This window comes from Oryctolagus cuniculus, chromosome 16 (assembly GCF_964237555.1).
Source record: "Oryctolagus cuniculus chromosome 16, mOryCun1.1, whole genome shotgun sequence".
Taxonomy (NCBI): domain Eukaryota; kingdom Metazoa; phylum Chordata; class Mammalia; order Lagomorpha; family Leporidae; genus Oryctolagus; species Oryctolagus cuniculus.
The window spans coordinates 41,884,077-41,956,165 of record NC_091447.1 but is presented as its reverse complement, the minus strand read 5'-3'; the positions used below and the strand labels follow the sequence as shown (position 1 = coordinate 41,956,165).

General features: G+C 40.8%; 1 protein-coding gene and 1 long non-coding RNA gene across 3 annotated transcripts; one reads left to right on the top strand and one right to left on the bottom strand.

The window, feature by feature from the left end:
* Positions 1 to 28,937: 28,937 nt before the first annotated feature.
* On the bottom strand, positions 28,938 to 39,279 carry BET1 (Bet1 golgi vesicular membrane trafficking protein). Its single transcript, XM_002713801.5, has 4 exons — positions 39,052 to 39,279; positions 34,623 to 34,747; positions 32,254 to 32,310; positions 28,938 to 30,094 (listed from the first exon to the last, which is right to left on the bottom strand). Exons 1-4 carry the CDS (start codon positions 39,068 to 39,070, stop codon positions 29,939 to 29,941), a joined length of 357 nt encoding a protein of 118 aa, XP_002713847.2. The 5' UTR covers positions 39,071 to 39,279; the 3' UTR covers positions 28,938 to 29,938.
* A 15-nt stretch (positions 39,280 to 39,294) lies between these two features.
* Positions 39,295 to 51,616, top strand: LOC103349471 (uncharacterized). Of its 2 annotated transcripts, none has more exons than XR_011383209.1 (4): positions 39,295 to 39,427; positions 39,954 to 40,066; positions 48,005 to 48,141; positions 51,242 to 51,616. It is a non-coding gene; the product is annotated as an uncharacterized lncRNA (long non-coding RNA). The 2 variants fall into 2 exon arrangements; XR_517652.4 differs by having other exon boundaries at positions 39,376 to 39,520.
* The last annotated feature ends 20,473 nt before the right edge of the window (positions 51,617 to 72,089 follow it).

Here is a 72,089-nt window from a genome sequence, read left to right as displayed (position 1 = left end):
ATCCCTGTTTCTTTGTGGACTTCATTTATCCAGAACTGGACACTTCGACTTTGTAATGCGGGTGATGTTTATGCTTGTGCATGTAATGTACATCCTTTTGTTTATTTTCTTTGAGTAGTTTATTATATCCTGAGTTGTCTGCACTGAGGAGTAAGAGGAAAGGAAACAGCCTTGTCCATGCTCTTCCTGCAGGGTGAGAGAGAGGGGGAGAGGGAGAGAGAGACGTGCAGGCCCCTGGGGGAGGGTGTTTATTATGAGCTGCTCCCTATAGAAAGTCAGGGACAAAAGAGATCACTCTTTCCTCCACTACCTGGGACAACGCTCTTGCAAAGGCACAGGTGAAAATGCTTGGACTTAATAAAGGAAAAGTTAAGTGTCACACAGATAATACATTCCTGGCGCAGATGACTGTAGAAAGAGTGCACCTTTAAAAAAAGCATGATAGAGGGTATATACACAATGTATATTCCCTTACAATCAAAAATAATTGTAACTATAGCACTGAAAGCCTGTACACTATGCAGTGAATACAATATAGACCGGGACAATGTACACTGTACACTACACTCTAAGCAAATGGAAGTATTTTTATTTTTGTAGTATGATATCTAGATACAGAGTTTTCTAGAAACAAATAAAAATTTTATTCTGTTTCAGGCATTTTTAAATTCCTAACAGGCCATTGTTACTCTTAAGCTTTCAGTACATTTTTAACCCTCTATACAATTACAAATTTTAGTAAAAAAATACCATGAAATACACATTTGGAAATAATTTCAGCATTCATCTCAATATTACTGGTTGCCTGACACCTTGTATTTCCTTGAGACTTAGATTTTTGGTCCTTAATTCAAATGAGTTTCACCACTATTCTCAGCTTACTGATAGGATAATTATGTATTCTGCATCTTAGTGTGCTTTCTGGTGACAAATTATATTGTAGTTGTCCCTGCCAGAGCTGCTTTTCTTAAGCGCCCAGTAGCATTTTCATTGCACAAGTCATTTTCCTCCACAAGGGTTTGTAACTTTACCCTTCTAAAGTCTGCTTTTGTTATTCAGTTACTAATACAATACGAATATGGGAAAAGGGCAAAACCAGATATGCCTGATATTTAGACTTGGTCTCAATGATTGAAATGTTTCTAATGGAAAGGAAGAAACTCTCCTTCCCCTGGTCAATGAAAAAACACTGGTTTAGGGGGCCATACCTGGTTTTTATTTGAATAACATGACAAAGGACAGATTTATTCTGTGTCCAAATATTCTCTCCTTCTTGCACAGGTGCACATGTAATCAGCTCATTTTCACAATGGTCCAATGGAGTTACATAAGATAAAGAGAACTGATGAAAGATGGGCTATTCACTAAAACAATAATGTTACTATCAGCTTTGCACACTGCGTGCATAACATAACTCCTTTCTAAAACAAAACTGAGTGTACTCAATGAAACACAGAGGAGTAAATGGAATTCCTGAAAGATGTGAGATGAGAGTGGAATATGACAGATACATACATACAGAAATTACTGTGTGTTTCAGTTAGCACAATGTTGCAAAACGAGCTGTGGGTGGAGATTTTACATAAACGTGAATGCACTAATATATTTGAACATGCTGTAAACAAATGGGTTGCACAAAAATGTATTTCCTTCAAAATCTTATGCTAATTTACCCAATCACATAATTATTCTTTGGTGACATAAATATTGTGATACATCAGAATTAGTACAGAACCTGAACTTAGATTCAAACCCATATTTGGATCTTTATTTTCTACATAATGCTACAAAATTACTTCTCTTCTTACAGTTTTACTTTTCTCATAAATAAAATGAGTGCAATGGTAACTACCAGGCAGGGTTGTTAATGACAAATAAATGTTATATAAAGTACTTAACCAATTTCTATCACATAGCACAAGGGTCTTCAACTCACTCATACAAAATGTGAACTATGGAAAAACTATGCACGACTTCATTTCTTTTTTGCACCAGAATAAATCTATGTTAACTTATCATCAGATGTCTTTACAGAATCTGGTTTGAAGCTGTAGGATGACACTAATTTGAAAAGAGCCTGTATAACAGGAACAAGATGATGTTGGAGATGAAGCCAGGAGCAGTAGCCCATCCCCATCAACTGGCCAGGAAAGAATCAATCTTGTTTGTGTGCTAGTCGAAGAGAACTGACAACAGCAGAAACAATCGCCAACGTCATGGGCATCTCAATTGGCTTAGCTTACACAGGTATGATTCAAAAATTAAACTGATGCAAACGTCCTACTCTGTGGCTATCACAATTTTTGCACCTAGATGAGCTTCAGACAAGCACAGAGCTTTTAAAGGAAATTTTCATCAAGTGGAATCAAGATTCTGGAGCATGTCTTTGAAGAGTTGGAACAAGAAACAAAACATGGCCTTACCAGTATGATCCTAAAGCAAGCCGCAATCAAAGTGTTGGCTTCCAAGAGGTAGAAGTGGTCCAGTCAAAGCAAGAACAGGTTGATCAACAGTGAAGGTCATGGCGACAACTTTGCTTAAGGCATTTTGCTTGTTGACTTTCAAGAGGGCAAAGGAATGACACAGCTGCTTACTACGTAAGTGTTTTGCAAAGGTTAGCAGGATGATACCTAGGATGTTTCATTAGAGAAGCCCTCCCCACCATGGCAACGAGCCTCCTCATTCCTCTCATCAGCTCTGCAGGAGTTCCTGTGGGAAATCACCGGGCATTCACCTTGCAGTTCTCGTTCGGCTCTTTCTGGTTCTATTTGTTTCCTTATTTCAAAAAAAAGTTCGGCAAGTTACAAAGCAATATTTTTAAAGGCAATGATCTTCCTAGATTCAAACTCGGTGTCTAGTTACAGTTGCTTTTTTTTCCCCCTAAGAACACCTTAGGCCCATGATGTCCTAGTCAGCCCTTGGGACTGCCTCTGAAACAGACGTTCAGGCAGCTGTCAGACAGCTCCCAAAGGTGATTGTAGGCCAGCGGCCGATGCACCAAAGACAAGAAATCCACTGGGGTGGAGGTCAAAAGACCTGATTTTCCTGTCCGGCAATTTGTTTTAACAGGTTTCTGATGTTATAGACTGTCTATGAAAAATAGTTCAATGCTGCTTAAAAGTAACTAAGGCTGATATTTGATGTGTTACCTTATTTAAAAAATGTTGTCTTTGTTTGGAGACTTTTAACAGGTTATTTCAAAATGTAAATCAAGGAAATTGGCAGATGGAAAACATCACAGGTATAGAAATGTGTGCTTGGTAAGAAAGGTTAAGAAGGAAAGAGTTTTTGAATAAAGAAAGGACATAGTTTTTGAATAAAGAAAGGACATGGTTTATAACAATTACTTCATTTTCTTGGCTAACTTACTCTAGACTGGAATAGAAATGATAGAACATTTCAAGTAAGTTGAAGAAGGTATGTGGAAGTCACGGAAAGTCATGAAAGAAATTTTGGAATACAAAAGCTATTAATCTATTTCTCTATTTGACATAGAATTAGAATCTGATCCTCTGTTAAAGGAGCAAATCCCATTAGGATGGGGATGGGGCTGACACTGGTGGTTGGGCCATGTGGCCACCTTGCTTCCAGCCATGGCAGCGGGACTAGAGCCTAGGATGGTGTCCCGGTGTAGATCGCGCCATAGATGAGACTGTGCCGTTTTACTAACAGTAGTAAGACTTTGACTGAAGTATCAAGGAAGACGGGACTGGGAGAGAAGGAACGCTGGAAAGGCAGTCCATGTCTCTCTAGCAGATGCAACTGTTGGCATGGCTTCTCCTCCTCCTTACTGTGCTCATTTCTCCCACCTGTGTTCCTTCTTTCTTTATTTTTTTTTTTTAAAGATTTATTTATTTATTTGAAAGACAGAGATACAGAGAGGCAGAGGCAGAGGCAGAGGCGGGGGGGTGGATAAAGAGAGAGAGAGAGAGGCCGGCGCCGCGGCTCACTAGGCTAATCCTCCACCTTGCGGCGCCGGCACACTGGGTTCTAGTCCCGGTCGGGGCGCCAGATTCTGTCCCGGTTGCCCCTCTTCCAGGACAGCTCTCTGCTGTGGCCAGGGAAGTGCAGTGGAGAATGGCCCAAGTACTTGGGCCCTGCACCCCATGGGAGACCAGGAGAAGTACCTGGCTCCTGCCATCGAATCAGCGCGGTGCACCGGCCACGGCGGCCATTGGAGGGTGAACCAATGGCAAAGGAAGACCTTTCTTTCTGTCTCTCTCTCTCTCACTGTCCACTCTGCCTGTCAAAAAAAATTAAAAAAAAAAAATTAAAAAAAAAGAGAGAGAGAGAGAGAGAGAGAGGTCTTCCATCCATTAGTTCACTCCCCAGATGGCTGCAACAGCCAGAGTTGCGCTGATCCAAAGCCAGGAGCCAGGAGCTTCCTCTGGGTCCCACACGTGGGTGCAGGGTTCCAAGGACTTGGGCCATCTTCTGCTGCTTTCCCAGGCCACAGCAGAGAGCTGGATGGGAAGTGGAGCAGCTGGAACTCGAACCGGTGCCCACATGGGATGCCGGCACTGCAGGCTGGGCCTTTAACCTGCTGCACCACAGCACCGGCCCCCCTCCTTTATTTCTAAGCCCACTCTCTCTGATGGCCTTACTATTACCTCTCTTTCCATCATTTGTTTTCTTACATGTTCCATTCTGCACACTTTTCAAATTTTCCTAATTCTTCTACTCATCAGTTCCTGTCCATCTTCCTTTAGCCAAAGTAGTACAAAAAAACCTTTGGCCTGGCAAGGACAGAAAACCAGACGGAGGTGAACAACGACCAAGCCTGAGTCCTTTACAGAATAGACCAGGCCTAGAGGACTTAGGGACACTGTGGCAGCCATTTGGTAGCTCAGTTGTTTAATGCACGAAATTTCCCTACGTTGGCACAAAAGGAATAGCATTTCATATGTTAAGTTGTCATTCCCCCTAGAAGATGCTGCAAGAGCACTAACATGTAAAGAAAGCTCTGTGTATTGAAAATGTAATACATTTACACACCTATTTTCATGCTCTGAATGTGAAACATTCAGAATGTGGGGCCTCCGAGAGGATGCTATACTCTTCGCCTCACACCAAAAGGAAGAGGACTGTGGAGGGGACGTTTCTGTACTTGAAGGGAGGACCCAGAGTTTACCTTTAATGTGCTTCCTCCGGGTGGAACACTAATCCCTGTGTTTCACTGACACTGGAAACATTCATATGCAAAAGGATGAGTACTGGTGGTTGCAGGAGTTTGCAAGGAAAGCTCTTTTCTTACGGGCTTCAAATTTTGTCTTCTTGTATCTGTGGTTGAAAAGTCTGAGAATCATAGCTCGGAGGAATTTCGTTATTTCATCGCACTCTTCTAGCATGGTACTAGTAAAGCTTGTGGTAGGTCCCACTGGCAAGGAGAATGCGGCAGTTTGCCTGTGGTAACAGCCGGAGTGGAGGCAAATTCCAGATTCATGGGAGGGGTACTGGAGTCCGACACGGAGCAGACACCCAGGTCAGACTCTCTTCCTCCTTTCCCGCTCTGCTAAAAATCGTGATCCTGACATAAGTTACAGTCATCTGCGGGCAGCACTGCCCTTCCCTAGTGGGCTTAGCCACACCTCCCGTGTTCCCTTTCATTTCCTCTCCCACAGTGGGGCTGGGAGTTTTCCTCTCCTAATGCAGCTCTGATCCTCCAGGAAGAACACGGCTGTTTGCATCAGCACTTTTTTACTCTCCTCCTGGAATCATCCAAAAAGTAATAAGGGGAAATTAAAAATGGACTGAACAAAAAATTAAGCAAACTCCATTTTCAGAACAACTAAGCAACAAATGTGAAGGCAGCCTGTAGCCCTGCTTGCAGCAGATGGCTTAGGGGCTGGCTTGCCTAAGATAAGCAGGGGGAGTAAGACCACATGAAGTTTCACATGTGCGCGTCACAGCAACAGTTCTGATAGCAGCAACAGGAGGCACTGTTACAGTTAGAATGTAGGGCAGGTATTTGCTGTATCAGTGAGATGCTGCTTTGTACAACTGCTTCTACTTCCGATCCAGCTTCCTGCTAATGCACACTCTGTCAGGCAGCAGCTCCTGGCTCAACTACTCAGGTCCCTGACAGCCACATGGGAGCCATGGATTGATGGCTTTGGCCTGGCCCAGTCCTGGATGTAGTGTGTATTTGGAGAGTGAACCAGTGAATGGAGGATCTCTCTTTCTGTCCCTGTCCATGCTCTCTCCGTCTCTCTGCCCATAAAATAAAAACTTAAACATGAATAAATTTAAAAAGATAAAGTAACTAAGGTAGCTAGGGATGTTTTCAACAAATAGCCACAACAAGTGATCACCTTGTATTCTACTGATGCATCCTGATAGGGCCACAAACTTGGAACTTTGGTAGCACATAGGGATCAGGAGTTCAGGCACAACTTAACTAGGTCATCTCGTGTGGGTCTCGCATTGCTGCACTCAAGATGTAGTATGTGGCTCCAGGATCCACTTCCAAACTCCTGCGGTTGTCAGCAGAATTCAGTTCCTTGAATTTATACTTCCCACAGCAGGGGGCGTCTGGTCTTGCCAAGGGACTGTCATTGAAAAGAGATCACACACACACACACACACACACACAAAAGTCAAAAGGAATATGTGAAAATTCAACCCAATTAGAAAAATTCTTAGTCTTTGGACGTTCTTCTATAGTTACTCGTTGACTGAAACTACAGTGAAGCTATACAAACCTCCTCTAAGGAGCCTACAAGTCCAGTCTTGTAAAAAACTGAAACTAAACTGATAGTGTTTGAAAGCTAATAGGATCTGTCAAGTAGTGTTTAAGATGTAAAATGAGATAAATTTCTAAGAATTAAGTTTATTTCTTTACACATAGGGTTCAAAGCTCTCATAATTTAATAGTAAAATAAATACTTATTTAAAAAATAAACCTCATGATGCATTATCTGAAATTCAAAATATTGAACTAATAGATTCCCCACAGTTCACATCACAGGCCATCTAATGAGATTATAACATCTTGAGGAAGATTAAAAGGGGATGTATTGAATTCTTCAACTGTACCACTGAAACTAGCTTTCATTTCTACAGATAAAAAGAAAACAAGCATTTCTGCATGTTCACCTTGACTGTTTTGGGGGTGGGGGAGCCCTGCAATGGATTTGACCTAGTATTACAGAAACAATAGTGTCAAACTGATTTAAAGTGACCCTAGTCAAGACTTCATAAAGCTATGTTAAGGATGCTCACTCCCCAACAGGACCAAAGGGGCAGTCCCTTTGATAGGAGGGCTAGGAGGCAACCAGCAGATGAGTAATTTTTTCCCTTTCCTTTTTATTATTATTTATTTTGAAGGGAGAGAGAGAGAGAGAGAGAGAGAGAGAGAGAGAGATGTTCCATCTGCTGGTTCACTCCTCAGATGCCTACCTGCTCCATGCAGGGCTAAGGCAGACAGACTTAGGAGCCATTTGGGCCTCCCACTTGGGTGGCAGTGACCCAAGCATTTGAACCATCAGCTGCTGCCTCCCAGGGTGCCAACAGTGCTGGCCCCATTGTGGGGAGCAACTGGGAGCAACTCGGACTAGACTAAGTTACTGGAATTAAGACTTATTCTATGCATCTGCTCTCCCACAATATGGCGCTGGGAGAGGAGGAAACAGCTTCTACACAGCTGCCTCCAGTTCAACCAATAAACTGTAGGACCTGCTCCTGATTGGAGGAGAGCAGCGTACTCAGCGTGTGGGTAGCAGAGTTGTGATTGGTGGAAGAGGACTATAAAGGAGGAGAGAGACAACATGCACCGGGAACATCTATCTGAAGGAACACCTGTGCAGCCCCCGAGAGAGCCGGCCGGCGGTGTGCCGCTCCCCCGAGGAAGTGGGGAAAGTGGCGGGGGAACCACCCTTCCACGGAGGTGGAAGGGACGGTAGCCAACCCGGGAAGAACCAGCAGCAAACCCGGGAAGGGCCAAGCAGACAAAAGAACAGCGCAGGGTCCTGTGTCGTTCCTCCACGAAGACGGGGAGCGACATAATGGTGCCGTGACTCGGATATGATGCCTAGGCAGGGTTTAGTGTCATTCCTCCATGAAGAGGGGGAGCGACACCCATAGCTTTACTTGTTTTCTTTTTTTTTTTTTTTAATTTTTTGACAGGCAGAGTGGGCAGTGAGAGAGAGAGACAGAGAGAAAGGTCTTCCTTTGCCGTTGGTTCACCCTCCAATGGCCGCTGCGGCCGGCGCACCGCGCTGATCTGAAGCCAGGAGCCAGGTGCTTCTCCTGGTCTCCCATGGGGTGCAGGGCCCAAGCACTTGGGCCATCCTCCACTGCACTTCCCTGACCACAGCAGAGAGCTGGACTGGAAGAGGGGCAACTGGGACAGAATCTGGCGCCCCGACCGGGACTAGAACCTGGTGTGCCGGCGCCGCAAGGCAGAGGATTAGCCTAGTGAGCTATGGCACCGGCCTTACTTGTTTTCTACAGTTTTTAAATTCCTTACAGACTCTTGTCCAAGCCCTGGGGGTGGACGGGGTTGGAGAGGACGCTCCCATTGCATGACTTGCTAAGCCACCATCGAAAGGGTGCTTCTTTTATGATTAACAAAGTAAAGCTATTTTTAAAAAGGGAGCATGATCAAAGTAGCCAGTGAGGTAATGTTAACGGTCGTCAATGAGCTTGGGAAGTCATGTGAACCACCTGGAACAGCTAAAGCCACTGATCTGATGCTAATGTGTGTCCACATCAGAGACTTGTTTGGCCCCATATGATGGACAGAGAGAATCGGCTACTTCTCAACTCTTTTGCTTCTCAGCTCTCTCTTCTCTCCCGTGAAGTGACCACTAGGAGTTCTCATCTTTGCTTAAAATTCAGAACTGAACACTCAGAAAATAAAACAGTGTGAACCGAGGCCATATTTACAGAATTTGAATAATATTTCAGCAGGTTTTAAAAATGGTTGACAGGCATGGAACTGCTCTGTCATGGAGCCACAGGCTTCAGGGTAGCTTGGACCCTTCTTCACTTGCAGAGGCAAACCTTGATTCCCGTAAGCAGATTTGAGCCATACCATTTCCCTTTATAGTGATCATTTTGGACATCATTTTGGATAAAGCAATTCTGTCCAATATAGGGTGAAATTCTGCTGGAGACTCCTGGGGGAGTTCCTTTCCAAGGGGTGGAAGAACAGACTGTCGTTTAGTCCTTTAACATTTGAGAACGTCATTACTTGTTTATGTAGTCTTCTTGAGGTTGAAGTGGTCTGACAGGTCTGGGGATATCAAACCAGGAAGCAGGCAATTTGGCAATGCATAGAAAAATTTGACTCCTACATGACATGCTTGAGGCACTGGATCAAACATCCCTGGAATTTCTCTACCTCTAGACTTCAGGTTATATTGAGTTCATCTGGAATTGATTCTTCTGGTTCAGTAAAAAGTCGCCTCACATGTTTCTAACATTCCTAAATATGCTATTATTTAAGCAAGTTCCATTTGGAGTTGATAATGGAAGTGTAGTTGTTACAGCCTTACAAATAAAGCACCCAAGAATGAGGGAGATGCAAGCAATGAAAAGTAGTCTTCATTCACTGTCATTCCATTTCGACAGCAGATCTTCTAGGAAGAAGAATGGTTGTTCCCACAGGTGGTAAGGAACACTTCATGAGGTATGAACACATCCTAAAACCATGCAGCAACTTCTGGAACGCTGCAGATTTCCATCCTATCTGCATAACCTCTTACGACATCTCCTGTGTTACTAGTTTCCAATTACATGGCTTATTTATAAATTGGGAGCAGTTTTCTTCTAATTAATCCAAAGTGGGTTGGTGGCCATAGTTATTCCAAGGGTGGTAGTTCTCCTATCAGAAGTGTGTGCCGTATTGTCTGTAAGAACCTCGGTATGGAGAAACATTTATAATTTGTCCTCCAACTTTATTTTAGCTGTGAGATTCCTGCATGGTCTAATATTTCTGAGCTAAATTCTCATATAAACAGAACTAAGAATTAATGAGACTGGAAGGAGATAACTAAGATATGTAAATGACAATTTTTCTGCCTTTACAATAGTTAAGAAATTAAAACAAGATTTTATGTCTATTTTAAAAGGTTTATTTGAAGTTGGTGCTGTCAAGTTTATTAACAACTCAAATGTTCTTTTTATTTAAAATATTTGGCAATTTCTAGTAAATTATCTTGTACTGGAGGGCAAAATGACTGTTTGTTAACAGATATTTAAATGCTGCATTTTTTCAGTTCATTACATTTCATTCCACAGAACTGATCATATCAATCACCAGAAAGAATAGCATCCAATTCTATTTGTGACACAGTTATCACAGCATATTTTGAAAACCGAAAGTAATAATCAACATTTCCACTGACAGTTTCTTTGCCCACAAAGGATGCAACCAAATTTACCCTGGCAGACACTCACTTGACACATAGTGATCAGATTATATTATTTGAGTTATTTGTCTTGTGTGGGACATGTAAATGACATTCCGTTTCATCTTCCTAGTTTCCTAAGATAATAATGAACACATTCAATTCATAAACATTTCAGGTTAGTTATGAGCTCACTTCCTCCATGCTATTACCACCACCTCCGCTTCAAATTTAGCATAATAACTCTCAGTGATTCAGGAAATTTATAAATATTAGCAAACATAACCAACAAAATATAATTTCTTAATAAGCCTTCCATTATTCTTTTTTTTTTTTTTTTTTTTTTTTTTTGACAGGCAGAGAGTGGGCAGTGAGAAAGAGACAGAGAGAAAGGTCTTCCTTTTGCCGTTGGTTCACCCTCCAATGGCCGCCGCGGCCGGCACACCATTATTTTTAAAAACAGCTACAGGGCTGGCGCCGCGGCTCACTAGGCTAATCCTCTGCTTGTGGTGCTGGCACACCGGGTTCTAGTCCCGGTCGGGGCGCCGGATTCTGTCCCAGTTGCTCCTCTTCCAGGCCAGCTCTCTGCTGTGGCCAGGGAGTGCAGTGGAAGATGGGCCAAGTGCTTGGGCCCTGCACCTGCATGGGAGACCAGGAGAAGCACCTGGCTCCTGGCTTCAGATCAGCGCAGTGCGCCGGCCACTGCGGCCATTGAGAGGGTGAACCAACAGAAAAGGAAGACCTTTCTGTCTCTGTCTATCACTGCCCACTCTGCCTGTCCAAAAAAAAAAAAAAAGCTACAAATGTGTTGGCATAGTTTAACAAAGATACATCTAATTTTAAAAGCAAATTGTATCTGACTCACCAGGAAAGAATATCCTAGCACTAAAATATACAAATATTCCAAAAGCATTTATACAAAAATAGTAGTGCTTACCAAGGCAGGGCAGTGGAAGATTAATATTCACTAAGTCATTTGCCACTCTTGACAATGCGCAGAAAGTCATGGTGCATGCAGAATTCCTAAGAGACAACAATTTGGCATTGTGTGAATGGCAAAGTATCCAAAGCACCACTCAGTGGGTGTTTCCTATGCATTGTCATTTGTGTGCTTCCCCCTCTGCTCAGGGTTTGGCCCATTTTACAGATGTGGCCAGATCTCAGAAGCGTTCAGTAACTCAGTTAAACCTGCACAGATGGCAAGTTGAAGAACAGAAATTTTTTTCTAAGATTTATTTTATTTATATGAAAGAGAGTTACAGAGAGAGATAGAGACAGAGAGAGAGATCTATCCGCTGGTTCACTCCCCAGATGACCCCAACAGCCAGAGCTGCGCTGATCCAAGCCATGAGCCAGGAGCTTCTTCTGGGTCTCCCACGTGGGTTCAGGGGCCCGAGGATTTGGGCCATCCTCCACTGCTTTCCCAGGTCATAGCAGAGAGCTGGATCGGAAGAAGAGCAGCCGGGACTCGAACCAGCGCCCATATGGAATTCCGGCACTGCAGGCTAGGGCTTAACCCACCTCCTCACAGCACCAGCCCCAAAAAACAGAATTTGCATCCAGTTTTCTGGGTCTCTAAAAGCCCATGTGACACTGTATTGTCTTCATTTTGGAATTTGTAATTATAACTGGGAAGGGAGACACACATATGAAATGTTTAAAGGACAATACAACCAAAACATTGACTTTCTGTACAAGTGATCCAGAAAGTGTGCATCTGTGTAATTCAGAGAAGGTGGAGATAAGTAAACATAGAAAAATGTAATTAAAGAGGCTTCCCCTCTCCCATCTTTTGGCTATTACATTTGGTACAAGGTAGTCCTCATTTTTTCAGCCTAAATTTATAGAGTTGATCACCTTTTTTCTCTACCATCTTCCGCATCCACTCAACGTTGACCTCAGTGTTTTCTGAAGAATGAGAAAAAAACAGCTCTTTTTCTGTAATATTGTGCTTTATTTCACTGATGTGCTAACAAAACATGGAGAACTATGGGTCCACATGGTGCAGCACTAGGTGTGAAATGCTATACTCACACATCACTGGCTGTCCAATGGTGTCACCCTTAGCTGAGTGAATGGGAGATTGGGGAGGAGGGAGAAATAGAGGCTCATTTTGTTCTTAGGTTCAAGGGAATACTCTAATTCAATTTTAATGAATTTCAGCAGAGTTTGATCATTATCTGATTTTTGAGCCCATTTTTTAATTTGTTCAGAATTCAAACAGAAGAAATTCAAACAGAATTCAAACAGAAGAAAATATGGGATTATATGGTAAAGAGGGACTCCAAAATTGAATAACTTTGGGAAGAATCTTACTTTCCTAGAGAAAGTCTTTTTCCCCTTAAGAATGCCCCCTATTTTATAAATAGTTTAACTTTGAAGTTGTGTTCAAACTATTGATGCAAGAAGTACACACATAAGTTTGAGTAGTGTGCCCTGGTGGACAAGAGTGATCAGGAAGCTGACATACATTCTGGCCTTTCCTCATTTATGACTTAGTGTTTTCTGGAGAAACTGAAAGTCACAACCTGTAAGATGGCAACCTGAGGACATGCTGGTGTCACACAGTGTTAAGATTACATCTCGTTTGTCCTCCCAGGATTGAGCACCATGCCTTTGAATCTCCAGAATGTGAGCTGAATAAACCTATTTTCTTATAAATTACTGAGCCTTGGGTATTTAGTGGCATTAAGAGAAAATGGACTAATACATGTGGGTATTTTTCTATTCCCTGTGGTTTACAAACTTACTGAAATGTCTTACAGCATATCTTATTTGTATTCCATATTTATAGTTATACTAATTGTTTATACAGTTAGTTTTTATATTGCATCTCTCTAGTCTCAACAATTTATGGTCTTGGAAATGGTTTATGATGATTTCAAATACCTCCTGGGTTGACCACTGAGTTACAACATGGATCTAAAGGAAATTAAATATATTATCTGAAATTAACTTTGAAAAGTAGTTATTACCATAATTATTAGTTTGGTGAATTTTTACAAGCTTTGTTTCTTGACTTATGAGTTTGGTACCATGCATTACTCAGTGGCTTTCTGAAATATATGGAATCATAATCAATCTCTTATATAAAATTAATACTATACAAGAGCTTTGTATTAAACATATTTAAGCATAAATAAAATTTGGTACAATGTAGCTTTTGTAAAAGAGGCAAATAGATGGATTTCGCTGAGACCTTTGTTTAATAGAGGAGAGAAGAAGAAATAATTGAACACCAGCAGGTAACAGGGTTGTGTCTTTGGGAAATGCACTGATTCCTGCCGTCCTGGAACATGCAGTAGTACCTCCTCCTCTGGGTAGGGTGGCACTGTGTGGGGGGGTAATGAGTGCAGAGCCAAATCGAACCTCTTTTCATGACAGACTTCTTTCCAGCTCTATTAACTCTTGAGGACAAAAGCACTTTTTAAAAAACCTTTTACATAGCTAGACTTCAAAATAATTTCAGAATTTACATATTTTACCCAAATAGTTCTACCCATACTCTGAGCACATATAATGCAAATATATAGTCCTAATCCTTAAATTGTAATCTTATTCTAAATAATGAAAATGTGATAATGAGGCCCCAGAGATAGGGTACATATTTTATCCACTTTGAAATACTCACAATAGTAGTCAATGGTAAATAGCTAAAATACTCTCTGGACTAAAAAAATGAATGTTATAATGAACAAGTGGAAAATGTATTTATGAATCTAATTGGCAATGAATGCTAATATTAAATAGTGGCTTTTGACTGTATTACAAGATAAATACTATATTTTGTCATTTGACAAAAGAAAAAAACATAAAACAATCAACCAAGGCTTTTTTAATTTAATCATTTTTCCCTCCTTGGAGCCATAACATGGGATGCAAATTTGTCCCCTGAAAACAGAGCTTTTAGCATCCAACGTGGTGGAGCAGCTATTTTCAACAAAGAGATAGAATCTGCTTTAATTTATAAACTAGGCTAGTACTTGGAATAGTTCTTGTCTTTAGTACATGTTTGTTTCATGAGTTTGGATTTCATGTGTGTTAAGTCAGGAGAATATTAGCAGGTACTTGACATAAGGACCTGGTCAAAATGCAACATGGAATTGGGGAGATTCTCACAATACTGAATTTCTCAATACATGATGACTTTATACGGTTCCTCATTTATTTTTTATTGAATTATCTCTTTGAGAATGTGGATTATATTCTTTGATTCAAAAGATTCTTATGTGATCACTGAACCCAATGCTTCTATTTTGTTTGTAATATACCAGGTGTTTTATTTTTAAAAATGCAACGTGGATCTTAGTAGTGGTGCTTTGCAATTGCATCTTTTAGAGATGATTTTATTTGTATGGCCTCTGATTTCTCATTTGCCTCAGAGCAATTTTTTAGTCATGATAACAAGGCAAATAAAAAGATGTTTGTAATACTTTAGGGTCATTGAACTGAAAACTCTTGTAAGCAGGGTATTTATTTAGCTTAGCTGGATAATGTAGTAATTTGGCTACTATTCTCTCAGACCAACAACTCTGGATATTATTTTGACTAAAATGAAGATACTGTAAAGTTATTTGTTTCTTTGAAAAGTCAATGCAGATAATTTCTTAACCAAATTGAAGAAATGCAAATATCAGCCTATTTTTATTTGAATGTGTTAGAGTTAACGATGTTTTCCAGGGATTATTAATTTTTTTCTCCTCTTTTAAAACATCGTAGGCAATTAGGCTAAAATGATTACACCTATTACCACTAATAATAAATTTGCTCAAACACTCTTATTTGTTGCTGTTTTATTTGTTAGAATTTGCTACAAAGAAAAGCACTACAACTGTTACTACCTGGAAAGTGCTGCAAAGCAGAATGATTACAAGAACATGAGTGGGCGGGAGTGAGTCAGGTAGTGTGGGTTGGAAGTGTAGGGTACTTGGTGGGGGTGCACACTGCCCCATCTCAGTGAGTCGGCTTTCAGACAAGTGCCCTTCCTATGTCTCTGCACAGCTCTCTTGGCTCATGTTCATCTTCTGGGTCTCAGCTCCTCAGAGAGTCCTTCTCTGACTATGACACACACCGTGGTCTCCATAGTCACTGTCACTACTATTACCCTGCTTATTTATTCCTTATCAGAATACAGCATTCTTACTGAGTTTGTCCATGGATTTCGCTTCTCTCTTGCCTGTTTTGTATTCATTGTATCCCTGATACCCAACAAAGTACATGGCACATGGGAGGGAAGGGAGTTATCAAATACTTCACTGAATGAGTGAATGAATGAATGATTCCCTGGGCTGTCTCCCACAGCTCTGTCCCTTAGACCTGAGTCACCTGTGGTCCTCAATGCTTTGCATCTAGAAAAGGTGACTGATTGAAGGATGCCATACAGGCCTTCTGTCAGCTTCCCTGCTCTTTCCTAGTGTGAAGTTCAGTGATGTCAGTGCTAAAGAACCTCAGGAACTTCTTGTTTATGAGAACTGGACATACAAGTATTGACAGTGTTAAGCACAACTTAAACAAACGAGCAAAACTACCTACTCTCTGAGTTATACGTGCAAGATCCCCTATCATTTGTTCATGTCTCGTATGCTTTCCTGACCACACGTTGAGTCTAAGGGCAGAGTTGTGGAGAACCCACCCTTTAGCATTCATTCAGGTATTAAGGGATGCCCAATGGCTTGGTGAACGTCTGATCTGTCATTGTCTATTTCCCATCAGTGATAGAAAAAGCTATTCATTGCTACCTTGCTCTTCCCACATCCTTCCTTTGACCTTGGAAGGGGCTTCTCAATTAATTATTCCTTCGTGCCATCAAGGTAGCTCTTGTTTTTCAACAATTGGCGACTCACCTTCAAAGATTAAGCTCCTAAGAAGATATGAAGATATTAATCTTCAATTAATGAGCAAAATCCCTGAAATCTGTAATATTTTATCAGGACTAAATTTCATAATAGTTCAAATATGTTTAAAGGTAAATAACATGTTTTCTGTATAAATGATTAATTTTGACATGCATTCATGGTGCTACAATATTTCTAAGTCTAAATCCAGCTGAGCCATGATTTTGCATAAAATTTTCATGAGAAACACAATCCTAGGATTATAGGCTATTTGCTGGAAATGATTAGTGTTTTCTAAATCCATCAGTGGTAGGCTGGCGCCGCGGCTCACTAGACTAATCCTCCGCCTAGCGGCGCCGGCACACCGGGTTCTAGTCCCGGTTGGGGTGCCGGATTCTGTCCCGGTTGCCCCCTTCCAGGCCAGTTCTCTGCTGTGGCCAGGGAGTGCAGTGGAGGATGGCCCAGGTGCTTGGGCCCTGCACCCCATGGGAGACCAGGAAAAGCACCTGGCTCCTGGCTCCTGCCACCGGATCAGCGCGGTGCGCCGGCCGCAGTGCGCCGGCCGCGGCAACCATTGGAGGGTGAACCAATGGCAAAGGAAGACCTTTCTGTCAAAAAAATAAAATAAAATAAAATAAAATAAAATGAAAGTCTTCTATGGAAGGTAGATTATAAAGTGGAAAAGTGGCAGCAACTATAGCCATGTTTCTGACTTCCTGGATTTGGGTGTGGGAAAAGTGGCAGCGAGAGTGGAGGTAAGGTAGGGAATGAGATGCACGGTAAGACGATCTTAGTAGGAACTCAGCTTGATTTTAAAAATTAAATTTTCAAGATACATAGTAGAGACAGCCATTTAAAAAAAGATTTTACTTATTTATTTGAAAGGCAGAGTTACAGAGAAAGGAAGGAGACAGAGAGATTTTCCATCCACTGGTTTACTCCCCAAGTGGCTGCAAAGGCCTGGGCTGGGTCAGGCCAAAGCCAGGAGCCTGAAACTCCATCTAGCTACTAAAGATGAGGTCATAGTGGATTAGAGTGGGTCCTAACTCAACGACTGATGCCGTTACAAGGAGAAGGGAATTTGGTGGGTACAGAGATACAGGCAGAAGTAGAGAATTGAGTGATGTGCCCACAAGCAAAAGGCTGGCTAAGAGTGCCAACAACAACCAGAAACTCGGAGAAGACAAGGAAGGGTCCTCCCCATGAGACTTCAGAAAGAGCCTGGCCCTGCAAATGCCTTGATTTGGGTGTTCTAATCTCCAGAATTGTGAAATATAAAGTTTCATTGTTTTAAGGCAACTTCCACAGTAATTGGTTACAGCAGCCCTAGGACACTGATATATTAGCCACTGCAGTATCAGGGGCTAGTGAGGCTGCCTGGGACAGTGTACCAGGTGCACAACAGTGAGACTCTGGATGGTAAATATAGAGACCTGAAACTACATTCTTATTCGTGCCAATGGAAGCTCCATGGTGCAGTCAGCTCCATGGAAATTCTAGAGCATATTTACTCAAAATAGTTCATTTCCCCTTTGTTATGTCCCCTTTTGCAATGTGTAACCAATATATTGAAGAATTGACCCGAGTAATTGATGCAACCAGGTAGTAGGAATAAGTACCTCAAATGTGTCTGAAATCAACTTAAAGATTCCAAAGTGAGAAGCCACTGATGGATTTATTTATTTATTTATTTTTTATTTTTTTATTTTTTGACAGGCAGAGTGGACAGTGAGAGAGAGACAGAGAGAAAGGTCTTCCTTTGCTGTTGGTTCACCCTCCAATGGCAGCCGCGGCTGGCGCACTGCAGTGATCCAAAGGCAGGAGCCAGGTGCTTATCCTGGTCTCCCATGGGGTGCAAGGCCCAAGCAATTGGGCCATCCTCCACTGCACTCCCTGGCCACAGCAGAGAGCTGGCCTGGAAGTGGGGCAACCGGGACAGAATCCGACGCCCCAACCCGGACTAGAACCTGGTGTGCCGCTGCCGCAAGGCGGAGGATTAGCCTAGTGAGCCGCGGCGCCGGCTCGAAGACTTTCTATAGAGTCTCACACTGAGGCACAAAGGCAGGGTTGTGTGTGATTAAGCTTCTTGGTATTGGGAACAGACTGTCTAAATGCCATACTTTGTGTATGATTTTAGGTTGCTTAATGGCTCTGGGCCAGGATTTTATGTGTAAAGCAAAGCTATTAACAGTATTATCCTTGAGAATATTATAAGGGTTAAATGGGCTAGAATATAAAATGCAAAGCAGTCTTTGACCCCATAAAGAGCCACTATCATTATTAACTGTGTGATGCTGGTATGTAACCCAGCAAGTAATCCTCTTCAAACTAAATAATGGAGAACTTTGGATACAAAACATTTCATACCAGAGTTCTTCAAAAACCTCATGGAAAATGTGTTTTATGGAAAAACTGTGCATGGATTTCAATTTTTTTGCATAAAAATAAGCTTATATTTAAAAATTTGTATTTATTTCTTCATTTGAGGGGCAGAGAAAGAGAGAGAGAGAGAGAGAAAAAAAAAAAAAAAAACATTTCCATTCACTGGCTCACTCCCAAGATGTCCACAATAGCTGGTCTGTGCCAGTGCAAAGTTGAGAGCTGGGTCTCCTATGCGGTTGTGAGAGATCCAACTACTTGAGTCGTCACCTGCTGCCTCCAGGGTGTGCATTATTAGAAAGCTGGAATTGGGAGCATAGCCGGGACTCGAACCCAGGCACTCAGATGTGGGACACAGGCAACTTAACCTCTAAGCTAAATGCCCACCCAAATTTATCTTTTAATTCCATTTTCTGTGAACTTTTTGAAGTACCTTTGTGTACTTAATATAAATGTGATTTTGATAAAACGATGAGCTAGTTCTTACGACTGGTAGATTGAGCTCCTTGGAATAAGGACTGAATGAATACAAGCACTCTACAACTACATCTCAGGCTCATGATTGTTGTTAAGACAGGGTCATTCAACCAACTTCCTCCAAGTTGAGAAGCAATTAATAGAACAAGACAGGGGCACCCAACCAAGGCCCTAAAAAAGCTTCAGGTTGGTTGCTGTGAAGTTTGCAATGGATCACAATGATCCTCCCCTGATAATGGAATTCAAATATTTTTAACTTTTTTTTTTCTGCTCCCTCTCATACCACCATTCTTTTTGCCTTATCAATTCAGGTGCTATTTCTCCAGCTAAAGTCAATGAATGGTAAGAAGGCTGATATGAGAAATGATGGTATCCAAACCAGAAAAACAATCTAAATTTGTACTATACATGTGCATTCTCCTGATTTAATTAATCATGTTATCTTTTGAACTCACCTGTAAATATATATGGGCTAGATCCTTGAATTTATGAAATAATGTGTTTGAAATAAATAGTATCTAATTTGCAATTCAAAATTCTATAATTCTGTGAATATATCAGAAACGTTTAGCTCTGAAAATCCATGAGACTTAAAGAGCTAAATTTCTACATTACTAATATTTAGCACTTGCCTTTCTTGAATGAGAATGGATTATTGGTTCTGAAAACTGAAAAAAAATTTCCTCTGATTCCCCTTTGCAATGGATATCAAGACAATAGATGAAAACAAAACAGCTGATTATAAAATCAGTGGCAGCAAAACCTGGACCATTCAGGGATGCTGGGCTGCCCACATGTGCCTGACTGCCAACCCTGGTGATGTATTCCTCCCCTTCCCTTGAATAATCCTTTATGTGCCAGTGAAATTTCCTGGTAAATGAGGGGTTACCACTGAGACTCTCAGAGAAGATGGGGTATCATTGTATTATACAAGGTTGTTGGTTAACATGTAACATTTACTTGTATTTTTTTTATGGGGGATGCTGCATATATACACATGTTCACAGCATAAACCGATCGGACCCTCTTAGAGGCATTTGATTTAACCCACCTTCCCCCACCTTTATAACAGGAAAACCATTGAGGAGAATTTTAAATCAGCAACAATTAGCTAATTTTAAATCAGCAACCGATTAACCTCCTGGCTACAGTGCCAGGTCTCAAACACTCAAAGAAGCTCAGCTGGTAGGTGAATTTTGTGTATTTGTTAATCAAGCAGCACACTTTTATTAAGGGCCTCTTATTATCTGAGCACTAGAATCTTAGTGTGCCATGCTAAAAAAGACATTCGTTCTGTAACAGGGAAGATACAACCAACATTAATTTATTTGCCAAACACTTGTGTTAAGTGCTTGATAGAATTTGCAGGTTGGTTCAACTTAAGGTCCTTTATGTTGGTTCACACCAAGTATTTCTTTCCTGAATAATTAAATAAAAATATTTTACTTAGCAGTTAGAATTTTCTTCTGAATAAATAATTTTCATGTTCTTTTATTATTAGGAATTCATGTCTCCAATATACAGAAAAACTGTGTTGGAGGGAGTCTGATTATGTCTGACATAATCAGACTCCACAGAGTTATCTTTTTTGGAGATGTAAGTTTCCAAAAAGTTCCTCATTAGTGAGGCAGAACTGTTTTTTTTTTCCTTTTTAAAGATTTTCTTATTTATTTGAAAGGCAGACTTACAGAGAGGCAGAGGCGGGGGGGGGGGGGGGGAGAAAGTCTTCCACCTCCTGGTTCACTTCCCAAATGGCCACAATGGCCAGAGCTGTGCTGATCTGAAGCCAGGAGCCAGGAGCTTCTTCTGGGTCTCCCATGCAGTTGTAGGGAATCAAGGACTTGGGCCATCTTCTACTGCTTTCCCAGGCCATAGCAGAGAGTTGGATTGGAAGTGGAGCAGCTGGGAATAGAATCAGTGCCCATATGGGATGCTGGCACTGCAGGCAGTGGCTTTACCCGCTACGCCACAGCGCCGGCCCCGAGAGCCAGGTTTTAATTATCAGATGTTACAGTTCTAAGAGGGAGGCATGTTTATAACAGCTCAATGGAAAGTGCCAGAAATTTAACAGTGATGAATAAACATTCACACTTCTGAGAAAAATAACCCATTTGAGTTGGCCTGGCACTGATTAGTACCATGAGGAACTGTTTACTAAACAACTAAATTCCCTGAAAAATACCTCATTCCATTACTAGGAACAAAAGCAAAGCTATATGTTGAATAAAGCAACACAAATACATTTAAATAAAAAGACAACTACTTAACACATATTTTATAATGCTTAAATGCCTCAGGATGAATATATCTTCCAAAAATGTCAAATATAATTTATATTGAAGACTGTAAAAGTACCAAAGTGATTGGGGTCTTATTTTCTATTGGCCTCCCTTCTTCCTTTTCACTTTCTCACACACATTTCACTTCTAGTAAAACCTTGATGCATAAGAACATCTTGATGATTTATTCTAGAATGCACAAAGGTACAAAAACTTAAGGTATATTAAATCATAATGGCCTTTTATAATCATGCTGTCATTTTATGAAATAGATTTGTACTTTATATTTTTTGAATAAATTAAAATTTAACGTTTAGAAAGAGAACTCTGAGAAGCCACCCTAGGCAATTTGTCAGTTACGTCCCAAAGGGGGGTACAGGGACACCACGTGTGAAAGAGCAGGTGAACTAAACCTTGTAATTGGTTTGCAAATCGTGCATCTCATCTGTGATGAACTTCATAGGCAGGAGCCTTGTGTTTCCAATCACCTTTGGTGACTGGCTGGTTGTGAGCACAAACTAGATTTGGGTGTTTTTCTGGTTTTCTGCTATAGTCATAAATATATCATGTCCTTGGGGATCAGACTGGAGCCAGGATCCAGGAAGTCCATCCAGGTCTCCTACGCGGGTGCAGGGCCCAAGCACTTGGGCCATCCTCTGCTGCTTTCCCAGGCACAACAGCAGGGAGCTGGATTAAAACTGGAGCGACTGCAATTTGAACTCATGCTCATATGGGATGCTGGTGTCACTGCTTCGTCACAATGCCCGCCCCCAATTTTCTGTCTTCATCAAACTCACTTAAAAAGCTCTCTGTGTGAATTGTAGAAGATATTTCATAATTAAATTAAATTATTTCATCACAAGAAGTAAACACAGTGAAAGGAAAGGGAATTTAAGGGAGTTGATTAGCATATTTCATTTAGAAATTTGCGCCTTTCAAGCAATAATCTAGAGGATGACTTAATTATTGAAGGAATTTCAATCTAACAGTTATGGATACTTTTAATATGATTATAACATATTTGTACCCTTGGAATTTGGGGGTGTGTGTGTATAAACAAAACTAACTGCTTTTTTAAAATCATTAAAAATGTTTAAATAATTAAAATATAAATATACATCGATTCAAAATTAAAATATATTAAAATGAGACTTTAAACAAAATTTTTACTTATTTATTTGAGAGCCAGAGAGACAGATTCCATCTGCTGGTTTAATCCCCAGATGCCTGCCACCCAGACTGAAGCCAGACACCAGGAACCCCATCCACGTCTCCAACCTGAATGGCACAAATGCAACCACGGATCCACCACCACCGCCTCCCAGAGCGCACATTAGCAGGAAATTGATGTCAGGACCAGAGCCAGCCATCGAACCAAGTTACTCTGACCTGGGACCCCAAGGCTAAATGCCACCCCCACAGCATCTTCTAAAGAGACCAAGTGTTGAATCTACCCACAAGCAGACTAAAGCGTTTCATTCCAACTTTTCTGAAATTCAGGTTACCTCACATCACACTCCAGCTGCACTCTCCTTGAAAGTAAGTTTTTATCTCATGTGCTTTAAAGTTGATGATTAAATAATGTAGAAGTCTAATAAATTACCAGCTTGAAGCGCTACATATTCATTAATGAGATAAAGTTGAAAAGCAAAGATTAACCTTTTAAAATGTAAATTGATGACCTGACACAATTTTTCTGTATAGTAATATTTGTTTTATGTAGACTTCTCAAACACTCAAGGGTTTCATTTTTTTTTCTGCTGGTTTTCAAATTCATTGTCAGCATCAGAGGAGCTATAAATACGGAAAATTTGAGCCACCTGTTTTCCTGTGAGCGGCAGCACGAGTGCAGCACAGTGAGAACCCAGACTGACCCTTGCTGGAGTTAGTCTTAAGTGTCCCAAGACCTTAGGAATACTAGAGATAAGGCAGTCATATTCTGCTTATTCTTTAGCTACTACAGTTATAAATGATGAAGGTTATATCAGTTTGACTTTCACATTGAGCCAATGCTTGCTTTTTTGTATAAAACATTTTATGTATATTTCTATTCACTTTAAGATCAAGTAAAGGGGCCAGTACTGTGGTGCAGTAGGTTAATCCTCTGCCTGCGGCGCCGGCATCTCATATGGGCGCCGGTTCTAGTCCCAGCTGCTCCTCTTCCGATCCAGCTCTCTGCTATGGTCTGGGAAAACAGTGGCAGATGGCCCAAGTGCTTGGGCCCCTGCACCCGCGTGGAAGACCCAGAAGCTCCTGGCTCCTGGCTTTGGATAGGTGCAGCTCTGGCCGCTGCAGCCATTTGGCGAATGAGCCAGTGGAAGGAAGACTTCTCTGTCTCTCCCTCTCACTGTCTGTAACTCCACCTCTCAAATAAATAAATAAATAAATAAATCTTTTTTTAAAAAAAGATCAAGTGAAGATGAAGACTAGGATGTGGCACTCCACACATCTCTTTAGTCTCTATGGCAGTCCTTCAAAAGCTGGTGAAAACACTTCTAGAAGGGCAAACAGGCTTTGCACAGATTGAACCCCTCAGCTAAGATAAACTGAATGTACAAGAGAGAACAACCGTGCAGCATGAGCCCAGGCTTTGTGGTAGTGGCTAAACCCCCACGAAAGATGCGTTTCCTGAGTGCCTCGGTTTGAGGCGGTGCCAGCTCCGCTCTGATTCCATCTTTCTGCTAGTGTATACCCTGGGAGGGGACAGTGATGGCTCCAATGCTCAGACCCCTGACCCCACATGGGAGACACTGATTGAGTTCCCTGCTCCTCCTTTCATCCTGGTCCAGTACTGGCTGTGGTGGGCAATCGGGAAGCAGACCAGAACTTGGAAGATTCTTTCTCTCTCGTGTCCTACCCCCCTCCCCCGCCACTGGATTTCAAAAACAAATGAAAAAGAAATGTACAGAATGATCCTTGTACTCATGGTTGCGCGTTTAACTGGAGAGGAAAGCATGGAGAAAACTAGGCTAACGGCAACCACTTACTTGCCTTTGTGCATGATTCTTATGCAGTATTTGAATGACCAAAAAGGTGGACGGTCACTAAATGCAGCAAGAATTGACCCAACAAATTGAGAAAATGTTGATCTTTGCAAAGTGTGTAAGTGCTCATGTGAATGTCCATTGCCTTTGGAAAATATTGTTGTAGAGTTAATTATCAAGCCACCTGAGATTTTTTTCTATTAAAATTTAAATGAAAGCATTTTATTTGAGAAACAAATTTCATCTATATGTTTCAGGAGAGTGTTTATCATCAATATAATAACCAGGGTCTGCAGAAGCAGCTTAGTACCAGCTCATGAGCGCTGAATGTGAGCATCTTTTCACAACTGTGTGTTCAGTGACTTGAAATCTGTGAGATTATTAATAATGCAAAACAATTACTGCAAATCAGGTCTTCCTTCACACCTCCCCCTTACCACCATACCATTGAAAAACCAGTCTAAAACTGAGAAATTCTCTGGAGTAGATAGCCAATATCCCAATTATGGCCAACTTTTCAGTGTAGGTTAGAGAAGAGTCATGTGATTCTTATCAAATCCACTATGATCAGTTAAAATACTATCAAAGAATGCTGAAGTTCATAAACAATAATAAAGACAAAAATACCTGTTGACTATCAAAACACTATGAAATTCCAATCGTTTTTTTTTTTTTTTTAATTAGGCAGAGTTAGACAGTGAGAGAGACAGAGAGAAAGGTCTTCCTTCTATTGGTTCACCCCCCAAATGGTGGCTATGGCCGGCACACTGTGCCGATCTGAAGCCAGGAGCCAGGTGCTTTTCCTGGTCTCCCACGTGGGTGCAGGCGCCCAAGCACCTGGGCCATCCTCCACTGCCTTCCCGGGCCACAGCAGAGAGCTGGATTGGAAGAGGAGCAACCGGGACTAGAACCCGGCGCCCATATGGGATGCCGGTGCCGCAGGTGGAGGATTAACCAAGTGAGCCACGGCACTGGCCCCAATTCCAATAATTAACCAATATTAAAACGGCACTTTATTGGTATAAGGATAAAGAACGAGATGAAAGTAATTGGATGGAACAAAACACACACGCCAGAAAAAGACCCTTTATTTATTTTCTCATTTATTTGAGAGATAGAAAGGGAGAGAGAGGCCTGTCCACTGGTCCACTCAAGTGCCTGCAGTGGTGGGGCTGAGCCCGGGCCAGAAGTCAGGCGCTGGGAACTCAATCCCCATCTCTCTCAATGGTGGCAGGGATTCAATTACTTGAGTCATCACCACTGTCTTCCCGCCTTAGCAGGAATCAGCTGCCAGAGTCAGGAAGCAAACCTAGACACCGATGCAGGACGTGAGCGTCTTAACTGACATCTAACTGCCTGGCCGAAGGCACTTCGCAGGAGACCCTACTGCATGCTCTAGCAAGGCACAATGAGCGTCAAAGAGAAAGTGTTATTTTGTTTTTACTGTGAGAATAAGTGGCATGCATTTTCTAAACTAAAAAGAAAATCATTTGAACCCTTTACCTTACATGATCAGGCAATGAATTCTAGAAATAATAAACTACAATAGAAGTAAAAGGGAATAAAATGTTTATTAACTGCTTATCAAACATCTACAGCAAAAGAACTTTCTAAGCTTCTCTCCCTTCAAACTTCTGCTTCTAGAAAGTTGAAAGCTATGTTGTCCTCATTTTAATAACCTAAAACAAGTCAGATGAGCTAAAAAACAAGAAAACAAAACAAAACTTCATCAGATTGCTGAGGATGCAAAGAAAGCTAAGTGAACTACATTCCAGAAAATGATGAACCCTCCCCAGAAGAGAAAAGAACAGCTGCTTTCATTCCTGGCAGCAGAGAAGAGAAAGCAGCCAAAATTCTATCAGCTGCACATGTTGGTGTAACAGATTAGAATTCCCAAGTACCCCAACCCAGCGTGATAAAGGCAGCAACTACCACTGAGTACCAGGAACCCCTCTAACTTCTCTCAAGTAATGTTTCAGGTAATTATCACCCTAAGTCTTTGAGTGTATTATTACTATCTTTATACAGCATTTAAGCAATTCGACACACATGAAAGAGAGAAGTTCCATCTGCTGGTTTACTCCCCAGATGCAATAACTGGGAGTTGGCCAGAGCCAGGTCAGGGTTAGAGTCAGGAGCCAGAGCCAGGAATTAAAACTACACATTTTAATGTGGGATGCAGGCTTCTTACTCACTGGGCCAAATGCCCACTCCTGATAACAATTTGTGTTTCTATTTTAGACTACCTGAGATGGCAAGGTCATAGCTGAAAGTCATAAGCGACAGGTGGAGCCAGAGTTCAGGCTCAAAGAGTGGGACTTCAAGCTTTCAGTCTTTAGCCATGATGCTCTTCTGCTTCCCAGTTCAAATATTCAGACAATGTTTACTCATCAGTATGTCCTTACTAAGTTATTTACGAACAACAAATTCAAATTATCAAGCACCTTTTCAACTTTGCCAAAGAAGTAAATTCAATGTATATAATCTGGAATTTAAGGGCATTGAAAAATTGGGTAGGCTAGTTAATTTTAAAGAACCAGAAGGTGCTAGTGTTCTTTCCCCCCACAATTCTGATGCTTAAAATGTCACAAATTTGTTCTAAACTTGACATCTATTCTCTGTTCAAGTAATACATTATAATTCACATGCTAACTTAAATTCTATCAAGACTATGTATAATTCTCCCTTTCCTCATTGCAGACATGGTATCATAGTTATGTTTTGCTTTTTATCATTTGTGAATGTAGAGATCTATTCCTGATAGCCATTATTTTGCATTATTTGCAAATGTATTTGGTATACTGCCAACAACCAACTCCTAGTGAAATAAAGTGAAAATGTGAACATCTGGGATTTTTGAAAACTGCTTCCAGAATTTGCTTAATCACTTAAAATTTAAAGTGCCCCACCTACCACCCAAACACCTGCACGTATTATGTTGCTTGAATAAAGATTATAATGCAAACTTTTTACTTTCCATGTTCATAATCAACTTCCCAGAAACCTATACCATTAGAATCCTTTACAGAATCAGCAATAGGCTTGCAAATGATTGTTGAGTCAAATTTCTGTATCTGGTACTTTTCCCCAATGTTTATTTCTGGGAATATTTTTTCTGAGGGGTCCCCACACAGAAGGAAGGACGTGCTAGTAGAAGGGACCCCTAATGGAGCAAATAGGCCAGTGCTTCCAGAGCAATTCCCTACCTGCCAGGAATCTCAGCAAAAATACCGTGATATGACCAGTGATAGGAAATACCAAGTAGACACCTGCTATGGCAGTTCTTAAAGAGAAATTCATAAGAAATGTCAAACTATGCAAAGGTGGGAATCACCTTTACATCACCAAACATCTTTTCCTGAAACTTCTGCCTCCCTGATGATAATAGCTAACTTTATCTAAACAGTGTTTTAATGTTTCACAAAGGACTTTGCAAAAACGGCCAAGCCTTCATCCCCAAATCCATCCTTCCCTCGCCATCACCAGTTTTAAGTCTTCAATCCCTTCAAATCCCTTCTATTTCCATTGTTCATTCTTTTCTGCTTTCATCTTCAAGTCATTTAGTCATTTCTTTGACCTCTGCAACTTTAATTATTGACAATCATTTGAGTTTCCTCCAAGTGTCTCACAACTGGCACACAGTACAGCTAAAAATTTCAATGAGTCACTGCCTGATAGAAATATCTACTTGGAGGTTCCATCATTATCTCAAAACCTGAAACCAACCTCCTGTCTTCCCCTTAACAAAACTCCTTTTTCTGACTTGTAATTTTTTTAAAGGTGTTGGGAACTAGCATTCATTGAGCACTGATGTAATTAACACCATCACATGTCAGCTACTTGTCAATATATTATGATATCTACTTCTTGCAACAATTCTATGAAATAGGTGATGTAAAGAAGAAACTGGGGCTCCAAAGCACTGTGCCAGTGAAGTAATGGAGATCTGGACTCAGATCCTGTTGCCCAAACCCATGTCTCTCCCCTCTGCTGAGATCGGTGCATTCACTTGGCAGGTAACAAATGTAGCCAGAAATAGGGATAAAATAAAAAGCACTGAAAACACAAGCAAAACCAAAGAGGATAGACTTTTAACTAAAAATATAAACAACGAAAGAGGTTTTTAAAACTAGTCAAAATTTGCCTTATTTGTTTGAAGCAAATTCTTATAGGACACAAATGTTAACTGTGCTTCACTTCATTCACACTGAGTGTTCAGAACCATTTCTCTGAGTCTATGGCAACAATATAAGAGATTTAAAGAAGCAGTTAAGTTGGGGCTGGTGCTGTGGTGCAGTGGGTTGAAGCCCCAGCCTGTAGTGCTGGCATCCCATATAGGTACCAGTTCAAGTTCTGGGTGCTCCACTTCTCATCCAGCTCCCTGCTAATGTGCCTGGGAAAGCAGCGAAGGATGGCCCAAGTCCTTGGGCCCCTGCACACACCTGGGAGACCAGGAAGAAGCTCCTAGCTTCTGGCTTTGGATTGGCTCAGCTCTGGCTGTTGAGGCCATTTGGGGATTAAACCAACGGATGGACGATCTCTCTCTTTCTCTCTGTCTCTACCTCTCTCTGTAACTCTGTTTTTCAAATAAATAAAAAAAATCTTAAAAAAAGAAGCAATAAAGTCAATTAATATATTTTAATAAAACATTTATTTTTGGAGCCTATAAATGGGTAAATTGCAAAATAGTGGCAATATGAGTGTTTAACAATTTTTTTTTACTTAACAGTCTACTTTTGTTTTGCTTTCTCTAAATAAATACATGAATTAAAGAAAAAATCCTTTTAACTCCAAATTCAGTGTCTGAATATCTTCCATATCTATTTTGAGCACATAACACAGCAGAGGCACTTAATTTTCTTGAACACTTTATTTCCAGTCAGAGCTTAGCAATTACTTAACTTCACATTATTCTGTCACAAATTATAATCAAATGGCTAACATAAATAGGTAAAATCATAAAACTATTGGTAAGCCAAGTCAATAAAGTTTTAAGGTTAATATAACACAATAACTATACTGGCACACATATGCATTGGGCCCTCCTAGAAATAGGCCAAAAACAACAAAATTTATTAAAGAACAAGGTCCTTAGACACAGGGAAGAGGAGTCATAAATTGTGATGAAGGTTGTAAGTACCAGAAGTTGGCCTACAGCTTTAACCAACAAAGGCAGAAAGGGAAGTCCATCAACACAGTTGACGACACATTGACTATTCTATCACAAACTGGTTCACGACCTCAAGAGATCATGGGCTGGCTCTCCAGGCATTGCTACTCTCCCACTAAGTTTCCTTACATGAAACACAATGCTACATTTACAGTAACAGAAGAATTTTATATTGCTATTCAATTTGAGAAGTAGCAAAAGATAGGAAAAAACTGGTAAAGCCACACTGATCTTCAACCATCTCAATACCCCTGAAAATAGGGGCTAAAATGAGCCACTAACAAACAGTATTCAAAGAGCAATGTATTATCTAATACGACTTACAAAACAAGCAAAATTCAGTCATCTTCAATGGAAAAGGCCACAGTATTTGAAAAGTAGGAATGTTTTGATACTGATTTTTATCAAAGTGGTAATCTAAGCCATGAAGTTGGAACAAATTCCAAACTCGCACTTACTCGCATCACCTCAGTTTAATAATCCAATAAATGACAAAAAAGACAAACAATGAAAATAGCATCATATAGCACAATAGCTTTGTTTGGCTTCCTCTGGATAAAATCTTCAGTTTTCCCATAGTTTTACCTAGAAACCCTGTTGTAGAATCAAACTGTGAATCCTATGAGAGAAGAAAAATGAAACATAATTGTTAGATCCCAATATTCTACATTTAAGTAATTCAGTATATTGTTATAAAGAGTACATTTTTAATGAAAATTTTTGTGTTAAAATCAATCCTAGGAGCCTGTTTGTAACCTTGGATAATCAGCATGATTACTCCATGTAAGACTAAGCAATTCTCCCAGTGAATAAAAAACTCTTTCACTGTCCAATAAACAATTCTTTCAGTTCCATGGAGTAATTCAAGAACCCAAACCATTTAGGTCTTACTCAACTATGTGGGAGAAAAAAAACCTACAAATGAAGGTAAACAGTCCATACATGATCACATGGGCTTTTCCCCACTTTTTATTGTGGTATCACTCTCCAAGGTCAAATGATTGACTGCCACTAAGTTAGAGGAATCATCTAAAATTTAATATGCTTTGCAGTTTAATGTTGCTTTACTTTTAAAATCCTTTTGTTTAGCGAGCTGTCTCTAAAAATCCATTAAAAAATAAAAGAAAATAATGTGAAGGTAGTAAAATGTTATAAGAAACATAAATATAGATGAAGAAAAACTATCATGTTAGAACATATGTGGAAAAGTCCTTAAGATGAGAGGTCGGGACCAGTGTTGTGGCACAGCGGGTTAAGCCATCACCTGTGACATGTGATCCCGTTTAGGTGCCAGTTCAAGTCTTGCTGCCCCACTTCTGGTCCAGCTCCCTGCTAATGCGCTTGGTAAAGCAGCAGAAGATGGCCAAGTACTTGGGCCCCTGCACCACGTAGGAGACCTGGATGGATTTCCAGGCTCCTGGCTTTGGCCTGGCTCAGTCCAGCTGTTGCAGCCATTCATGGAGTGATGAGCAAATAAAAGATCTCTCTGTTTCTCCCTATCTCTCTGTAACTCTGCATTTCAAATAAAATAAATGTTTAAAAAATAATGAGAGGTCTAGGTACAGATTAGAAATATCACACTTTCATAGAAATCTGAATATCTTGAGATACAAAGACTGCAGCATAATAATCGCCTTTGCATAGTTCAGTCTCTATCTCTATGATTCTTCACCAGGATTCTGAATCACAACACCTGTGATATTTTTTCAAAAGATATATGCCTAGATCCATCTCCATGAAATCTGAAATCAGTATAGTAGAGCTATATAACCAGGCATATGTATTTTCAAAGGTTTCCTAGGTGACTGAATGCACAGTTTAGTAAGTATGATGCTTTCAGTGCCATACTTGTTTTTGATTAATACAATTTTTAAAGCATTCAGAGAACCAAGAGAAGGTCCGGGGAAGTTTGACATCCAAAATAAACATTAGTGAATGGCAGGAGTCTCTAACAAGAGAAAGTATATATTGCTGAATTGTCGAGCTTATTTAGGGCAGAGATTAAAAGCCCCGGCTGTTCAATCTATGAGGGCTTGGTTCAGAAGTGATGCTTAGGAAACCAAGCAAAAGAATTTCCATTAAGTTAAAGGTATCTGGCTGGATATAAAGTGCTTTTATGTTCTTTTTTTTTTTTTTTTTGAGAGGTAGAGAGAAAGACACATACACAAAGAGAGCTCCTATCCCATTGTTCACTCTTCAAATGCACACAAAAACTAGAGGAGGCCAGGTGGATGGCAGGAGCTGGGATTACAATCCAGGTCTCCCACTGGAGTGGCAGGGACCGAACCACACAAGTCACCACCTGCTGCCTCCCAATATCCACATCAGCAGGAATGCGGAATTTTGGAGTAAGGCCAGGCCTCAAACCCAGGTACTCTGCTAATAGGATGCAGGCGTCTTTATCAGTAAGTGAAATATGCACCCTTAAAGTGCTTTGTGATTGCGAGAGCCTTTACGTTTGTATTTCTTAGACCACTGAAAATAGTAATCTGTCTTGAGTCCTTAACAATGTTTCTAAATACAGGATTAAAGATAAATTGGCTTCCACCTTGTCCTATCAATTACATGTGTTAGGCAGATGAAAAATGCAAAAGAATGGCAATAATAAGCCTTACACTTATTCCAAATCAAGTAGATAAAAATGGATGAGAATTCAGGACTTATTATCTCTAGATCTAGTACTTCAAAATGGATAAAAGTTAAAATATTTTTCTTGATTAACAGAATAAATTCGAGAATATTAGATGAACTTTGCTAGTTAAAATCATAACCACTTACCATTTCAGCTAATAATTTATTTTGATTTTTAACTTCATGGCCTATTTCAATGGATAGCTATCAAGAAGAAAGCACAAGCATTATTATTTATAAATAAACATTCAAGTGTTATAAAGTAAAAATAATGTCATTCTAGGCCTTTGCGTTTTCTCAAATGATATTTTAGTCTAGAAATATAAAATGTAGTCTATTTGTAACACTTTTCCCACTTGAAATTAATTGCAAATAAATTTAGAATTTCTGTTCCTCCCAATTAGCGGCACCACCTTAATAGTCAATTCTGTCTTACTTTTGGTTTACACAGAGCACTTCTCTCTGTTCTCACATCCTTGTGTGCTTTATTTCTCCATGAACATTATTAATAAAAATGCATTTCTTTGTATATTTTCTTCTTACATTTTAAAAAAAATACACAAGTATGCTTATGACCAATTCAAATCCAGACATAAATATTCAACCTTTCCTAATGAGATATTAATTTCAATATATGTCTAAATTAATTATTTCTTTATATTTTAAAGGTTTTTTTAAAATTTAAAGTAAACTGAAAAAAATTTTACAACTTAGTGTTATCTACATCTTGAAGTTTTGCAGAAATGAATATGAGCTGAGAAAAAATAATGCCATAGTTAATTATAGCTGCTACTTAAATCAAAACCCGTGTAATACTTCATGTGACAAATTCAGCAAAGAGGCCCTTACTGCCAACGTATTTGAGTACAAACAACCACTGAACACTGTGGAACATTAATGCCAATATTAGTTTCAGCTGGTGTGAAAAGCATATTAGGTAATGCTGACACAAAACTATGCTAGAATTCTATAGATTAGAACATGACATTTTTCCCCAAATTTAATAATTCAGAGAATATTAAAACAAATATACAGTTAGATAACACAAACTACCTCACTAGCTTCTACAATTGTCATTCATGCAAAGAAAAGAAATTTCCAGGAAATCGCAACTTCCTCCTTAGACAAGGAGTCTAAATTATCAACAGTGCAGTTTTCTTAAGGGATTTAATTATTAAATCCTTCCAAATGTTATATTTTTCATTATTAACATTCTACAATATAATTTACTTCATAGATGAACTGCTGTTGATTTCACATGACTGAAAACAACATTCTGTTTCAAAATGCAATGCTTTCCAGGCTGAATAAATTTGATTTTTCAAAGACTATAACGAAATACAAATTAAGTTTTGGCAACACAGACTTCTACTGAATACTTCCGAAGTATACAGCATGTTTATTGTAAGGCAGAATGAACCACAGACACTACTAACATCATTTTTGTGTAATTCATTTCTTCTATGCAAATTCACTCTATCACTGATAAGGAATTACGCTAGTTGCTGTGTAGAGTATAGAAGTAAGAATAATACCAAACCTACATTCTGGTAAATCTACTCTACATACAAATAATCCTAATACAAATCACTATGCAACAAAAATAGAACTAAGTGACTTAAGTTCATAACAGAAAAAATTACTTTGGAATGTTTAACAGGCAAAGGTTGGAGGGAGGGGTAGGAGGGAGTATATTGAAGTGGGTCCATTCAGAATGAGCAAGACTTTAGTCAACAGACACTAAGGAAGAGTGGGAGCGAAGATAAGCAGATGGGAAAGTGACAGTGTAGAGACAAGGAAGAGTCTTCTCATTTGGCGAAACCACCCTGCATTCTGGAAGTCAGGGATAAGGTGTATAAAACTTGGGCCAATCTTCGAAAGACTTATTCATGGAGTTAGTGTGACACTTATTAGACCATGGGAGATCACAAAAGAATATAGGATGCAAATTTACAAACATTCTAAAAATATGACTGTGGTAACAGTGTGTAGCTCAGACTAGAATGTGCAGAAAACCAGGAACAGAGAGGCTGAGACATTCTCCCAACAGTTCACCCAAGAAAATCAGGATACCGTGTTCAAAATAGAAAAGCAGAGATAGAAGAAAACTTTAGATAAAAGAGAGAAAAAGTTAAGACTCGATGACAGAAACAAGCTATCAATGTGGAAACAAGAAAACTAAGATTTGTAGTTCAGGAGACTAGAAGAAAAAGTTAAAAGAGCCACAGGAGGTAGAAGATGGAGAGCTCCATTAGAGACATTACTGCACACAACATACAATATTTTTTAGATTTTTATCACAAAAAACTGAAGTTTTAAAATCTGTATCAGTACCATATATTTTGATTTGCCACATTTCCTAACCCAAAGTATGGTCTAAATTGTGAGAGCACTTTGACCTCACTGAACCATAGTATTTAGGCATCCTTAGAATGATGCTACTAAAATACAGTTTATATGTATATGATACATACACAAATAAGTGAAAATGCATACAGTATCTGTCATATACTTACAGACTTTATAGCAGTTACTTTGCTTCTCAGGCTTTCAGTGAGTCTCTCGTTTTCTTCTTCACAGGCACTATACCCACTGTTAGCATAGCCATAGTTCCCATAGTTGCCAGGAGGTACTCCTTCACCTGCAAAGAGCAGAGTAACAAGTGTAGCTCTAGCAAAACCAGAAGCCACTTTTGCAAGGCTAATAGGAAAGAACCGAAAAAGACCCCTGGAGGGCGTTGCAGACCATGTATGCCTATAATATTCACATTCCAAGTGAATTTTTGAAAGTAGTAACTAGAGATCAGAGCAATACTTCCCAATATCCTCTCTTAAGAATATTAAATTAATTTCAATACACATTTATTGATGTTACTGATTGACCAGAAGACACTAATAGGTATTGATAAACAAAAATATCCAGGGTACCGTCCTTGCTCCATAGAAATACACTTTTAAATAAAAGATCTAAAAGTAGCAACATCAACAACCTACTGAAGAAGCTTGGCTAGGAAGGAAAGGGACAAAGAATAATATAAGAGCAGGTAGAAGGGGTATCTTTATGATATATTTTTTCTGTTTTATAGAGAGCTTGATGGGAAGAGGTGGGTGAGGCTCCAGCAAAGAGGTAGAATAACTAATGAAGCATATTAGCAGAGAGTGAAGAGGGGGGCCATTCATTCAATAGTATTCTTACTTGACGCTACTTTGATGGAGTTCATGTAGGAGATGACATTTAGAAAACCATTTCACTCTGCCTAAGGTGGCATTTGATTTTCATCAGGCAATTAAACAACACTTGGAGGAAGACTTAGTGAATACCTACAGAAAAGTGTGGCTTAAGGTGCTTTTCAGCCATTCCTTTTATAATAACTGATGTCAACTGTCCCAGTAGAGAGAGAAAAGGCGCTCTCTGTTGAAGAAGGGTGATCATTTGGGAACACAGTAAGGAGGACAATGGAGGACCGTGTCCAGGGGATAACACAAAGCTGGTGGAAGGAGCAAACTACAGGAGCTTCCATCCTCCCACCTGTGTGATTTTTCTACAGAACAGTTCATCAGCCTGAGCTGGTCCAGCAGAGGGTGGATATTTAGACTGATCTAATGCTGGAAGAGTACAGTATATGCACTGCAGAAAACAACCTCCCAAAGATCGAAACTGCTTTCCAAGGGAACAGTTGGAGACATGGATTATGGGGCACAGACAGGACAGGGATGAAGCAGATTCCACAGTGCCCTGGGAATTTGGGGCAAAGGAATAATATGAAAACTAGAGGTCTCCAATAGCTCAAAGAGCAGATGGAGGGGCAGTAACAGCAAGAGCTAGAAGGAGAGGAGGTAGCAGGTAGGTGAATGATGGCTAAGGTTGAAGGTGTGAGCAAGAAGCTCTAAGGCACAGCATAAATGTCATTTGTCCTAAGAAGCAAAAATCCCTCTGAATTCTTACTGTGTCGACTATATGTAACACTAGCACTGCTTTCTAGATTGTACTACCAGGCAGGACAGAAACTAAGTCTGTTCTACTTGTAATTATACTACTCCATAAAAGTAGAAAACACATGCAATATAAGGCATACTCAGTGAATACTTGCAAATGAACAGATTAATGAGCAGAATCTGAATTCACTGCTCCTCAGCTCTGAATGTGCACGCTTGTCAAGAATGGCATCCCATGTTTCCCTGAGGTCAGAGACAGTGCCTCACATGCTTCTTCTACAACTCCCCAGGACCTAATGAGCGCTTTACAGGTGGCAAACACCCACAGTCTTCACCCCAACAAAATGTTAAATAAGTACAATCCAAACAAGAGAGTTACACTACCCAAATTCTCAAATTCTCCCCCAACAGCTGACACACTGTCCATAAAGCTAATGTGTTATGAATTTAAAGACTGGGCTCATTTTCCCCCCACTCAACAACTAAAATCATTGTCTTGAAAAATGCAACTTTATTAATGAATAGTCTGTGCAATCTATAATAATGATCAACATCCTTAAGGAAATGGAAACATCTTCTACTTATTTTATATGTTTAAGAGCCAAAGTATATAACATTGCCCAATAAGTAATTACTGACTGGTTGGATTCAATCACTTTGTAACTTCAAGAAATTCTAGAACTTCTTCAAGTTCTAAATGAATAGCTACTTACTATATGTCCTTTGTTTGGGTCTTTTCACATACATTAATTTTAGTTTTAGATTTCTTTTATATTGCTTCATTTATTCATTAAAAAAATTTTGAGAAGCAAAGAGACAGAGAGCTCCCTTAGGCCAGTCTGTGCCCCCAAATGAACAGCAGGGCTGAGCCAGGCGGAAGTCAAGAACTGGAGACTAGATCCAGGGCTCCCCCAAGGATGCCAGGGACCCAACTACTCAAGCAGTCACCTGCTACCTTCCCAGGGTTTGCGCTGGCAGGAAGCTGGAACTGGCGGCAGAGCCGGGACAAGAAACCAAGCATTTCAACAAAGTTGCCCCAACCAGTGGCTTAACTACTTAGGTCAAATACCTGTCCCTGTTCCATCTATTTAAAATGAAATTCTCATTTTATTTCTTGTCTGGAAATCTTTCAGTGCATATTTCTATTAGAGTTTTATCTTCTCTCAGCTATCACCCTCCCCCAGGGATGGACTCATGGTGTAGCAAATTAGGCCACTGCTTGCCATGCTGGGCATCCCTTATCAGATGCCTGTTCAAGTCCTGGCTACTCTGCTCCCAAAGCAGCTCCCTACTAATGTGGCTGGAAAGGCAGTGGGGGAGGAGCCAAACTGCCATCCATGTAGGAGACCCAGATGGAGTTCCTGACTCCTGGCTTTAGTTTAGCCCAGTTTTAGCTGTTGAGGCCATCTGGGGAGTAAACTAGCAAACAAAAGATCTGTCACCCTGCCTGTCAAATAAATAAATATTTGAAAAAAAAAAAAAAAAGCAAAAAACATCATCCACCAACACAAATATTCTTCACATGAATATCTATCAAATTCATTATTATTCCAAATCTAAAATTGCAGGTCATTTCACACTGGCACTTCAAGTTTTTTTAAAAAAAACCGTCACTTCATAACAATGTAAATTATAGCAACAGTTCCTTAATCGATGTGCTATCAGGACTGAGAACAATTACTTCTCAAGTCCCCTTCCTGCAACTTAACCAGGGAGAGTGCAGTGCAAAAAATAAGTGGGCCTCAAGGGCAATTTAGGAAATCTAAACTCCTTGGCCTATAATGCAATCTCCACAATGTGGTCTCATGTTTCTTGGTTCAATCAAATTGGTTGAGTCATAATTCCTTAGCTACATAATCCTAGTTCTATGCTCTTTGTTTTTTCTTTTCTTTTTTAGTGATCCTCTCACCTGAAACTCATCTTTCCTAACTTCATTATTCATGGTCTACTTCAAGGTCACCATCTCTGCAATTTCTGAGACATTATCTGCAGAACATTATCTTGTGTTTGGATGTATAGCTGCCACCTTGTACCATAATTTACCTTTGCACATTTTCCTACTTCCCAGCTGTGGGGAGCACCAAGAAAGTAACAAAACAACTATATAGCTAGAGCTCATTCAGGTATACAACCTAAAGACACTGAGAAAACACATAGGCTGGTGAAAACTAAACTTGATCAACATTCTTTTCTGTCTTCAATTTACCTGGCTTTCTCCAACCAGATTCACAAAAACTGCACTAAGAAAGAACACTGACACACTGACAACTTTCATTGACCTTAAAGTTGACACTTTTCGTAAGCCCTGTTTTCGTTTTTGCCAAGTTATTACCACGGCTGGCAGAGACAGTCATCTTTCGCCAATGCTCACATATATTCTCAATCACGCTGCACTGATAGAGCAGGGTTCTTTCTCGTCTTTCTCCTCCTCCTCCTCGTGTTTAACCATCTCCTAGTACAGAGCTTCAGAACCATAAGAGGTAGTCCCGACAGCTGCTAACCAGTGGAAGAGGTTCAGATAAGAAATGCTCCAGGCACACTGCCTTTGACCCCGACCTTACACCCCAAGGCCTGTAAGGTAACGACGTGTACATGTACCTTTGTCACTCACTGCTAGCCGACTCACATAATCACTGTGGAAGCGCTTAGCATGCAACCCCACTCTTCGTATCTCCCTTCTAAGAGGCAGAGGCAGCAGGAAAGCAGAAACAGCAGAGAGGCCAGGCCACCACACAGCACACAGTCCGACGACTGAGCTGGCACCTGCATATACCGCACCCCAGTCCTATGCTACTCTCCAAGACTCGGGTCCGGAGACCAAACCTAAGGATACCCCCGTAAGATCTAGGACAAATGACGTGCTTCCACTAGGCACCGCCTGCATGGCTCCCCTCCACACACGCCGTTTCTGGACCAGATGCCGAGTGACAGGACACCAGGGCGATTTTCTCCCGCGCCGACCAAGGCCGGCTCTGGGGCTCCCCACTTCGCACCTCGGACCTCTTCTTACCCAGGCCTGCACGCCTCATCCCGCCAGAAGAGGGAGGAAAAAGGCAGGCGGGGGTAGAGAAGTTAGGAAAGGGCCAGAGGTCACCCGGACCGCGTCTTCAGTCCCAGGGCGCCGCGAAGCACCAACTTCTTCACCCCAAGCGCCACGACATCACTGAAGCCTGGTACACCGCGCCGACTGATGGCGTCAACCCGGGCGCCCATTGGTGCTCCGCGAGGAGAGTTGAATGGCATTCTGGGAAAAGTAGTTCGCTGTTGTCGTAAAGGGCATGGCTGGAGGAGCGATGGGGACTCGCTTCCTGGAGTGGGCGGGACTTCCGGAAGAGGGGCGACATCCGCTTTGGCTTCCTGTTCCGGACCCTGAAACTCGCTGTTCGGTACCGTGACCCCGTATGCTAGGGCCGTGGGATTAGCTGCCTACAGGTCCCTACATTTAACACAATAGCTCAGCTTCTCCCGGCCCACGAGAGGTGGTTGACTTACCTTTCCTGATTCATACTGGTACTCACTGTTACCTGCAGAGTTAGTTCAGGGAAGTCTGAGAGAACTTCGTCCAAGTTTCTCGTCTTGCAAACAAGTAGTCCGAGACCCACTGGCGGGGCAGCAGAGGCTAACTGATTTGTGCTTGGTCACACTCAGGGGGGGAGACTCGTGCTGGGCTAAGGCAGCAGGGGTCTCTCGGAGCCCCCAGCGAGCCGGCTCCCTGCTGCTCCCTCGGCTCCCTTCTAGAAGCATCGTTGGGGTTAGGGAGCACGCCTGAATCCCTTAGACACGTGGTGCTGAATACTGCCTTACATATAGCAATGTGCCGACTGGGGTTTTTCAGTGCTTGGGGTAGGGTGTGGTGAGGAGTGTGTTGGTGCTGCTGCCTGGGTCAAGTGAGAATTTCGTGTTATCTCACAGGATGAGGTACCCTGAGGAGACTCTGCAGCAATGGTTTTTGAAGACATCTGGGACGCAGGAAATGCTCGGAGTCCGCTGGTGTTTGCGTTCTGATGTTGCTGATGTGTGACAAGGTAATGGTCTCCCGGCTAGAGGTCTCTGAATCTTCATCATGTCCTGTTTCCTCGGTTTCCCATTGTGACAGTGATGTAGCTGTGACTTCAGTTTCTGCCTTAAAGTTGCTTTCTTAAAACACAAAAATAAGTTTTTATAATTGTTAGGAAAAGAGTTGCAGATTGGTGCCTCCTCACACGGGGCACCATAAATGTTAGGAAAAGAGGTGCAGAATAGAGAGGAGGCAGTGAATGAATTTACAGCCAGACTGAATTTATTCAGAGAAAATAAATTAGAAGAGGTGAATGACCAACTGCCCTCCTGCACATTGATGGAACACGTGGCAGGAGGCCCTGACCCCCCGTCCTGGGGGTCCTGGCCTGTTTATATTTTAGGAGGGCTAGAGGCGGGGGTGGGATTAGGGAGCAGCAGGTGGAGGGGAATTCCCGGAACTGGTCTTTCAAGTGTTCCAGCAACTGGTCTTTCAGGTGGCTGTGGGAGTGGGGTATGAAGGCAATAGGATGTGAGATCCAATTGAGATTCAAGGGTAAGGAATACATGCCAATGTTTATCTATCTTTTGGGCAATGAGCAAGAATGGCTGAGACTTACATCTTTGTTACATCAATAATAAGTTATTAACCTGGGAAATAAGTTTAATCCAATAGCATCTTGAGAGAAAAAGAGTCTTTGTAAAAATAAACAACTGATTTCTGAATGGTGTGGAATTAAACCAAGATTGTATTATGGACAGTTGCTACAAATAAACACTGAAGATCCAATAAGAGAAATGAGAGACTCTCCTTTTAAAAACCATTTTGTATTTACTTGAATGGCAGAGTCAGACAGACAGGGAGGCAGAGCAAGAGATCTTCCATCTGCTGTTTCACTCCCCAAATGGCAGCAGTGGCTGCCAGGAGCCTGAAACTCCCATCTGGTTCTCACACATGAGTGCTGGGACCCAAGCACTTGGGCTATCTTGTGCTGCTTTACCAGGTACGGTAACAGGGATCTGGGTCAGAAGTGGAGCAACTGGGACTCAAAGGGGCATACTTGTGGGATGCTGGCATTGCAGGCAGTAGCTTAACTCGCTATGCCACAACACCACAGCACTGCCCCAACTTCTCTTTTTGCATACAATCTGTGATAGTCTCTACTTTTGCTAAAAAAAAAAAAAAAAAAAAAGGAAAAAAAACCCCATGTTCTATAATCAAAATGTGCTAGAAAAAAAGGCACAAAATGCGAACTTTCCTTTCTTGCTATTTTTCTGCTTGCTATTCATTTGTCTTACCTCTTCTTGACCAAACTTCAGAACCAAGCCATAGGAAAACAGCATACAAAGCCCTCAAATCTAGCTAAATTTTCAATCATGAAACAAGTCCAGTATCTTGAGCATCATATTTGAGCTGTGAGAAAATGTAAACTAAAATCATGGAGCTCTTCACTTAACACACAGGCCATGGCACTGAAGATAGTTTATCAATTTTTTGTTTGGTAGTTAACACACATTTTCCTCTGGAGCCTGAAGTGATGCTCAGATCCCCAGTGCAACCCAGAAAACACATGGCTATTGTAGTCCCCATGCTGGCTGATCACAGGACAACTGAAATACTATAGATTTTCAGGGAAGATCAGTAGAAAAAAATATATAGTCCTTGTGATGAAATAAATGATACCATTAGAGAAAAAAATTTTTTTAAATTACTCTGTTAGTAAGCTCCCTCCCTATTCCACCATCTGATAAAGGATTACTATCCAGAATATGTAAATAACTCAAGAAACTCAACAACAAAACCAACAACCCAGTTAAGTAATGGGCAAAGGACTTAACAAGGCATTTTTTAAGAGAGGAAGTCCAAATGTCCAACAGACACGTGAAAAAAATGCTCAGGATCACTAGCCATCAGGGAAATGCAAATCAAAATGCAATGAGGTTTAACCTCACATGAGTTAGAATGGCTTTCATACAGAAGTCAACAAACAACAAATGCTGGTGAGGATGTGAGGAAAAAGGTACCCTAATCCACTGTTGGTGGGAATGTAAACTAGTACAGCCACTGTGGAAGACCCTATAGAGATACCTCAGAAATCTGAATGTAGACCTACTGTATGAACGAGCTATTCTACTTCTGGAACTTTACCTAAGGGAAATGAAATCATCATATGAAAGTTAGCTGCACCCCCATGTTTATTGCAGCTCAATTCACAATAGCTAAGATACGAAATCAACCCAAATGTCTGTCAACTGGAGACTAGATAAAGAAATTTTGGGCTATGTCTACTATGGAATACTACAGACCAATAAAAAAGGAGATCCTGTTGTTTGCAACAAAATGGATGCAACTGGAAAACATTATACTTAGTGAAATAAGCCAGTCCTAAAAGGTCAAGTACCATATGTTCTCTGATCTGTGGTAATTCGCAGAGCACCTAAAAGATAATCTATGGAAGTGAAATTGACACTTTGAAATGCGATGACTTCGAACAGACTTTGTCTTGACTGTTGAGTAACAGATTTTTTTTTCTATTTGTTGAACTGTTTACTTAGTATACTCTTATGTGTATAAAGTTAATTGAAAATCAATCTTAGTAAAAAATAAGAATGGGAATAGCAGAGGGAGGAGAAAGAAGGATGGGAATCAGTCAAGAAGGGTGGGAGGGCGGGTAGGGTGGGAAGAGTCACTATGTTCCTAAAGCTGTATTTATGGAATGTATGAACTTTGTATACATTAAATAAAAAGTTTCTGGAATTTTCTTGTTATTCTTGTTTAAAGTGGTATGAATTTTATCTAAAAGTTCTTGGAAATGCGAAAGTATTTTCAAGGAGTTTCTAAAAAGCTACCAGTTTGAGCTTCTTTTTCCATAATTGAGGAATATTACTAGCATTGATATAATGCTTCTCAGCCATGGTTGGTTTTTAAGAATAAGATGCACAGTTCCAACCTCAGCCTCCTCAATAGAGCTAGCCACATGATGTGCAGAACCTAGAGAAAAATGAAAATGCAGTACCATAATTCAAAAAACAAGTTCAATCAAAGATATTGAAGCATGCAGCTCTCCTGTAATTTTCTTCAAATTTTCATTGAATTTTTATTTGCTATGTAATGTCCTTCTAAGTACAGAAAAAAATCTTAAATTATATGCATAAATTATATCTTTCATCTTGATATTGTACAGTGATTATTTTAAATGCAAATGTAAGATCATTTAATTCATATGTGAAATCATTGCAGTCGTACAACTTTATTTGGTACCTCATATGTGAATATGTATTTACTTCTTTTTTTTTAAAAAAAGATTTATTTTATGTATTTGAAGGACAGAGTTAGAGAGGTAGAGACAGAGAGAGAGGTCTTCCATCTGCTGGTTCGCTCCCCAGGTGGCTGCAATGGCCGGAGCTGTGCCGATCCGAAGCCAGGAGCCAGGAGCTTCTTCCGGGTCTCCCACGCGGGTACCAGGGCCCAAGGACTAGGGCCATCTTCTATTGCTATCCCAGGCCATAGCAGAGAGCTGGATCAGAAGAGGAGCAGCCGGGATTAGAACTGGCACCCATATGGGATGCTGGCACTTCAGGCCAGGGCGTTAACCTGCTGTGCCACAGTGCCAGCCCCTGTATTTAGTTCTTCTTCTTATTTTTTTTTTTTTTTGACAGGCAGAGTGGACAGTGAGAGAGGGAGACAGAGAGAAAGGTCTTCCTTTGCCGTTGGTTCACCCTCCAGTGGCCGCCACGGCTGGCACGCTGCGGCCAGCGCACCGTGCTGATCCGATGGCAGGAGCCAGGTACTTATCCTGGTCTCCCATGGGGTGCAGGGCCCAAGGACTTGGGCCATCCTCCACTGCACTCCCGGGCCACAGCAGAGAGCTGGCCTGGAAGAGGGCAACAGGGAAAGAATCCGGCGCCCTGACCGGGACTAGAACCCGGTGTGCCGGCGCCGCAAAGTGTATTTAGTTTTTAAGTAGAGAGTTACACAGACTAACTCAACTGCTTTTATTCTACACCTTGATAGGCACTTATTCTCCCAATACACTACCTTCAGTTTACTGATGCATAGGAGAGACTGAAAGGAAAATGATCAGTGGATTGCCTTGTCTCTCCCTTGCCTTCTGTGTCTTCATTTTCAATACAACTAGCTAAAACAAAGACTTAAGATAACAAGGAAAGAATATGATAGGATTCCTTGGTAGTTTTCTTCCATCTGTGGAGAAATTTCTAGTTCAAGCAGAACACGTTTGACCTTCTGGGGCTGCCCGTGTCCACAGCCAAGCATGGATTTACCACATTTTCTCAAACTCACTCTGAGTCTTACTGAATTCTCATGTATTGTGGTTCACAGGAGTTTTATGTTCATGGGGGCATTGCAAGAATTAGATACTAGCAGAGGAGGAAAGGAGAGTGAAAATGAATATATACATGCCACAATGTTCTGTTAGACTTCAGTTATACAACACAAGATCAAGTGTAAAATTATTAAGAATATCATGACAGTGACCACAGAGCATATGCCAAGCATGGAGGCCTTCTGATCTAGGGTGCTATGCAGCTGCAAAGGTGGCATGCCATGAACCTGACCCTAGTCTTCAAAGAGAAATTTTCCAAGGACATGGGGCCATAACTGGTAGATAAAAAGGAAGGAGATGGGTGAATACAGAGGACATACGCATCCACAGAAGGAAACTGAGTGAAATGAAATATTTCAACTGAGCAGTGAAATTCATAGGGAACAAAGAGGGTATTGTGGACGTGTCTTGCCCCAGGGAAAGGAAAGAAGGAAGGGAATAGGTTGTAAGTTGCACAATCCTCCCAAACTACTCACAACCAGGTTTCTGTTGAGAGAAAGTGCTTTAAGTGGTTAATGAGCCATAGATGGGTGAAATTCTTGTTTCTTAGCATGTATAGTCTGTAGAAAGATGTTCTCAAAGTGATTATGATCCCAGCAGACCTGTGTGACAGGGTGTTATGACAGGAGTGTGGCTTTTTCTTGTATTGCACTCCAAGATAATTCACTCTCCCAGCAATTCTATTGCATTACTCAGTCTCCATTCTGGGAAATGATTCCTTCCTTAATGTCAGTTCATCAATAGCTATGACTTTTTTTCCCCTGAATATATGGCAATACAGTAGAACAGCATTTTAAAGCTAAATTTCAAAATGGACACTTTGCATAGACTGTCCTTTTAATATTCCAATGTTGAAGACATCTTTGACATTTCTATAACATCAATTTAGGTTAAATAAGATAAATTTAATTTCTATTTCCTAGAAAATATCACTGTAGTATTTTTAAAGTTCTGAATTACCTAACATTCAAGATCAATTAGTCAAGTTGATTGTCATTTTATTTTAATGCCATTTATTATGCAATAAGCATTGAATTATAATTCCAAAACATTCAAATTATGAACAGAAATATGAAATATATAGCTCAGTTTATAGCACTGTTAGACACTTTGACAGACATGTTATCTTATTATTCCACTTATTGATTTGTTTTTCCCCCAATGGTGCATTTATTTACGTACATATGAGAGACAAAACATTTCAATAAGTTGTTCAGGAATTGAAATATGCTATCAGTTTTTATGTAGCGGAGATTTGCTTATTTTTTCCGTTTTTCAAAAGATAGCAGTCATAGCTCTTGATTTCATGAACTGAGTCAAGAATGTGTCACAAATGTTTGCAGATAATCTCATTTCAGTTTGGCTTAGTTTTTTGACCAGAAAGTATCCTGGAGCCAAAGGCTAAAATATACAGTTTTGTTACTTTGTTATTATCATAATCCTACAATAGTCTGAGATGACCAAATTTTTATGTCCAATCTTTGATTCTTTGTAATCATATAGATTGAATGTAATTGCTATAGAATATCAGATAGTATTAAATGTTTTAATCATTACACCAAGAATCAATATTATTTGATACCAGTATTACAGATATTCAGGTCTCATATTCACATAAAACTTATGCCTTCAGTATGTGCTTCCTATAACTGATTTGCGCTGATTTCTTCTTGGTTTGCTTTTAGGGTACATTTATATCAACAGATACAGATTACACTGCTTTTCACATTATATATAAGGATGCTACAAAAAGTTAATTAGAAACTGGAAATAAAAGTCACATTTTTTTGGAGCAAAAGAACTTTTGAAATACATTCACAGACAGGTCTTTAAAAATTAACAGAAAATGAGTATTTTGAAAAAACTATGCATGAATTTCAAAATTTTACTACACAGTAAAATATTTTAATTCAATTCCTTAATTCTTTGAAGCAAAAATGGAAAATGTTGATAAACTTCACTGTATTAAAAATAAGAATACCAGGAGTAGGCATTTAATCTATGATGCCCGTTGGGACAACTGTTTCCCATATTTTATTGCCTGGGTTCATGTCCTGGATCCTCACCATACCAACTTTCTGCTAATGCATGGACCCTGGGAGCAGCAGATGATGACTCAAGTTGTTGGGTCACTGCACTTATGTGGGAAACTTGTACTGAGTTTCTAGTTCTCAGTTCCAGCCTGGCTTAGCTCCAGTTGTTGCAGGCATTTGGGGAATGAACTAGTAATTAAAAGCATTCTCTTTCTCTTTCTCAAATAATTAACATTTTGAACTAAAGGAATTCCTGTTCATTCAAACAGCACCATTAAAAGTATGAAAAGGCAAGTCATGCAATGAAGTATGATATTTGCAGTAAATGTATTTGACATAGGATTTATGCAGGGAATATATAAACAGTTCCTGAAAATTAAAAAGGAAAAGATAAGTCAATAGAAGAAATGGACAAAAAAGAAAAAAAAATGGAAATATCTTCACAAAAGACTATCTAAATGGCCAATATTTGAAATATTGCCCAACATAATTAGATCTCAGAGAAATTCAAGTAAAAATCACACTGAAGTAACACTACACCTCCTCCAAAATGTAGCGCCTCTGTGTGTGTGTGTGTGTGTGTATTTGTTATGTATATGAGATGCCAAGTATTGATAGGGATGAGGAGCAAGTAGAACTCAAATGCTGCTAGTGGATGTGCCAGCTGGTACAATCACCTTGGATTACTGTTTTCTATATCTACTGAAGTTGAAATATATATCCACATATGCCTGTGAAGCACCACTTCTGTTCCTAGGCATAGACCAACAGAACCACACACACACACACACACACACACACGGTCACAATTTTACCATTCATAATAGCAATAAATTGGAAACATCACAATTTTCAACAGCAAAAAAAATGAGTAGATAAACTATAGTAGAGGTATACATTGTAACTGTATACAATAAAAGTGAAAACACACAATACTCAACAGTACGGATGAATCTCATGAACAAAACACTAAATGAAAAATCATGATGGAAATACAAGCATGGAGAATGTATAATTTTTTTCCATTGACATAAAATTCAAATACAAAACTAACATGGTGGGAAATATTGAAATAATTACTTTTAGTAGGACTAGAAGGGAGCAAAAGAGATTTCAGGGACACTAGTAATGTAGTATATATTTTTGTTAAGTTATATAGAATATTAACCCTTTGGAAAGTCATCAAGCTGTATATTTTTTATGTATGCTAGCCAAAAAATTTACCAGAAAGAAATACAGAATTAAGCCCCATCTTATGGCAATATGGAATATATAATAAACAATGTGGAACTAGAAAAGATAAAAAGAAAAATCAGCAATTTGCCCCGGGCCAATTAAATTGGCCCAGGTACAACATAGAACTATCAGTGTCTTGAGGAAGTCATATCACGATTGTAGCAGATGAAAAATTGCATGATGATGGCACACAGTGCCAAATCACTATCAATGTTTGTCTTCATGTTATAAGTTCAAAGACTGTGCTCTGCCCATTATCTCTCCCATAATAAACCCTGCTATTTCTCAGTTTTGCCCAGTATGTTCTACAATAGTTGTCAAATGATGCTCAGTGTGTAGGTTCTTTTGTTAGGTACCCTCGGAAGCCAACTTCGGGATGGAGAGTAAGCCTGAAGGAAGTGCATCGGGGAGGGGCTCTCAGCATCAATGCCAGGGGCAGAGGAGGAGAAGCTGAGCTGTGAGAGCCTCCCTGGTGATACTATGATCCCTGTAAGTAAGATAACTCTTTATATTATTCTAAACTGGGGCACCTCTCATTGACTAGTGGTTGGATATGAGCTTAGGCATCTGGCGTGCTCTTGGGTTAGGCAACTCTGCTGCTAAAGGCAGTTCCTACAGAGGGCTGACAGTGGTGGAGGGTGAGGAGGCTTGAGCAGGCAGTGCTGCCAGTAGCTGGGGAGGAGGTCCTTCGGTGCTGAGGCAGCATGGTTTCATCACAGTTTTCTGTCTGTGGGCTAGGCCAGTTCCCAAGGACAAAGAGCCTGTGCCAATTCCCACACAGATTTTGGAAACACCATAATTAAACTTGAAGAGCTACAATATAACAATTATTCCTAAATAAAATATTAAAATTAATAAAATGAAAGGATACTTTCCTCAACCTTAATACAAAGAAATGTTTGTCTTAATGAAAAAGGAGACTAAGGCTTTCATAACTGGGACACATTTGGAGGTCTATAGCATTTAAAATCATTATAATATGAATGATTTCATGAGGGGAAAACACATAAACACACACACAAAGGGAAGGAGGTGTGAGATAAGAGATTTGTACTTTTAAATTAAAGATTAAAGATGTGTAATTTAGAAGGTCTAAGCAGTATAGAGAGATCCTGGGTTTATAAGTCTATGGAAGTTGTCAGAGTACATTAATTTTTACTATATTCAGTTAAACGGGCCTTTTTTTAAAAAAAAAAAAATCTTAACTCTTCCTCTTGAGAAGAGTAAAGTTTTCTCATAGAGATGGTGTTCGGCTCTAAGTGGAGTCCTTTTGGACAAAAAATAAAAAAATCAGCAAAAATTCCCTGAGTATATGACAAATTTGCTGGAAACATTTTGAATACAATATTTGCAGACTTGGGAGAGATGTTCAATATTGGTTTACCCAACTAGCATTAAAGATGAGGAAACCCATGATTAGAGGAAATTGAATAGTTCAAGTGCTGTGGTCCAAGTGTGGTGGGAATGAGTGTTACAATGCGGATGTCTTCTGAGGCCGAGTGCTCCTCACTGCGCTTACGCACTTTCTGCAGCAACTTCCATTTGCAGAAGCTCTCATCATCTATCTTAAAAAAAAATACTCTCTTTGCTGAAGAATAAGTATGTTTCCTAAAATATAATTAGAAATTAATGTTCCCCTGAAAAACGCTTTCTGTAGACAGGCTTATTGCCTTCTGATTTGTTGGAAACATGGAAAGAGAGGCTGATTTGTTATGGCGTTGCAGGCTTGTGGGGGTCTTCCTATAACAGCTGCTCTGCTTCCAATCCCAATCCCTGTTAACAGCCTGGGAAAGGCAGTGGAAAATGGCCCAAGTACTTGGGCCCCTGCACCTCCATGGGAGACCCAGATGAAGCTCTTGGCTCCTGACTTCAGCCTGGCTCAGCCCTGGCCCTTGCGCCATCTGTGGAATGAACCAGTGGCTAAGAGATCTCTCTCTTTGTCTCTCTCTCTCTTTCTGTAACTCTGAGTTTCAAATGAATAAATCTTTTTTAAAAATGGAAATATTTAGCTTCTAGTGATTTTTCCCCTCTTTGACTTTTTCCCAAAAGAATGAAAACAGAAAGTGTTTGGAAACAGTTAACGAAATAGTTTTAAATTTTTTAAAAAAATCGTATCTATTTGTTTTCATTCTGTTTGAAAGGCAGAGAGAGACCTATCTACTGGCTCATTCCACATATGCCTGCTACAGCTGGAGACTGGACCTTCATCCAGGACTCCCATGTGGGTGACAGAGATCTGAGTACTTGAGCCATCATCTGCTGCCTACCAGGGTGCTCATTAGCAGGAAGCTGGATTAGAAGTGGAGCAGGGACTCACACCAACCACTGTAAAATGGGATGTGGACATCTTAACCATTGCACCATATGCCTGTCCCAGGTTTTTAAATTTAAAATGTGATTTAAAAACAATGAAATTAGCACAGGTGATTAGCCTTGGAGTGCAAGTATGCAGCACATATAATTGAAAAGAGAATGCATTTTTGCTCCCAGCAATGCAGTCACATTAAAATAGGTGTTTGGGCTATATTTTTTATTAAATACCCAAACAGTTGCCTCCTCTGCAATGTGTTTTCCAATAGCACTTATAAACTTTGCTATAAAAATTGCAGTTTGTAACCGGAGCCAAGTCAAACATGAGCCATCAACTATTCTAGAATTGTGGGATTTCCAAGGTTCACAAAAGATGAAAGAAGGAAAAATATTTTTGCAGCACCCCACAGAAATCTGCCTAGCTCATCACAGAACATGAAATGCACATTCTTGAACAAAAATTGAGAAACAGATAAAATAGCTCACCTGCCAAGCTCAAGGCAGTTTGCCAGCCTTCTTTCCATTTTCAAAGCAGATTAAAGGATGAAGGAGAAAAGCATGGGGAATACTGAGTCATTCCGGGTTCTCTACGATTGGTTTATCAGTCTAGTCATAAACAGACACAGTGCTTTTCAGTGGAGTGGACAGATATTTTTGTTTAAGAGATCATCTATTATTCAGGCAGTTACACCAGCTGAATGTTTCTGTTTGCCTTGCCCCTGTAGTACCACCACCCTTCAGGCTCTGAACAGATAGCATGTGTCACATCTCAGCTGGTCATGATCTCCAGTCTCTGTGTTCTCTGCTTGAAGGGTTAGCCTTTGAGTTGCTCTTGCTGAGCCATTTGCTGTACTGGAACTGACTGGCAGTGAGCAAGTGCAGTGAGGGGAGATTACTACATGCAGAGGTGAGGCTCACTTCCCCCCAGGGCCCTGTTTCTCTGTGATCTTTGTCCCTTGAGTCCTGGTTGGGCTGGGAGTCAAGGACACCAATTTCTGTACCCCAGCGAGAAGGCTATCACACAGGCTAGCCTGATCTTTCTACTCAGTCTCCATGCCCCCATTAAGTGAAGCAGAAAGCACAATGGAAAGGAAACAGAGTGATGGATTTAGCATCATAAAATTTAAAAACCCCGGCTTGCCAAAAATATCAGAAAAAGGTTATGTCATAAATGGTTTCTGTCCCTTAAAATTTGTTCATTCTTTCTGTGGTGCACAGTTGTAGGTGGAAAGTAGCAGCTCAGCTGGGAACTGAATTTCTTCATCCTGTTTGTCCCTAGGTGTCCTAGATGACATGTTTTGGCCAATGAAACATGAATGAGAGCAGTTCGTGCTAACTTCTGGGCTGAGGCTTGTGAAAGTTGAATGTGCCTCTTCCATACTCTCTTCACACCTCAAGCTGTGCATAGCTTTAAAACCCAAGGAGACAGAGAAGGTTAAAGGCATCTGGACTCCAAAACAACTTCACCGAATTGAGCCATTAAATATTTAGGGTTCTAGTTGTCCACAATAATTTAGTCCATGCTAATATGCAAGGTTTAAAAAGTATATACCCCTAAACATTGTCAAACTGTTTAAATAATATAATCTGAAGTGTTTTAAAATTCCATTATTAAAAGAAATATTTCAATGGATATTAAAGAAAATTCTCCAAAGAGGTTATTGTTTATTATGCTGTCCAAATCAACTCCTGGCATTAATACCATTGATTAACAACAATGCACAACACATGATCTATGAGATTAGAAAAAAGATTAATGAAAGTGTCCAGGGTTGACTGCTAAGAGAAATGTACTGTTGATGGAGCTTTAACTTAATGAAACTAGTATAGCAATAATTTTGGCACTATGTATCAAAATGTTAAATGATTGTATACTTTGGGTGAAGAAATAACACTTTTACACTTTTCCCAAGAAGAAAATAAGTGCAAAGGGATATAGAAACCAAAATTGTTATCATTGAAATTAGGCATTAATCAACCAGACTAACCATTGCATAAATTGTGCTAGTATCACAAAATTATAACATATTTTAGGTATTATTTCTTTTATCAAAAAAGTATTTACTGCCATGCAAATGCATACATTTAACATAAATCCATGGTGTTTGTGTGTGTGTGCATGCGTGTGTGTGTGTATAGAAAGAGGGAGACAAAGAAATAGCAGAATTTGGACATATATTTGCCAAATATGGACAGTGATGATGGTATTGTTTCACATTAGCTCCTCTTTGAACCAGTTCACATTAAAAAAAAGATTCTATGTATTTGAAATGTAAAGTTATGGGGGTGGAAGGAGAGGTGTTAAGTTTGCTGATTCATTCCCCAAATGGCCACAATGGCTAGGGTTGGGCCAGGCTGAACCAAGGAGCCTGGAATTCCATCTGGGTCTCCATGTTGGTGGCAGGAACTCAAGCACTTTGGTCACCTTGCACTGCCTTCCCTGGTGCATTAACAGGGAGCAAGATGGGAAGGGGAGCAGTGGAGTCTCAAACCTGTGCTCGAATGGGATACTGGCTTTGCAGGTAGCTGCTTAACCCGATGAGCCACAGTGTTGGCCTCACATATTTTCCTTTTCTACAAGAAACATGTATTACTGTCTTTATGGTGGAGAAATGAGAGTAAAAATGATTGACTCCTCACAATACATAGATGACATTTGGGAAAATATCTAAAAAAGAGCAGCAATTCTCTTAATGGATGGGAACCCAGGACTCAACTTCTTATCTTATTCCCCTCTAATTCATGTAATCAGTCACTCATCAAACATTTTATTCTGGAGACACACTATGAGTCAGGCACAACATCCCGAGCAATCAATTGTGAACCTAGCCTTGAGTTCACTGAAGCTCATGCTGGCTTTAGTGGGTCTAGAGGGTATTTGGGGGAATGTTTCAAAAAGTGTATTATGTGTCAGAAACCTACAAATGTGCTTTTCAATCCACTTTCATTACCAGTACATAAAGGAGATGTACTATCCAAAATTTTTACCTATAGATTTCTTCTCTTTAGAATGAGATACGGATGCTACTTTTGTCTAATTGTTTTAGTCTCTATAGCCATTTTCAACATGAAATAAGTACTTATACATGTTTAATATTTGGCTATGCTAATTTTAAGATTTTTAACTTGCTTGCATGGCTGTATTGGAAATTAATTTGCACAACCAGTCTTAATGGGGAGAATTAAAAGAGAAGAGATTAGCCCTAAAATGGTAGTTCTTACGTATTTTAAAGTCAGATTTGATTAAAGAAATGATCACCTTCCCTGTCCTCCCCCAGAAGAGGAAAGTGAACCTACCTGGAAGTTTTCCAAGTAATGTCAGGAGTGTCAGGCTGTCTGAGAAGAGCTCCTGCAACCGGGCTCAGAGCAGCAAACCCTTATAGTGACTTCCAAAGGGCAAAATAGACTAATTATCTTATGTCCCGATGACCATTCTGGGTATCTCTCAGGACATTTGGATTACAGAAAGAAATAATAATGCTTTTGAAAAAAAAAAGAAATAATGCTTTTGAATTATAATTTCCATCTAATGTTTTTTGATAATGAGAAATTATCCCTTAAGAATCATTATATTAACTAGATAAGACCAGTTTGATAATAAGGATAACATTCCTTCTTCCTACTAAAAGCACTCCGATTTTGTGACTGTCAAGAATAGTGACCATTCTGTTGATATTTCTGGCAGAAATGTAGGAATCTGAATATAACTTTAAGCATTCCCAGAAATACATGAATCATTACAAAGCAACATATTCTATTTAAAATTGAGAGTTGGTTGGGGCTGGTGCTGTGGCGCAGTGGGTTAATGCCCTGGACTGAAGCACTAGCATCCCATTTGGGCACTGGTTCAAGACCCAGCTGCTCCACTTCCAGTCCAGCTCTCTACTATGGCCTGGGAAAGCAGCAGAAGATGGCCCAAGTCCTTGGGCCCCTGCACCCGTGTGGGAGACCCAGAAGAAACTCCTGGCTCCTGGCTTTGGATTGGCACAGCTCCAGATGTTGCGGCCAATTGGGGAGTGAACTAGTGGATGGAAGACCTCTTTCTCTCTCTCTCTCTCTCTCTCTCTCTCTCTCTCTCTCCCTCCCTCCCTCCCTCCCTCCCTCCCTCCCTCCCTCCCTCTGCTTCTCCTCTCTCTGTGTAACTCTGACTCTCAAATAAATAAATAAATCTTTAAAAATAAATAAGTAAAATTGAGAGTTAGCTGTATCTTCCCATTATTTGTATAAAAGTTTTGGGGTATATTTGCTTTAATATGATTCTAGCATATTTTCATCTTAGTTTTTTTCTCTTTTCTGCTAAAATTATTCTATTATTTTCTCTGTAAATTTACTTCTTCTGGAGACTCTACCTTGTAATCACCATCCCTGTCTTTCCCCAGATACTTTCTTACTTTCTCATTTAGATCCTACTGGCCTCAGTTCATGCTGCGAACACCTAGCTCTTATCATTCCTTTGGTTTCATGTATGTTTTTTGCATAATGAAGTGTGTTTTGAATGTTCTTTGAGGTCTATCCAATTTACATCATTTGTTGTGGGTAGAGTATTACTCCCCAAAGGTATTCATGTCCTCCTCTCCAGAACCTGTGAATGTGGGTATAGCAAAGAGTAACAAAGGTTGCAGATAGGACAAAAATTGACCTTAAAATGGGGAGATTAGCTGGATTATCCTGATGGACCAGTGTAACCAAAAGGCTGAAGAAATGTAGAGGAGCAAAGCCAGTTAGACAGGGCTGTGACCAGGAAAAAGATGAACAGAGAGAGACAATGTTGCCAGTATTGAAATTAGAGGAAAGGCCAGAGGAAGAATGACAGCTTTTCAAAGCTGGGAAGGGAATAGATTATGTTCTAGAACCCCCAGGAAGAAGCACAGTCCCTCTAATGCTTGGTTTCAGCCCAGTGAGCTCCAGCTTGGCATACTGCCCTACAGAAGAGTAAGATAAAACAATGTGGTGTAGGCCACTAAGTTCGTGTAATTTGTTACAGCAATAATAGAAAACTAATGCCTCATTCTTTATATTGAAGCTAGGAACTTATTCTTAATTTTCTCAGCCAAGTTCCTCTACTAGACCCTTATGTTAGCACAATACGTGCTCCTTTTAGCAGTTTGGAGCATCCATATCAGTCATAAATTGAGCTTAGTTGTTGGTGGTGTTTTCTCCTGCTAATATGTGAACCCCAAGTGGCTGACTCTTTTCTGTCTGTGACTTCCACAAGGAAAGTGTCCATAAGTGTTTATTTGGGGGATTGATCCTACCTTCTATTTCCTACATACACATTCATCAGAGGAAATCAGATGAAATCTTCCAAAGGAAATCATCACAGGTCAAAGATAACCAAATTCCACATGGTAACTCACTCAGTTCACATGGTGTTTAATTCGCCTAGACCATTAGCTCTCAGTGTCATCCCTGACCAGAATGATCAGCCTCACCTGAGAATGACTGGATTAAGGATTGAACACAGCAATTTATGCATCATGCAGCTGTCCAGTTGATTCTGATGCTCAGTGAAGTTCAAGATAAACTGCTCTAGTCCAGATTGCTGAGCCCCACTAACATTATCTCTGATTTCATAGGTCTGGAGAGAGGAACCAAAATTTGCACTTCTGACAACTTCTGAAGTGATTCTCAAGCTGCTGGTCTCATGACATCCCTTTGAAAATCAATGGATAGGGTTAGGGAATGTCTAGTGGAGAATGACCTAAGAGATCTCACAGTTTATGGGATTTTTATCATTTGCTATTTTTTTGTGCTTTATGTACATCCTTACCTAGAAATCTGCATTTGTCTTTGGAGCAAAATAATATCCTGGGGCCAGCACTGTGGCGCAGCGGGTTAATGCCCTTGCCTGAAGTGCCGGCATCCCATATAGGCGCCGGTTCGAGACCCGGCTGCTCTACTTCTGATCCAGCTCTCTGATATGGCCTGGGAAAGCAGCAGAAGATGGCCCAAGTCCTTGGGCCCCTGCACCCACGTGAGAGACCAAGAGGAAGCTCCTGGATCCTAATCCGAACAGCTCCAGCTGTTGAGGCCAACTGGGGAGTGAACCATCAGATGGAAGACCGAAGACCTCTCTCTCTGCCTCTCCTTCTCTCTCTGTATAACTGACTTTCAAATAACTAAATCTTTAAAAAATATATATGATCCTTTATAAAATCCAGCTTAGACTTATGTTACAGAAAGTAGAATTTAGATCGAGTATGTGGTTTTCAATTGTGTATATTAGAATTACATATATTTTTTTTTTTTTTTTGACAGGCAGAGTTAGACAGTGAGAGAGAGACAGAAAGAAAGGTCTTCCTTTCGTTGGTAAATCTCCCCCGAGATGGCCGCCACAGCCAGCGCACTGCACCAATCCGAAGCCAGGAGCCAGGTGCTTCCTCCCAGTCTCCCATGTGGGTGCAGGGCCCAAGCACTTGGGTCATCCTCCACTGCACTCCCAGGCCACAGCAGAGAGCTGGACTGGAAGAGGAGCAACCGGGACAGAATCCGGTGCCCCAACTGGGACTAGAACCCGGGGTGCCGGCACCGCAGGTGGAGGATTAGCCTAGTGAGCCGCGGCGCCGGCCCTAGAATTACATAGTTTTTTGAAACAGCATTAGTCCTTGGAAAAATAGATTACCTAGTGATTGTAAACCAGTTTGCTTTGTTCTACAAGTCATTGATTATTTTTCTAAGAATGTGTATACAATTCCCTGATGTATTTCTGATACAGTGACAGCAGTTGCTCATACAATATTTAATAATGTGCTTTAAGACTATGAAAAATAACTTGCCAAACATAAATTTCATTTTAAGGAATGATTTTGTTTGATACAGGATTAATAATGTGTAGTGTTCACAGACTGTTTTGAAATCTGCCTTCATTTGGATGTTCCTGTAGCTGAGAATGATGATGGCATCAGTCTTGGGGAGGGAGGGTCTTCAGGGAAAGCTGAACTATTGTCATAAATCAATGTATCTGTGCTTGGGTGACGGATGGGATGAGGCAACACCAACATCCTCAACAACAAACGGTGGCCTCTCAAGCTAATTTTAGGGTGCAAACACGATCTTTCCATCCTTTCTCCACTGCCTTCTGAAGGGAACAAACCCTCATATTCACAGTTGATGCAGTCAGGGCTTGAAGTCTCAGTGATGGGGCCAGGGATTGCATTGCTCCCATCCTTTGCTCACAGATTCCATTTTTCAAAGAGGATGGGGCTGAGTGCCAAAGAGAATGCACCTCCAGGGAAGCTGAATACAGAGAGCAAAAACATAGCTAGCCAGGCATGAAAATTCTGGGGAACAGTAGGACTTTGAGGACAAATGAGCATTTTGAAACTACTAGTGGTGGTTTGTGATCCCTCTTATGAGGTAGTGGGGGTAGGGGAGGTTTGATTAAGGATAGGCTTAATAAAAGCATGCAAGTTAAAATGAGGCAACTATTAAGTAAATTGATAAAATATACACATAATACAACATATCTAATAAACAACTGCACACGATTTTCTATCATTGGAATCATATAACTTGATTGAGTGGGAAGAGAAGGAACATGGGCATGAATAATTGTGCTATACTACCATAACAGGAGGCACACAATTATTATCTAAGAATTATGAATTCATAAATAGCAGCATAGATATAATATTTAGAAATATGAAAATAATACAACAGATCCCAAAGTGATCAAACAGTTAAAAGAGTGAAAAGTAGTTTCTCTTCAGAGTAGAAATAGAGTAGGGATGGGACAGCATGCAGGTCTCTTATAATAACCTTTTAAAAATATATTTTTATTGACAAAATGAAATAGGGAACTTTAAGACCATGGTGCTTTATTTAGTCTTTTGAACATTTCGGGAACAATTTAAAAATTTATTACACTTTTATTTTGAAGCATTGCATTTATAATAAAAAATGTGTATCATCAACAGCAAAACTCAACTGTTATCTTTAAAGATGGGTGTTGAATGCTGTTTTGGCTACCTCCAGAGTTACCTTGGGAAAGTCATCTCATCTTCTGTGAACTTTATTTTCTTCAATGGTAAGAATTATTTTGAGAGCTGAATAATATGTCTGTAAAGCACTTGGAAGATACTTAGCATTACTACTTCAGCTCCTCTCCTCTCTTTGTCCTTTCTAGTCTAATGACATTAATGTCACAGAAAAGTAGCTTTTAAGTTCATGTCCATAACTATGAAAAACTTGTATGTGACTTCTTGGCATCATCTTCTACATTTCTATTCTTTTTATGTTTTGATGCTGTCTAGCTCCATGATGATATTGCCTCCGTCTCTTTTAATGGTTTCTCCTGGAAACAGTTTCTTAAGGACTGTTAAATCTGCAACCTCACACTGGATGTCCCAAGAGTTTTGCCTGGCATTAAAAGCTATACTTGGGCCATTCCCACATTTGTATTTCTAGCACAGACCACTCTGAGTTCCACACCTGAATATAGAACTGCCTGATAACTTCTGTGAGACAGTTCAGGTGTACCTCAAACTCAACCTGTCTAAAGCCAAACTCATGACCTCTTCTCCCCAGATATTCTCTTCTGCTTTGTTCCAATTCCATGAACAACACCTGCTTCCTTCCAGTTGCACACGCAGAAACCTAAAAGTTCCTTGACATCTCCCACTTTGGAATTTAATCCTGCCAAATCCCACATTCAATCCATCAACAAAGTCTTTGGAATTTGCACACTAAATAACGTTCACATCTGCCCCTCTTGATTTCCTCCACACTACAACCAGCACCACTTTCGTCCACATCACTGTTTTTTTTTTTCACACTTATACATAGCAGCTTTCTTTTTTTTTTTTCAGAAAGCTTTTATTTAATAAATATAAATTTTATTGGTACAGCTTTTGGAATATAGTCGTTCTTCCTCCCATACCTACCCTTCCACCCCCACTCCCATCCTACCTCCTACTCCCTCTCCCATTCCATTCTTATTAAGATTCATTTTTAATTATCTTTATATACAGAAGATCAACTCTATACTAAGTAAAGACTTCGGGGCCAGCGCTGTGGCACAGTAGGTTAATCCTCCACCTGTGGCGCCTGCATCCCACATGGGCACCGGTTCTAGTCCCGGCTGTTCCTCTTCCAATCCAGCTCTCTGCTGTGGTCTAGGAAAGCAGTAGAAGATGGTACAAGTGCTTGAGACCCTGCACCTGCATGGGAGACCAGAAAGAAACACCTGGCTCCTGGCTTCACATTTGCACAGATCTGGCCGTGGCAGCCATTTGGGGAGTGAACTAACAGAAGAAAGACCTTTCTCTCTGTCTCTCCATCTCACTTTCTATAACTCTACCTCTCAAATAAATAAATTAAATCTTAATAAAAAGATTTCAACAGTTTGCACCCACACAGACACACAAAATATAAAGTACTGTTTGAAGACTAGTTTTACCATTAACTCTCATAGTACAACTCATTAAGGACAGAGGTCCTACATGAGCTACAAGTGCACAGTGACTACTGTTGTTGATTTAACAATTGACACTCTTATTTATGACATCAGTGATCACCCAAGGCCATAGCAGCTTTCTTGATGTTCTACCCCATCCACTTCTGTACCCTATCATCCATTTTTTTTTTTTTTGACAGGCAGAGTGGACAGTGCGAGAGAGAGACAGAGAGAAAGGTCTTCCTTTTGCCGTTGGTTCACCCTCCAATGGCCGCCGCGGCTGGCGCGCTGCGGACAGCTCACCGCGCTGATCCGATGGCAGGAGCCAGGTACTTATCCTGGTCTCCCGTGGGGTGCAGGGCCCAAGTACTTGGGCCATCCTCCACTGCACTCCCTGGCCACAGCAGAGAGCTGGCCTGGAAGAGGGGCAACCGGTACAGAATCCGGCGCCCCGACCGGGACTAGAACCCGGGGTGCCGGCACCGCAGGTGGAGGATTAGCCTAGTGAGCCGCGGCGCCAGCCCCTATCATCCATTTTTCAGACCATCCCAAACTGTTAGCCTTTTATCATTGTCTCTTCCTCTGGCATGCTACAAGTTTTCAATACATATTTATTGAATCAATGAATAATTGCATAAGGTCTATTTAAGTATGAATATAAAATGAATTCATGTAAATATAATAGATTAAATACTATAAAGCTAGATTTAAAATGCTTAGTAACATTGCTTTGACATCTTAGAAGTAGATTCTATTAAGTATAAAAAGTTCCATCACTTTCTGTGAGTAAAGAAATTAATTTCAAATACATGGGAAAATAGCAAGAAAGATGAAACAATTTGAAAAGAAAGGATGAATTTTTTGACCCTTGCATCACTGTTTTCACCAATTTTTTTTATTTACTTTTATTTATTTGAAAGGGAGAGTGAAATAGGGAGAGAAATCCTTCATCCACTGGTTCACTCCCCAGATGCCCACAACTCCCAGGGATATGTCAGCCCAGAGCCCAGAGCCCAGGGCCAGGAGCTCCATTCAGGTTTCCTGCATGGGTGGCAGAGACTCAGAGCAGGAGAGAGTGTGGGCACCTGCCCTGGAGGAAAAGAACAAAGAAGAATCAGAGTCTGGTTCATCACAGGCCATAGCAATGCCTGCAGCATGGAGGGGCAATCTGGAGGACTCATTACGAAGAGGACTTTGAGGCAACTGTGGTTCAGTTATTCCATTCTGCTCCATCCTGAGCAGACCTGTGATATCCTTACTCTTCAAGGGAAGCAGGATGTGGGAAATGTGTGTGGGAGTTTGCAGGAAATCCAGAGACATGAGTAAATGCATGGAACATGAGATCTGTGCAGTCTATTCCCAAAAATCCTGCCATGGTTTACAAAAAAGGCAGATGGAAGCTTTGTTTTGTTTTGAAGCTAACCATTACTGTTGAGTGAAAATGTAAAATTTAGGTTAGATACTAGGAGGAACTTCTCCTAAAATGACGTGTAGTAAATTCCTAAAGAAGTACTCCTAGCAAGTCACAGTCTGGTGGATGGTGTGGGTTTTTAGGGCCTGCAGTTTTGCCAAAAGAGGTCACTGGACCAACTGGGTGCTGTGATTCTGCATTCTGAATGAAGGGCTTCCAGGCATGGGGCAGGTGTTCAGTGTGGCATCTGGGTATGGGGGGGGCATTAACAAACACAAAGGGTGGGCTTATCATTGTTCCTTTTGTAGGTAACTAAAAGGCATGGCTAAGAGAGTTCATGGTTTTGATGAGTTATTCTGTGGATCCAGAAGATCCTAGAAGGTATGTGAATCACAGGAAAAAAAAAATTGGGCCAACTTTTGACTTTTTTTTTTTTTTGGACAGGCAGAGTGGACAGAGAGAGAGACAGAGAGAAAGGTCTTCCTTTTGCCGTTGGTTCACCCTCCAATGGCCGCCGCGGCTGGCGCGCTGCAGACAGCTCATCGCGCTGATCCGATGGCAGGAGCCAGGTACTTATCCTGGTCTCCCATGGGGTGCAGGCCCAAGCACTTGGGCCATCCTCCACTGCACTCCCTGGCCATAGCAGAGAGCTGGCCTGGAAGAGGGGCAACCGGGACAGAATCCAGCGCCCCGACTGGGACTAGAACTCGGTGTGCTGGCGCCGCAAGGCGGAGGATTACCTAGTGAGCCACGGCGCCGGCCCAACTTTTGACTTTTAATTTCTCTTTTCCTATCAAAACATTATTCTGACTAGGACTGACTGAAGAATTTGAGGCCAGCATTGTTGCAGAGTAGGTTAAGCTACCGCTTGGACAGCAGCGTCCTAAAACAGAGTGCCGGTTGCGTCCCAGCTGCTTCACTTCCCACCCAGTTTCCTGCTAATGGGCCTGAGAGTCAGCGGATGATGGCCCTAGTACTAGGGACCCTGCCACCTACATCAGAGACCAGAGTGGACTTCTTGGCTTCTGGCTTCTGCCTGGCCCAGCCCTGGTTGTTGTGGCCATATGGGGGGTTAACCAGCAGATGTAAGACCTCTCTGCACGACTCTGTCTCTATCTTTGTGTCACTCTGCTTTCCAAATACATAAATAATCTTTTTTTAAAAAGAGTGGATATTATTGACTCCTTTCACAAGGCCACAAAGGGACCTTAGGAATAGGAATGTGGAATTACTTGAAAGGGATAAAAGAGGGCAAAACCTGTAATAAGTGATCACTCCATGAAGTGAAGCTCCTTATTTTCTTCTTTATTTCTAATTTTATCCTTATTTATTTTTTCCTTGATGTATTCTTAAACTTTTTTTTACAGTAGAATAAAATATAGTATGACTTAACCCCTAGATTGTGCCAATACTTCTGTATCTTTTTCAATTAAACTTCTGACAGCTACAATACAACTCCTTTCTCTGACTCCCGACTGCCATCCATGGGACATTGTGACGTGATAGGAAGATGCTGAGAATTGAGAAAAGCAACAGAAGGCCATACTGGGATGTAGGATACCTGGTGCAGATGACAAGAGGAAGGATCCATCCCTGGGATCCACATGCTTTTTGATGAGTTTGGAGCCCTTTTTTTTATTATTTTGCAAAATAATTTTTTCCTACTAAGCATGCAGCCCTATGTATGTAGGTATCTGTGAAATCATGAGATTGACTGAGGTCTAAACTTGTACGGGTCTTGATCCTGCATCATGTTCCTGTGGTTGGTTGGTATATCCATTGATTTAAGGCTTTAAAAAGTCTGAAATTCATGCTGTTAGTGTTAGCCTTGACCTTTTTCAGTCTTCTTGACTTATTCTCAGGAAGTCCGTGTGACTGCACCACTGCTACTCTTCTGTTCTCCAGGACTAGGTCCACTAGAAGGTCCACTGTCCTAATCTTTTCCCATGGCTCTGTGCACTCGGTCAACAAGTACAGTCCACCCATATAAAAACACCCTATACAGACAGCCCCCGTCAGTAGGATCACCTATCTCCGCATGAAAAGCAGTAGAGAGCCAGTAGTACTGTTCTCTATAGGTACACGTGTACTTCAAATAGATTATGGAAAAATGGAATTAAAAGATATGTTTACCTTGGTGTAAAAGAACTTTGAAATCATATATATGAGGAGTTCTCAAAAATTTTATGGAAATATATATTGTGAAAACTCTATGCATGGATTTTACTATCATTGTATCAAAATAAACATCTTATAATCACATGTTCCATGAATGTTTTGAAGTACTCTGGTACACATCAGTTCCAGGAGACTCCCAACGTCCCTACCTGCATCATGTGCTAGTTTCTGTTCTGCTAAGTGTATTCAGGGTCTAAGATCAAGTGCAGGGTCATGGAATATTGTGATTGCTCAGGTCCGTGCCATCTGCTCAGGCCTGTTACAGGGGTAAAGAAGGAAAACTGATACCCGACTGGGAGCAAACAGCATATATATGAATAGTGTTTTCCAAAAACATCGAAGGATGAGAGAAGGGAAATATGCTATAAATATAAATTAGAGATGCCACAGTGTAACACAAAAGTTGTCTCTCACTAGTAAATCTTCTGAAGTTGAATATTGTGTCATGCCCTCTATCCTAAATTCATATGTGGAAACCTAATTCCCACAGTGATAGTATTAGAAGGTTAGGCTTTGGTATGTGATTAGGTCATGAGGGAAAAGTCCTCATGAATGAGATTAATGCCCTTTAAAAGAGACCCTCTATAGCTAGCAAGCCCCTTCTGTTCTGTGAGGTTACGATGGAAGATGTGTGTCTGTGAAGGAAGCAAGCCCTCCACATATACTGAATCTGCCAGACCCTTAATCTTGGCTATCCAGCTGCTAGAATCATGAAAAATAAATTTCTGTTCTTTACAAGTCTAAAGTATTTTTATAGTTGCTGAAGCAGACAAATACTAAGATCTCTTATAAACTGTTAAGACAGCTAACAGTCTATCATGTCGTGTTTGGGTGGCAGAAGTGGGAGGGATACCTGGGCCCTAAAATCAAGGTTGATGTTGTACAGCTTGACTTCCATTTTCTGTTGCTGGGATGCATTTTCCCACTTCCAGATTCCAGAAGGTGCACTGTTATCTTTTGTTGGAGGACTATCAAGAATCACAATGAGAGATTTTTGTTTTGTAAAGTCATATCTTCTTTATGCAATTTTAGAAATTATACCAGGCAAAAAGAATGAACACCACAAGCAAGCAAACAATGTTGAAAGATTTTCATACCTCCTATAGGATGTGGTCTGATTAAATTTCACATTTCTTTCCTTAGGAATGGGAAACCCAGAGGAGGAAATCCAATGCACTGATTATTCCATGAATAATAGGGATAGGTGAATCTAACTATGTCCTTTCAACCATATGCTGGGACTGGAATGATATCATGTGAGAAAGACAACTCTGATTTATACTTACAACCCTTGAAAATGAGTAAATTATAAGCTTGGCAAACTATATTTCCCAATTTCTAAAAAATGTTTCGACATGTATTCAAAAGGGCATCAGTGGAAGTACTCTTAACTTGTGACAAAACAGGAAATAAATGACAATGCTAAAATGTCATAGTGCCATATTACCAAAATCTCTTTTGTGACTTTTATTAACATGCCCCACTGCATGTGTCTGTGTGAAGTTTCTTGGAGCTTGAGATCCAAGAGTCACATACCATCCAATTCTTAGAATTATTTAGGAGCATACCAAGTCTACCAAAGTTTGGTTTGTTTAGAGACTGATATGATTTCTTTATTGACTCCATTATGGGGAGAAATATGCCTTGGGAGCTGTGCTAACAATTAACTATACCAGAATCATGGGTGTTAGATTTCCTATTCCACTTTTTTTTTAACTTGAGTGTGAAATGTAGTATGTGTGGTTTTTAGTTTATCAGACTAATTATGATTTGCATCAGTGTACATTGTCCTGCAGATTTAATTAATTGATAAAATACTAGGAAGAACAGTATTTTTTTTTTTTACCATACTAACATCTCTCATCAATTAGAATTGAAAGGAAAACAAACAGGCAAACAAGCCTTGAGTTTCCTGAATGATTGTGCAAACTCCATGTGAGTAATAAATGTCCAGTCAGGAGATTAAGCCAAACAAATCCATAAATTGGGAGATTATCCAGACCATTCACACTGGCCTTCCCTTGATTATACAAATGGAATGTAGGGTGAGAATTTCTCAAAGCAGAGCTGCACTCTGCTGTGTTCTGCCTCGAGTCATCAGATTGGATTTTCTTTACCTAATGCTTTGTAGACCCGACTGAAGAGGGCCTCGCAAGGTCCCACGTTCTCATTCATTGTTTCAGACTCTGTGAAGATGGTCTGACCAATGGGACAGGCTTCATGGTAGCTGAAAGAAACAGCACTTTGGCTGGCGCTGTGGCTCGCTAGGCTAATCCTCCGCCTGCAGTGGATTAGCACACCGGGTTCTAGTCCTGGTTGCCCCTCTTCCAGACCAGCTCTCTGCTGTGGCCCAGGAGTGCAGTGGTGGATGGCCCAAGTCCTTGGGCCCTGCATCCGCATGGGAGACCAGGAGAAGCACCTGGCTCCTGGCTTCGGATCAGCACGGTGCACTGGCCGCAGTGGCCATTGGAAGGTGAACCAAAGGTAAAGGAAGACCTTTCTGTCTCTCTCACTGTCCACTCTGCCTGTCAAAAAAAAAAAAAAAGAAACAGCACTTTAAAATGCAAGCCAGTGCCCTGAATTGACAGAATTCAGGATATTAAGAAAGCTTCTTCTCACCCCCATAAGGACACAAGACAAGGGCTGATCAAATATAAAAGGAAGAATTCAGGGAATATAACAAGAGAAATGGCCTCACAGCTCTCTGGGGTGAAAGCCTCCCTGGCTGATGCACCCCACAGTTGGAGAAGGGGAAGTGGCATTCACATGCCCAAGACCCACTCTTCTCAGTGTTGGTCTTCCTGCACTTCAGAGAGATCTTGAGTGAATAGCATCAACTTTGTTGCGCCAGTACCTTGATCCTTCTCAAACTACTGTCCACTCCTTTCCCTTTCCGCCAGATTTCACAGTGCCATGTCTAAGACTAGTGATAGTCTTGAATCAACATGGTCTAATAAGCTAACATGTTTCTGTGGGGAGCAGGGCCTGTCTCCTGCAACATGGCAGGGTGCCCGGGGGACAAATAAGTACTGAGACTATGGACAAATAAGTACTGAAACTACCGAGACTGGACTAGACCACTGAGACTATTAAGACTAACTCTATGCACCTGATCTTCCATCATATGGCGCTGAGAGGGAGTAAACAAATCTTACACAGCTGCGTCATTAATTAGCTGATTCCTGGCCCAACCCCTTAAAAGGGGGAGAGAGACAACATGTGCGGCTGCGCCCCCCCTGAGAGAGTCGGCTGGAGAGCTCGCCGGTGCCGCCCCTCCACGGAGGCGGGGAGCGGCAGCAAACCCGGGAAGGGCTGGGGAAAGAGAACAGCGCAGGGTCCGGGGTCGTTCCTCCGTGAGTGGGGGAGCGACAGTTTCTCAAGCAATTACAAAGTACATCACTCTTTAGGGGCATTGATTTTACAAGAACATTTCAGAAAACAGTTAAGTAAATAAGTAATATAAAACATTTAATCGCATGAATTTGTCAGATTCAACCATGAGACCTGGAGGATAGTTTTCATCTGTAGATTGAAATGTTGACAAACCTTCTGGAGTGTACTTAACTCTCTGGATATGAGAAATGTATGAGTGGATAAGTTGAGAAGTACTGAGAAAAAAAGGTACCTTGGGATCCCTCTAGCTCTACTTTTGTAGATAATTATGCACTTTTGTTTCTCCATTTCACAGCAGAGTGGGATATTTCATTATTGAAACAGCCACTGAAGCCTGTGATTACCTGCTTATCCCCAGGAATATACAAAATTCTGATGCTATCTGGCCAAATTCAGGTGCTCTCATTGCATGCTTATTACATAATGTTAACATATGAGAAAAACTGAATAGCTTTCAAGAATAACTTGGATATGCATCATTCTATAGTAGTTTTGTTTTCAAATAATTCTATATTTACAGAGGGGTTGCAAAAACAAAACAGAATTCTCATGTACTCTCCATTCAGTTTATCCTAATGTTAACATTCTATATAAGCATGATACATTTATCAAAACAGAACTTAATGTTGGAACCATACTATTAATTAAACTTCATACTTCATTCAGCTTTCCAAAGTTGTTTCACTAACAACTTTTTCTAGTCCTGAGATCAAATTACTTGTAATATCTAGAAGATTTTTTTTAAAGATTTCTTTATTTATTTGAAAGGCAGAGTTACAGAAGGGCAGAGGCAGAGAGAGAGAAAGAGAAAGTCTTCCATCTGCTGGTTCACTCCCCAAATGGTTGCAACGGCCGGAGCCATGCTAGTCCAAAGTCAGGAACCAGGAGCTTGCTATGGGTCTCCCACGCCGGTGTGGGGGCCTAAGGATTTGGGCCATCTTTTACTGCTTTCCCAGGCCATAGCAGAGAGCTGGATCAGAAGTGGAGCAGGTGGGACTTGAACCAGCATCCCTGTGGAATGCTGGCACTGCAGGCAGTGACTTTACCCGCTAAGCCACAGTGCCAGCCCCTGAGCTAGAAGTTTTTACTTTTTCTTTTTATCTTCAAATAATTCAGTAGACATAACATTACTATTTTGAAGAGCTTTGATCTTCCATTATTGTAAAAGACTAATAATATTCCACATTCTTTTAACAAATAGTGTTAGGCTTTTGCATTGAATCAGTGGCTGCTTTAAATCAGTAATAAATTTACTGTGTAAAATTTTAAACTTAAGCATCACAGAAAGATGGGCTAAAACACTGTGACTATTTCAAGGTAGTATAAAATTTCTTTCCTTGTAGCAAAAATTTTTTTCACCTAGGAAATGATTTTCTGATAAGCTAGATTTGATTTATTATAGAAAACTCTGAATAATTTTAAAGGTATTTTCCGACCCACGTAACAGTTCAAACTATGACTCTCTTACAGCACAAATGTTGAGGTGTTGGAAGCAAAGATGTATTGTTACTCATTTTTGTATCCTGAACATTGCCTTAAGTTTGATAAATATTTTTTGAATTAAAGATGTATGAGGCCGGCGCCGCGGCTCACTAGGCTAATCCTCTGCCTGTAGCACTGGCACCCCGGGTTCTAGTCCCGGTAGGGGTGCCAGATTCTGTCCCAGTTGTTCCTCTTCCAGTGCAGCTCTCTGCTGTGGCCCAGGAGTGCAGTGGAGGATGGCCCAAGTGCTTGGGCCCTGCACCTGCATGGGAGACCAGGAGGAAGCACCTGGCTCTTGGCTTTGGATCGCTGCTGCGCGCTGGCCGCAACTCGCCAGCCGTAGCGGCCACTTGGAGGGTGAACCAACGGAAGAAGGAAGACCTTTCTCTCTCTTTCTCTTTCTCTCTCTCTCTCTCTAAATCTGCCTGTCAAAAAAAAGAATGTATGAAAGTTCCTAGAATCTTCAGGCTGGGGTGAATTTGGGAGTTTGATACTTTCAGGTTAATCAGACTCCAGACTCCAGAGCCTCACCAATGACTGCCCTGAGTGTTTTGGTGTGAACAGTGTCAGAGTGGTTGATAGGTGATGTGTTAGCCAGCTTCATGGAAATGTCATGAACCCATGTGAATACTGCCAGAAAACTCGCCAAGTTTTAAATGTCTAATACTTCTCTTCTGAAAGAACTAACAAGAGCCCTTATCATCTCATAAATGTGCAATCGACATATGGTAGAAGAATGTGTCCATACCACAAAGGCAAACATCAGATGAAGTCTTGGTCCCATCCCTTTGGGTGTAAGCAACTTGCTAATAATGAAGGCTTCATTTTTCTTTTTTTTTCTTTTTTTATTTTTATTTTTTTTTTATTTTTGACAGGCAGAGTGGACAGTGAGAGAGAGAGACAGAGAGAAAGGTCTTCCTTTGCCGTTGGTTCACCCTCCAATGGCCGCCGCGGCCGGCGCGCTGCGGCCGGCGCACCGCGCTGATCCGATGGCAGGAGCCAGGAGCCAGGTGCTTTTCCTGGTCTCCCATGGGGTGCAGGGCCCAAGCACCTGGGCCATCCTCCACTGCACTCCCTGGCCACAGCAGAGGGCTGGCTTGGAAGAGGGACAACCGGGACAGAATCCGGCGCCCCGACCGGGACTAGAACCCGGTGTGCCGGCGCCGCTAGGCGGAGGATTAGCCCAGTGAGCCGCGGCGCCGGCCGAAGGCTTCATTTTTCAAAGATTTATTTATTTATGTGAAAGGCAGAACAGCAAAGAGAGAGGGAGCAAGAGAGAGAGAGGAAGGGAGGGAGGGAGGGAGGGAGAGAGAGAGAGAGAAATCTTCCATCTGCTGGTTCACTCCCCAGGTGACAACCCAGCCAGGGTTGGTCCAGACTGAAGCGAGGAGGAAGGATTCCATCCTAGTTTCCCATGTGAGTTGGCAGGAGCCTATCCTTCCCAGAAAGCTGAATCAGCAACCAGGACTCAAACCAGCATTATGATATGGGATGCCAGTGATACAGGTCGCGGCTTAACTCACTGCAACAAAAAACCAGCAATCATTTTAGGACTCTAAATGCGGACATGTGAAGTGCAGTAGGGCAGAAATGTATCCACTGATCATGTGCTGGTCTCAGTATGTTAGTGTCTTGCCACAATGTCTAACTGACTTCTCCATGGCCTAGGTTTTTCTTGTCATTGTCCTGAGTTCAGGGATTTTTACAAACATCTTTGTATGTCCCCTTGGCAGTCTGTGCAGTGACAGTTGTACCTTTGTATCTGTGGCTTCTGCATCCATGGATTCAACCAACTGCAGATGGAAAACATTTGGGGAAAAATACATCTGTACTGAACATGTACAGAATAATTTTTCTTGTCACTATTCCCTAGACAATACAGTGAAACAACTATTTATATAGCATTTTTATTGCACTCAGTATTAAAAGTCATCCAGAGATGATTTATAGTATATGAGAGGAGGTGCATAACTTCTATGCAAATACTACACAATTTTAGGTAAAGGACTGGAGCATCTGCAGATTTTGGTAGGGGCTGGGTGGGAGTCCTGGAACCAATCCCTCACAGCTACCAAGGGACAACTGGAATTGTTTATTTATTTTGCTTATTTTTATTAATAATTGCATTACTAAAAGAATTCAAATAGGAATGCCTTTTAGAATTGTAAACAAATCCCTGCCAAGCCAGAAAATTAATGTTTGTTTTGTATTCTCTTCTTTGTAAACTCAGGGGAGTTGAAAGTTTGAATAGTTTGTCAAGGCTAATGAAATCCCGTGAGTGTTTGTTCCTTGCAAGCCTAGTTTATCCAGGTGGAATTTGTACTATCCATGATCTGGGCCTCCACTGTGGATGCGTTCACACAATATATGTCCTGGAAACTTTATCCCTAATGCAGCAGTGTTGGAAGGTGAGGTTTGGGGGGAGAGGGGTTAAGTCATGAGGGCCCCTCCCTCATGAAGGGATCCATGTATCTATGAAAAGGCCTTTATGGAGTGGGTTCTCTCTCTTCTGCCCTTTGGCCTGCAAGCACACAGCGGGGAGGCCCACAGCAGATGCCAGCACGTTGATCCTGGGCTTCCCTGCCTACAGAACTGTGAGAGAATAAACTTTTCTTCATAAATTACCCAGTCTTAGGTGTTCTGCTACAGCAGTATAAAATGAGCTAAGACACCTTCACATATCCTACATTTCCCAAAGCACTAAGAAGAGATCCATGCGCGAGGGTTCATGAGCAAATATTTGCTTCTTTAAAGACTGAAGTGGGGGGCTGACATCGTGGTGCAGTGGATTGAGCCCCTGGCATCTTGTATGCGCACTAGTTCGAGTCCCGACTGCTCCACTTTGGATCCAGCCCACTGCTAATGCCACAACATTTTCTGGGTCTTCCTTAACACAAACCACATGTGGAACAATCTTACACAGATTTAGGCTTGTAAACACCACACCCATGCTGGTTAGACCTTGCCACATGCTCTGCACTCATTATCTTGCTGCTTGCAGAAGGCTTCCTAACACACAATCATCATGCGAAGTACAAGGTGGGGTCTTGCGCTTTGGTTCAAGACATAAGTAACTCTGCAGGAATTATTTCAATCATAGGCATATGACTCATGGTGATGACTCACTTAATGCCATTTTTTATTCACACAAAAGCAGTATGCAGAGTCAGACCTCAGTCTAGTAAGAAATATTAAAAAATGGGTTTCCATGTATTTTATAGAATTTTTGGTTGTGGTGGTTTATCAGATATCCATTTATGTCTAATTTGTCATCTTACTAAGAATTGTATTTCTCACCTGAGTGAAATGCACATTTGTTTTCAGGTAAACTTGTTGTGTTCTTTCTGCTTTCTTGCATCTCATTCCTTTCTTGCTTCAACATTTATTGTGTACAAAAATATTCTGTGGGGAGGAAAAAATAAGAAATATATGTAAATCAGTCACCTTCAAGTGCAGCAATAAGAAGTGGCATCTCCATACATTGTATACAGTCATGGAATCTATGCTTTCTTTTCAGGTACTGTGGAATGCTTGGGTCGGGTAGTGCTGAGACTTCACAGGTGTCCGCGTGCCTTTCAAACAGCAGCTATTAGTAGGCAATTACTTGATGGTTTCTATTAATCAGTCCGGTCAGTTTGAACTTGAAGTCGCTTGCTGTTGTGCTCTGCTCCAAAGAGTCGGCATTTGGTATCAATTGCTGAAATGTCTTCTTTTCCCCTGGCAGCAATTGAAATTAATTTGGTTCTCCTCTTGCTGGCTTACCCTTGTGGAACATTTTTCTTCTTAGTTCTTGACAAAGTGGTTGCATGATCCATAACTTGTGTTCAAAGCCTTCCTCCAGCAAGGAAGTCAATCAAATCCCCAAGGAAGAAAATGGCCCAGCAGATACCCCAGGATTCTGCCTCAGCAGGCACGGAGCCCAAACCCAGATCGGCTGACCCTTTGTCCTTGTGCTTCTACTCCATCTGGATATTCTCAGTGAGGCTCTTAAAGTGATTTTTGTGTGAACTGAAAATTACATTAAGAGGTTATGTACTATAATAAGAGAAGAGGCTCTGGATTTGGATGGGCTGAACTCCACATTTTGGCTTCAACACTTACTTGTATGATGTAGGACAAGTCAATCTTTCTGTACCTCACTGACTTCAACTGCAAAACCAGAAACTCAAATACACTGCAGAGACAATTGTAGTTAGGCAGGCATACTAAGGTTCTTCAGAAAGTTCACAAAAAATGTATATTATAAAAAATGCATGATTTAAAAATTTC

Excerpts from the sequence above, each read along its gene's own strand:
- BET1 (XM_002713801.5), bottom strand. Across the intron at positions 32,311-34,622 it reads AAGTAACTGCTATAAAGTCT|CTATCCATTGAAATAGGCCA; the intron begins GTAAGTATATGA and ends TCTTCTTGATAG. Across the intron at positions 30,095-32,253 it reads ATAAATTATTAGCTGAAATG|GATTCACAGTTTGATTCTAC; the intron begins GTAAGTGGTTAT and ends CTTCTCTCATAG.